The sequence below is a fragment of the Sander vitreus genome, chromosome 6 (assembly GCF_031162955.1).
Source record: "Sander vitreus isolate 19-12246 chromosome 6, sanVit1, whole genome shotgun sequence".
NCBI lineage: Eukaryota > Metazoa > Chordata > Actinopteri > Perciformes > Percidae > Sander > Sander vitreus.
In genome coordinates this window covers 3352242-3415839 of record NC_135860.1, presented here as the reverse complement: position 1 = coordinate 3415839, position 63598 = coordinate 3352242, and the positions used below count along the sequence as shown (strand labels likewise).

Genomic DNA, 63598 nt, shown 5'->3' with positions numbered 1-63598 from the left:
GAATTAATTTTACACCGTCAGGGATACGAGCAGCGAGCATGTCCCCAGCTGTGAAAAATCTTGAGCTAGTATTGTGCTTCTCACTTAGCTTGGTTGTGTGTTGCTGCTCTTCGAGCTGCTTGCTTTTTGCACTCTGGATACTGACTGTGCCAAGAAAAGAAAAAAATGAAAAAAACAAAGCTATGTTGAGCCAACGCATCCCCCCTTGACGCGTCTTCTTTTGTTCATTTGCAAAATCCTTCGCTCCTTACCTGGCATAATATTTTGTCCCAGACAAACTGAGCGCGTGTACAACATTGGCCATCCCTTCAACCAAACTCACAAACACAAACCAACTGCAGGTCTAACATGCATATTTTTTGTCTTTGTATTGCCACCAGTGTGGGAAATGAACACCGGCCACTGGCCAAGTGCTGGTAAACATTTAGGAGAGGCTGTTGTGATGCTGCCAGAGACCTCTGGCAGGAAATTAACTCAACATTCACAGATGTGCTCAAGGCAGTTTCCTGTATAACTTCCTTTATACTGTCACTATGTCTGCTGTGTATGTGCCGTTGTGATATGACTCAGAAAGCTGTTATCACAAGCCACAATTTCCATTCACGCATTTTTATCCGCATTTTGAAAAGCTGTATGGAAACTGCAAAATTCGATATAACTTCCTCAATTGTGCAATATTATATACAAAAAAAAGTTATTGCTTGCTGGAAAAAGAGTTGAAGCGCTTAATTGGTTATGGAAATGCCTTTTCCGAATACGTTCTGACCTGTTTCCGATGTCCGCGTCATGCTGCGTGCATTAGAATCATTGAATTAATTAGTCTTCGTCTCTGGACAGCATGAAACATGACCAATACTAGCTGACATGAAAGAACAATTAAAACTTGCCCAATTGAACCAAATTCCCAAAGATCTCCATTTTTCTCTCGTTGATGGGTAAGATGGCCAAGGCGACTTGTTTTGTTTCCAGGTAGCAACCTGTACTACTTCTACTCTACTAGCTTAAAGTGCCAACTTCTGACCAAACTAAGCTGCAGCATGGTATATTTACTCCAAACCAGTTGATAGAAACACACCTAATTTGCATGTCTTTTTTGCGACGTTTCAAAGGTTTTGCTTAAAATTTGGTTGAGAATTGAATGGAAACACGGCTTAGGAGAGGCCTATGCTAACCAATAATGGTAATTATGCAACAAGCTGGTATCATAAGGTTCTTCACTATGTCCCAAGTCCATACTATATACCTGTAGAGAACAGAAAAATGACAGCATTTGTTCAAACGCTTAAAACTACCTACTTTACATTTATATTACCAAAGGTAGAAGTAGCATGATAATGGAACTGCTGCAAAATAGATAAGATAAAAAGTTTGTATTGGGTAGTTGGTGGATGGTGTACAAAGCTTCACATCACATCTCCTACCATCAGTGTGTGTTTATTGAAATCCACTGACACGGGTCATATAACCACACTAAGGCTGTGATCTTTCCTCAACCTTAACCAAGTAGTTTTCGGTGCCTAAACTAAACCAAACTTTCAGGATAGAGGTGACTCTTTTCCAAATACATTCACATTCATATGTATTCATTTGGCAGATGCATGTTGTACAAAGGAGCATGTCTATGTTATAGTTTGGATTTGGGACACATAGTTTTATATTCTCACCAGGAAAGATCGCCTTGTGTCACAGAGTGTTAAACGTGGTCACATTGTTGTTGCTGTGCAGAGCGGATTGTATTTCCTCTCTTCATGACGAGCTGCTCCTGAGAAAGGTGGAATCAGGCTTTCATCATTCTCCACAGTACGCATTCATCATCCTCAGCTCCACAAGGCTTTGCTTTAATATCAACACTTTTCCAGCCAACGCGTGGAATTAAGATTTATAGCATTTATAGCATTTACCAACAACTGCCGTCTTCACATGTCTTCTCCGTTATGTTCAATGTCCTTGCTTTGATATGGATATTCACACAGCCGCTTTATCGAAATTCAGTTATCACTCACTCACATCCGTCATCGTCAGCGAGTCCGTGAAAGGCTAATCTCCTTCAAAGCAAGCTCTTGATTTGCCTTCAGGAAACCAATTTAATGGATCACGCTATCTGCTGTAAACGAACTGACGTCGAGTGTAGCGGGGTCGCTGTTTTGTTTGCTCTGGGGTTTTTGAGTTCAAGTACTGTACATGATGACCTGTGCCCACGATTCTGTGTCTTGATATATCTAAATTTCGAAGTAACATGCCAAACTCTATTATTATTAAAGAGATTTATATTGGTGCCATGCCGGTTTAATGCCATCTCATAACATGTATTTTTAAAACAACAGATATCTATAGATATTCATGTAACAAACCATATTGACATGTGTTTCCCCGAACATGTGCGTTGAATATTAATAAAATACAAGTATAAAAGAAAGGATTTACTGTGATCATTTAAAAGCATTATGGAGCTTAATCCCTTGATTAACCTTTAAATTCCAATATTTACACATTTTTTATAATGTTATCATGTATTTATTAGGATTTTAAGGGGATAATTAAAGTTTTGAAGTATATTGAGGTATCATGATACAGGTTAGGGGCTTTTAAAAGGGGGATTAACCCGTTAAAGCCATCAACTTGTTCCTTACAAGGGCCTTCATCGATTTCTACAAATTAAAAAGGTACTTTTAATGTTATGTATTCATTACATTTACATTTACATATTCATTTTTAAGGGCATTCTACCTTTTAGAAACCAATTAATGCATGCAGAAAACCCTTTCCAAGAACCTTTATTACATTGCAATCGATTATTTGATCCATTAGTTCATCCTATACATCCCCTAAAACCAATTAGATACTTAAATACTGAACCAACCATTAACATATCATGAAAGTATTTTGGATGTTAACCAAATCCCAAGACTAATTACAGTACACCTCAAATTAACAATTAATGGATTTGTCAAATGTTTCAAATTAATGTATACATTAATTTGGTTAATTAAGGGCTTTTGACATTTAAATGTTTCTAAGGCGTTTAGTTTCATATTATAGTTATGTCATATTCAAATTAAAGATGTGATAAGAAGGTGCATGTTGACTTCACACAAGCAGAATATTGTGGAAATCTGCACACGGATCACAAAATGGTTGACACTCAGTTGGAGGTTCCTGTCAAGACAAGCAGGTTGCATCACCATCTGCTGGCCACTATTCGGTGTATTGACACAAATATGTAGAAGGATGTACAACACAACCTCTTCAGTATTTAAAATCCTCTTACATGAGTCATAAATCTAGTCTCTACTGGTTATTCTTTATATCTTAGGCTGACTCCAGTTTTTTTGGCTGCTTCCGTGTTGTTGCAGCCGTGTTGTTTCTGTAGCATCCTCCTCCGTGAATTTTATTTAGAGTCCAGAACTGGCAATCAACACCACCAATCAGCACATTGTGTCAACCAAGCCATTATAGGACCGGAAAAGTCAAAACCAGCACTCTCAGAATGATATATGTTTTATAGCTGAGAAATCAATTTATATCTTTGTGAAGAGTATTTAGTGGGACTGATGCTATCCCTCTTAATATTATTATGAAATGAACAAGAAACACCAATTGTTATGCTACAATTGTTGTTTCTAGTCATATTTCCACTATCTTTATTGTTACTATAACTGCCACTGTTGATCACTCCAACGGCTATAATTGTTAATGGAAGTAGATGTTTCAACCTCGTCCATATTAGGGCTGCACAATATCAGGAAAACAATATGCGATAAAATTGTTGAATATTGCGATAACGATATCACTTGCAATACCTAAACAAATACTTAAATATACAGTGTTAATGTATTTTGCTTTGCTGGCTAACAACTCAAGTACTCCAAGAGCTATATTTTCACATCCATGCTCTTTACCACCTCAGTCAGCATCTAGAGCAGTAGGGCTTCATCTGATTGGCCAAATATTTTGATGTGCAGAGTGTAAATGCATGGCACATGTAATAGGCTGTAGCATTTATTGCAGTTCAAGCAGTCTTTGCGATACGTGTACCTCGATATCAACATTTGGGATAACAATACATTTGCGATATATTGTGCAGCCTTAGTCCATATAGGAACAATTCTGACGGTATCTCAGTGGCCATGTTTCCATCAACACATTTTTATGCGCATTTTGAAGTATTGCATTAGAACGTGTTGATGGAAATGGCAAAATAAAAAAAATAAAAAAAGTTTTTACTTTCGCTTGAGGTGGTTTTTGCCTTTTTCGATAAAGAGTTAATGCGCAAAACGGGAGATGGAAAGAGCTTTGCCAGATAAGTTGTGATGTAGCGAACATGTAACTCACATGACTATAGTCCTGGTATCCGTCGGATGGGGGGAGGATCTGGATATGGGTCCCATCCAGTGCGCCGTACACGTAGTGGAGTTGTTGACTAAAAGTAAAACTGCTCATATTTACGATAAGGGTTCACTCAAATCACACCATTTCCTCATTACCAATGGAATGCGTTTTTATTGGAAATGCTCTCCGCCAGAGAAATGCCAACATCATGGAAACTGCTCAAAGAATGTTCTGGGTCAAGGTAATGGTAAAGGTTATGTTCACTTGAGTCTCGGCCATCTTTCCAAAACAATGCGTATTCTTTCAGCTATTGCAACACAGGATTTAAACAACAGACCTTCCTTGTAAGTCGTTCCAAAAGATTCCTAGTTTCAAACCTGGACAACAGTCCATACAACAGTGTCAACAACAGCTCAGAAGTAGTAGTACTGTAGAAGTAGTTTTTTTTCTCTCTTATGTTTGCCTAGAAGGAGTTTTTCAGTCAAAGAAACATTTGGAGCCTCTGAGCCAGAAGAAATGCTCCCCTGGCACATTCCTGAGCAGCACACACACACATACACGTGCATGCACACATGCACGCACGCACGCACACACACACACACACACACACACACACACACACACACACACACACACACACACACACACACACACACACACAGATTAAATAGAGAGGGAGAGGAAGAGAGAGCCAGACAGAGAGCGAGAGAAAATACCAGGGTAGACAGAGTTGCCACAGGCTAACTCATCCAGTGTTGACTCACTTCTCACTGAGCATCTAACACACGGCAGCACAGGTTAAAATGTGCTGTGAAAAAGTCAAACTGGCGAAAAGTAAGTCCAATCTGACCGCTCGGCATTTCAAGGCAAGTTCAAGATTTTTTTTCACCTTTAATTAATCAAACAAATGATTCAAGTCATGTTTGTCACAGTTTAAATCTGCTGTATTCATGACATTTATGACCATCTTCAGTGGATTATCACACATTAATGTTAAGCCTGCTTCTGTTCATGATGACATGACTAAAATGGATCATTAGGCTATGAAGGTTTTTATATTTAGTGACGGTAAAGCACTGGCACTGTGTAAACAGAGATATCAGACTGATTGAAGAAAAATAAATCTGTCAGTCTTATAGAGATAAATGTTTTTTATCCCGGCATTTTTATAGTATCGTTTCTAAGTGTTTCGAGATCAACAACAAACTGGGATTTTAGTGTTTGTATTTTGGACTGTGAGTTACGGGCCTCGCCTCTTGGCTGATGACCCTGGTTATTACTTAGGCTGTGATACTCCAGCCAAAATAACCCGAGGGCAGTTTCACTTCCCAGACATGTTTTTACCAGTCCATGTGTCTGACAAGAACAGGAAATGGAAAAATGGAAGTGAAGAGGTTTTGAGATGATGATTATAACAATTTGTTGATTCCTGATTTCACACGTTTTCAGGCTTAGCTAGTTATTTGTGTCTTTTTTTCCACACATGACACACCTGGGAGCTTCCCATTTTAACCACAATCTTATCTGTAGGCCACTGAGCAGCTCCGCTGGAGTCATATAGGGTTGGAGCCTCATTTAATGGCACTTCACTGGTGGTAATGAGCGGGGTGGGAACTGGAGGGTCGCTGGTTCAAGTGCCCGTACGAACCGAAGTACGGAGTGTGGACTGGTAGCTGAAGAGATGCCAGTTCACCAAGGTGCTCTTGAGCAAGGCACCGAAACCCCCCCAACCGCTCTGTCCAGCAGTCGCAGCCTACTCACTCTGACATCTCTCCATTTGTGCAAGTAAAAGGACCTTAGCATTTGGGTGTGTATTTCGGGCCTGTTTAGTGTGACATAACAACAGAGTGTAAATTGTAATTTCCCCACTGGGGATTATGTATAAATTGTTGGTTTTGGTCTTATAATGATATTTGTTGATAATAATAAAGAGGTAAACTAACATAGTCTTAACTTTTAAGACACCCGTCTCCTCAGGCAATCAGCCTGTTTAATTGTTGGCATCTGTGAAGCTCCAATGGCAAATTAGCTCATTTCAGGCAGTTTTGCACAGCTGTTCCTGCCTGGGTGCTAATGTCTGTGGAGTTCCCTCTGAAACACTGTGAGTTATACATACTGTACAAGTTTTTGGTACAGCACGTCCTCCAAACCATATAACAATATAGGTTGTTAATTCCTCCCCTCTAAGTCAACCCATGTGAGTATGTCATAAATTAGCGCCCCTAGTGGCCAGGAAATGTGACCCACAGGAGCGGTTTCCATCCTCTAAACGATAGAACGTAACGATTGCGGTTTTGAACATGCCATTCATTTTGTGAAACAGTCACAGTTAGGTTAGGTTTAGGCACACTGACCCATGTACCACCCCAACCCTGCCTCCTAACGTGGAATGTGGAGCTCTTATACTCCGTCACCTTCCTACCTCCTTTGCTCCCGTCATAATTACTATGGCCACTAGACGGCACCGCCATGATAAATGTAAATACCCAGTGTCTTTTGGTAGAATAAAACCATTTTAGAGGTTAACAAACTGTGGGTTTTGTTTAGAAAGAGCAGATGTCCAGTGAATCCCTTTTCTCAGATCTCTGCAAGGACTAGACTATCTTTCCACTTTTACTGTACTTTTCAACGTACACTTTCCACCAAAACAAGTTCTTTCCCGAGAATATTTTGCAGAAGCGCCGTTGCTCTGTACAGTGCTTAGTGCCACCAAAGACGATTGTGATTTGTTTAAAGAAATGCTAATTAACCAGAGAACGTTTTTCTCCCATCCCGGAATGCTGTGTGGCAAAGCGAGATTACAATGTCAGTAGTAACTGAAGCGAAAAGGAAGTAATGCCTATTGTGACTAATAGCAACAAAGTTATTAGTCACACCTGCATTTTTTTCTGCTATGACAAATCAAAATATCTTCTGTAACAAAGATCTATCACATTTGAAAGACTGGTGCTGTGACATCAATTGTTTCTTTTGGTAGCTCCAACAATAGGACAATGTTTTTGACAAAAAATATTATATTTCACCTTTGGGGTTCGACTTACTGCCCTCTGTGTTCCCATCACCAACAGTTAAGTGATGGATGGACATTGCTGACTTCCTTCCTTCATTTGTTTTTCACTTTTCCATTGTAGCATCTACATGCAGATAGTTGTTGTTTCATTTGTCCAGTTTTTAGACACCTGTGGACATTTTTTATTGACTCTACTAAATACTAGTTACAATAAAAACTGTTGACAGCATATCCTGCTGTTTATCCAGAGTAATGGGGGAAGAAAAAGCAGCTGCTGTTTTTTTTGTAAATTGAGTAATAAATGCTTTGAGCAGCAGAATGTAAACTCATTGCATCCTAAGGGGGTAGCAGCATAAATCTCAGAGATGGCCATATCCTGTGTATCCTGTATGGTTAAATACCACCAGGTGCTAGTAGGAAAATGGTTTTGGAAATAAAACGATTGCTGACATAAACAACTCAAGCACATGAACATTGAGTGTCTGTCGCTGTGGACGATGAGGATGATGACCTGGGAGCAAAATGTTCTTGATTACAAGTGTGTTTGTGCGTAGCACCTAAACATGGAGCGTCGTCAAACATCATTATCATCATTAAACAGCGTAAAGACTTATCAGTGAAACCAGTCTGCTGCCAGATGAATGTGTTGTATAGAGGCAGTGGGCACAGTGCTGTCAGCACGTCAATGAAAGAGCTGTTTGCCACCGACTATTGACTGTTCCGTAAATATCACACAGTAATAGAGATTTTGAGCACACTGGATGACGCCATTCATGGCATAATAAAGAGATATCGTAGTTTTATCAATGAGTGAGCCATTTACTGTTTCTTTCATAGCCTGGTTGCTAATTTAGTGCAGGACTATGGAGCCTAAAGTGCAGCATGTACATTGCATTGGGTTGCTATGGACCGCACAGTACCACAATACATTACTAGAGTACAACTTTGCTCCTTTATTAGTACACAAGTTTAATTAAACAGAATAATTGTCATCACAATATAATGATTACGTTTCAATATCCAACACTTCAAGATGAATGTAAAAGTTTTGAGCACAACCCAACCCATTACTACAGCAGTTTTAGGATATCTCATATTCACTTAAAGTTGTACTTACTTACTAGTTGAACTCCAATTTTACATGGCTGCGTGAAGTCTGTTAAATTGTCTCTAGTGATGTCACTTGATTCAGCATTGGTTGGGGCTGAAGACTACAAGTAAAAATTAAAATCTGGAGGTCTGACGTCAGAATAGAGCTAGCTCACCAGACCTCCTCATCTCTGCTTGAGGCTAGCGGCTCAAGGCAACAATAACGGCTACTATCGTAACCCACCCAACTCATGGATGTATAATAAGAACTGGATACAGCGTTTGAGGCAGAGCCTTTTTCATTTCTATTAGAGTTGCTTTAAGCCATCATGGAGCCAAAAATGTCCTAGATTTTCGCGCTGCTTCCGAAATGTGTGGCCCAAACAGCAGGCGCAGTAGAGACCTCTGGTGGCCAAGCCGGTTACTTCCAGTTTAGCACTTTAGCCAAGTTGAATGGGGACGAAATCATTTAATTGTGCAGCTCTTCTAGACTTTCCAAACGTCATCGTCCCGAATGGATCCACCTCTGATAGTGAAACTAATCATTTGCGGGGGGTTGTGGACACTCAAAAAAAATGTAGTCACTGACTTACAGACATGTCTTTTGCCATGTCTATGGGAAAAAGTATTTTTTGGGCCAGAGGGCACATGAATGATTAGGAGTTGCAATTCCACTGTTTGGCTGCTATTTTCAGTTTTCTTAAAAGCCTGGTGCAATAACTTTACTGAACAAAATTATGAAAAAAAAATGTTACTGACTGGTTTTCGGACCCCGCCCCCCAGACCCCCCCAATACAGTAAAACTGCACATTTTAGAGTGGCCTTTTATTGTGGCCAGCATAAGGCATGCCTGTGCAATGCAATAATCATGCTGTCTAATCAGCATCTTGATATGCCACACCTGTGAGGTGGATGGATTATCTCAGCAAAGAAGAAGTGCTCACTAACACAGATGTAGACAGATTTGTGAACAATATTTGAGAGAAATAAGCCTTTTGTGTACTTAGAAAAGTCTTAGATCTTTGAGTTCAGCTCATGAAAAAATGGGGGGCAAAAACAAAAGTGTTGCGTTTATAATTTTGTTCAGTGTACATTGTGGGTAATATAGCTGCCAGGTTTTGAGAAGAAATCAGAATGAATTGAATAAAAAGGCTTATCTCTGGTTCTTCTGCATTCATTCTGATCCTTATTTTTAATAAGACTATCTGACTTGACTCCAAATACAGCTTGCTGTTTGCTCTAGGGAATGGCTTGCCACATTAATGATTTGTTTGAGAGATTGAAGATTATTCTTTCACAACATCTTTACAAGTTGTCACTTTTTATGGTTCGTCTGTCATTGAGTTTATTATAGAGGACAAGCAGTGTACCTTTTAAACAATGAGACTTTCTGTCGCACTGAAACATTTCTAGTTGTGTTAGTTATTCTTTCTTACCACAACACTGACTCAGGAAGATTAAGTATTAATTTGCATCCATGTGTTGCAACACCTTTTCAACTGGGTCCATAGATGAACAATGCCATTGTTGCCAGGCAGTGTCAGTCTGTAGATCTTAAACAGAGAAAACAAATATTTTCCCTCCTGTCTTGCTCTCGGGAGATTTTCCCAGCTGTACATTCAGCTCGTACTATATGAACCTGGAAATGGGCCAACCTGCATTAGCAAAATATTGACCATAAAAGGGGCCATGTGTCTTGTGTGTATTCCCAATGAATGGTGTAGATGTTTTGGATTGTATGACCTAGATATCTTAAAACCTGCAATCTTCAGGGTGTTACAACGGTGAAGTGAATGCAACAACACCTCACCTCTGAAGCTACAGTGAACTCGAGAATTAAATAAAGAATGGCCTGGCATATTTGGGCACATTCTTTTAATAGATAAGGCTGCATGCATCAAAGAATAGGAAACTGCATAAACATCTACATTTTCTCTGTGAGATCCTGACACAGAAACACCTGCCAGGCAAGTTAATGTCAAACCAGCTGGAGGTCATGAGTTTAAACTCTTGACATCTGTAGATTAGGAACACACAGGTTTGGTTGACCTCCCTTGCCTTGTGACACAGAGGAATTAACCTAAGGCAGCCTTTATTTTGTTCACTTGAGTAAAGATCAGATGCTTTGTAAACAGGGAAAAGAAAGAATGAATGGTGTTTAATGTCTTCAGAGCTTGAAGCACTGACCCATGGTTGAAGGGTGGCTTATGGGAAATAGTATAGTCAAACAGACTTGCTAGATATATAAAGTCCCCAGTTTAATTGTTGCTAAGGCCAGATTGCCCATCAATCAGAGTTGTACTCATGAGACTCAACCTAAAACTGACTTAAAGGATTTTAGGCTGTCCCAGACATTTGTGAGGGAAACATGGTGAAATATTTTGCCTTTAATCTGAAACAGTGGTACTAGATCACAAAGACATGGACTATGACTACTATGACCCATGTCTAGCGGAAAAGACTTGTGATATCCTCAATGTTACTCAATGTGTTGGAAACACGGAACTCTCCTTGATCATGTCACCATCCTTTAGGTTTATGTTACAGCCAGGGGCGTAGCACAAATTTCTGGGCCCTGTAGAAAGGCATTTTCTATGGGCCCCTGGGCGGAAAATGCTGCAATACCCATGAGACTCTTGGAAATGCCCCTTAGCATTTAAAAACTGCCATTGACATGCTAAAAACATTTAAATGTTTTTGTTGTGTGCAAAAAACCAGACTCCAGTTGAGGACATCATCTGAATGCCTCAAACGTGATGGCATTTGAAATAGTCTGACACCAAATTGTATCGATTCCCAAAGCTTTGTTATTGCCAAGTGATATTACAACATAATTTTAAAACAGTGCCTTTTGTTTCACTAAATCAATATTATTGATGTTCATCAAATCTGCCGTCAATTTCCTGGACGGACGTCCACTGTTGACCAGATTAGATAACCGGAGTGTTTCCTCATCGAAGCAGCATCACGGCTGCTGTTTTCTCGCCCAGGCAATGTTTATAGGTCAAGGAAGGATGATGATGGCCACACAGTAAACACGGGGTACATTCATTCAAATAATAAAATCTTTCATTTGCTGTCTTGTGTTTATCTGGGGTATTAAAGTACTTATAATAAATAGGGAAACAATTTATTTCAACACCACCTGTATCCGCACAGACATAAATGTTTATTCAAGTCACGTCACTTCTGGACTACATAGAATCAACACTGTTTGTTTAACAGGGGTTATAAAGCTTGATTACTCCTCCATGTCAGGGCTGGAACAGTATAAATAAAGCTTTAGGAAAGGGAATTGGAAAGAGTCTGCGTGGCAGGAAAGCAGTCTTAGGAGGGTAAGTACTGTGCAGTGTATAATGTGAGTGCTGCTGTATAAGAAGGGGACAATAGGGACCAATGAAAATGTCTATTCAATATGGACTAGTCTCTCTTTTTCACTTCAGAATTGCTGCCTGGGAGCATGATATGATGTAGATGTAGGTAGTGCGATGTTTGCAGCCTGTTGTCTGTTTTGTGTCTTGCAAGGTTCACTTAACCTGCAGAACAAACTAAATGTTTTTTTCTGCAGAGGCACGATTATGATTTAATGTGATCTGATGGAAAATGTATCAAAGATCTTGTAAAGGTAAAGATTAAGATTTCACATCATGCCTCTATCATTTTGATTTCTCTTTGCTTTTTGGGGTTTCTTTGAAAGAATTGACATGAAGAATATTAATTCATTACTTTTTGCAGAAAAAGATGCCAGGGATTAGATGCCAGTTTATAACTTTTATTTGATGCAATGTACTCATTGTGAAGAAGAGCACTGTTGTGCTTCACTGTGAGGTGACAACCTTTTATTTTTGAGGATTTTAATGCTTAAGATAAGTTATTAAAGGTAAGGAAGAAAAAGAAAAGAGAACAAAACAGAACAGAAAGAAGGGAGAAAGAAAGAAAACTAAATGTACTGGAAGAAAAGTGGAGACTATCACAAAACGAAAGTGTGCAGACAACCTATCAGTATTTCAAACTTGTACTTGAGCAAATGTACCTCCTGCATCTCTGGAGAGAGGCATACATAGTTTTATGTGAAAAACTAAAAGTAAACCACGGCTACAAAAAACATTGGGGTCAATGTTCTGTGTTCATTAGATCAATGAATGAAATACCAATGTTTAATCTCTCCTTTTCTTGTTTCTCTACAAGACTGTCACGATGATTTGGAAATGGATTAATTTCAGTGCTCTTCTTCTTGGAGCACTCACATCCCCGACTCCATCTTTGCCCACCACCACCAACACTGACGGAGGACCCTGTCGCATTTACAACTCTGGCCGCTCTGCAGACTGTGTGGGAAAACAGCTCGACAGTGTCCCTTGGAGACATTTTCCACCCACACTGGAAGACATAGATCTCTCCTCCAATAAACTTCAAGCTGTTCGTGCTGACGACTTCGTCCGCCTCCCTCAGCTTCGCATCCTAAAGCTGCTGTACAATAACATTTCACACATTGACAATGATGCCTTTAAAAACAACATGCTACTGGAAGATCTTGACATCTTCAATAACTCCCTACAGGAAATTCCTGCCACAGCTCTGAAACCTCTTTTGAATCTCAAAAAGCTCTCCATGTCTAATAACCTTTACAGACATGCAACTTTGGCCGATAGCTTCTCCAAATTTGTCAAACTCCAAGTTCTGTCTATGGGAGGCCCTCTGGTGATGGGACTAAAGAAAACAGATTTTCAGCCCCTGAAAAACATTGGCTTACAAGGTTTTGCTATCAAATGTTCCTCCAATCTAAGTTACTACGAGCCTGGAAGTTTAGAAGTAATCCAGACAAGGCAGATGGGCTTTGACATGGCCATAGATCAACGGCCAAGTGCTCTCCATCACATGCTACGTGACCTTGCCAACAAGACCTTCAGCGTCATCCAGTTCCGCAACCTCTTTGAGTTCATGTACTACATGGGAGAGGAAGACATTTTCCAGGGTTTAGAATTCATCACAGTCAATCAGCTCATCTTTCACAGGGGTAAATTCAATGAGAATCTCCTCAGGATGGCTTTAATGAACTTACAAGTCACCCCTATCAAAAGTTTGAGACTTCAGTACATCGACTTTGCCCGTTCACCCACATTTGTTGATAGCGGAGCAAGTTCCAGCATCACAGACCTGGCACTGGATAAGTTGGATCTTTGGTGAGTATCTTCTCATTTTGGGCAGTGGTGGAAGAAGTATTCAGATCCTTTACTTAAGTAAAAGTACTAATACCACACTGTAAAAATACACTGTAAAAATACTGTAATATGTTACGTAAGTCAAAGTATGTAAATATCATCAGTACTTAAAGTATTAAAAGTCAAAGTACTCAATGCAGAAACATCCTCACATTTTAGAAACTGGAAACAAAAAAAGCATTGCAAGCACCAAAATAAAGCTTTACAAACGGTGTCAAAAAAGCGTCAAAAATCAGCTGGACTTGTAGGCTGCTATATTGCTGGGTAGTTTCATCTATAAGAAAATATCACATTTTTTGTTTTTTGTGTAAAAATCTTATTTAGTAAAATAACTAGTAACTAAAGCTGTCAGATTAATGTAGTGGAGTAAAAAGTACCATATTTTTCTCTGAAATGTAGCGGAGTAGAAGTAGAATGTGGCATAAAAAGAAAAAACTCAAGTAAAGTACATTTACCTCAAATTTGTACTTAAGTACAGTACTTGGGTAAATGTATTTAGTTTCTTTCCACCACTGATTTTGGGGCACCATGTGCCAATGTGAACATCAATGGATTTGGTGGGAAATGTCATATGTTGCTAGACACTGCCCCATGATGTAGCACAGTGCAGTTTACAAGAAGTCTATTAATTGTAGTGTTGTTTGTAGACGATAAGATTACATATACATTTAATTTCATTCCAAGTATTCACACAGTGGAGGCTAAGTATTTAGTCCCTATAGGAATTTGCCTAGATCCCCTAGAACCCTGTCTTTTTCTGTCCACAGACAAATGGTGGAACTGGAAGAATGCTTGCCAATGTAACCAACTGCATGAAAAAATTCTGTTCAAAACAACTTTTAGTTGCCAATTTCAAATAGAAGTCAAACTATGTAACAAACTTCCTGTTACTATAGTACTAAGGACCATACATCTTTTTTTCCCTTGAACTAAACTTGTCATACAGTCCGTTATTTTTATTATAACATACAGAACACTACAAATCTCTTGTTCTTGTAGGTATATCAGCAATCCTGATGTGCTGCGATTTGACTGGCGCTTCACCTGGTTAAACAAAATCAAGGAACTGTCTATTCAGCATGTGTACTTCAACTCTGTGCCTTGTGACGCCTGGGTTGAGATGGAAGGTGTTGAGGTTCTGGATGTCTCCAATAATCGACTACAGAATGAGTTCATCTTCAACCAGCGGTGTGATTATAAGGACGTCATGCCACATCTTCACACCTTCAACATTAGCACCAATGACGTGACCAGTTTAAAGGACTTGTCCTCGCTAACAAGGGAGTTCCAGCAGCTACAGATATTGGATTTTAGCAAAAACAAACTGGGCTCTGCTGAAAACAGTCAGGACTGCGTTTGGCAAAAGAATATCACTCGGGTTATCGCTCACCACAATCAATTCGTAACGGAAGCCCTCAGTTGTCTGCCCACCACAGTACACTACTTGGACCTGTCCAACTGCGAACTGGACGAGCTGGACATGACGTACTTTAAGAAAACCACCAACCTGAAAGAGCTCCTGCTGAGTGGAAATAAAATCAAGTTCATCCCATCAAAGTGGAAAAGTCCATCTCTGCAGTCCCTTGCTTTAGATCGGAATTCGTTTGGTCTCATTAGCAAGGCATCCTTCCAGGACATGCCTCAACTGTCTCAACTGAGGGCAGGGAACAATCCTTACCATTGCACGTGTGAGCTCCATGCTTTTGTCCAGGACACAATGTCAAAGGGAAAGGTAAACCTCACAGACTGGCCTTTGAACTACAGGTGTTACCACCCAGAGGCCTTGCTCAAAACAGTCATATCCAAATTCCTGCCAGGTAAAGTGGCGTGTGACATCAGACTAGTTATCATCATCTGTGTTGTCACAACGGCAGCGGTGATCTTGATATTGATGCTAATTTGCTATATTTTTGACCTCCCGTGGTACACTAAAGCCACATATCAGATCATCAGGGCCAAATACAGAGCTCACAAGGAAAAAGCGGCCGGGGAAACAGGGACTTTTACTTATCATGCCTTCATATCCTACAGCCACTCTGATGCAGACTGGGTGAGGGACCAGCTCTTGCCCTGTTTGGAGAGCAACAAGAACTCCTATCGTTTGTGTATTCATGAGAGGGACTTCACGCCAGGAAGGTGGATCATCGATAACATAATTGACAACATTGAAAGCAGTCGTAAGGTAACAAAATGTAGTTTTGTAATAGACTTGTTAAGCCAGAATACAACAATACAGAATACAACACAACCCATAGCTCATGATATCATATGTGGACTTAAAATATTTTACTTTCTTTTTCTCTGTCTCCATCCTCAGGTAATATTTGTCCTCTCCCGGCACTTTGTTAACAGCGAGTGGTGCAACTATGAGCTGTACTTCGCTCAGCAGAGAGCAGTGGGCAAGATCTTCAGTGACGTCATACTAGTGTTGAAGGAGCCCATTGATCCCAGCTCCTTGCCCAGCAAGTACTGCAAGCTGAAGAAGATGCTGAGTACCAAGACCTACCTGGAGTGGCCCCAGCAGGTCAGCCAGCAGTCGTTTTTCTGGGCACAGCTCATAAGTGTCCTGGGCAAGCCCACAATGACTCGAGAGGGGGCACACAGTGTTAAGAGCAGAACCTCGTCCGTGGGAGGTGTTTCTGTGATTGGGCCCCACTTGGAGGATAGGATGCCAGAAGCAACAACAGCGGACAAGGGAACAGAACCTGAAAATGAAATTATTAAGAGGAATAATGATCAGCTATCAAATCAGAGACAAGTCCCTATGGTGGCATTTTGACCCAAAGGTTAGAAAATAACATTGCAATTTCATCAGTATTGTCTCATTGAAGGCCTGGACTCAGGTAACCTTTTGTGTGCAGGTTATGCCAAAGCAAAAGCCAAGGTCTCATTATGATGATGATAAAATGATCCCCTGCCCGGCCTGCCCATGGCATTCTGTCATGTTATCCATGAGGGCCGAGCTGACGCCCTCTGCTTCGCTCTCCCTCTGAGCGTCCATGGCCGGGTGCCCAGCTGACAGGCGCTGAAAGGCCATGAACTCAACGGCTCAAATGAGATCTCCCATGTCGCACTCTGGATAACAAGCGAGGTGCCAGGAAGATGTGGTGACAGGAGCTACACTGTGAAAGGACCTTGCTCTTTTACATGCTTGGCTCTCAGCGGATATGAAATCATTAGTGTTCCATCTCCAGATGTTCCAGAATCAAAGGCCACACAGGACATACTTTACCAACCACTTCCAGGAATACAATGTGTTTTGGGGAAATTACTGACCTACCTGGGAACATAAAAATCTAAATGTGAATCTTGGTGGATCCTTGGATTCATTACTCCATGCTAGATCTTAAGGATGCACAATGCAAAAAAATGGGAATTCATAGCGCTCCAACACTTTCTATTTTGTATGAGCTCACATAATTTCAAAGTGGCTCTCTATAGGTCTTCTAATGTTTCAAGTTGACTGCTCATTGATCAATCATCAATCATTGATTGCTGCCAAATATCTTTTTTAACTTGATCTGGTTGTGTTGTTTGTCTAAGTCCTTAGAGTCCCTGTTTTCAATTGTTGGTCAGCAGCAGCTTTGTTGTGTTTTTATTGATGGATTTGAGTTGAGCTCACACGTGATGATGATTAATGTTTCTTAAAAAAACATTTAAATTTGTTATTTTAAAGTACTTCTTTATTTTCCAAATGACTTCTTTCCTCTCACTTTCAGTGTTGAATCAGTAGCCTATTGTGTAACAATTAAATACAGTCACTTTTCATTTTTTACAAGTTCATGCGACCATTCTTAGAGTTTGCAAATGGCCAGTAGATGACGCCCTTGAACTTATTATTTACTGGTTGATGTCCCACAGAGAGACAGGAGAGAGAGAGAGAGAGAGAGAGAGAGAGAGAGAGAGAGAGAGAGAGAGAGAGATGTGAAATGTATTATGTATTAAATGCATTTTTTGAATAGAAGGCATGTTTATATTTTATGCAGACTCTATATTGTATTTCTGTATTCTTTGCCCTGTTAAAATACCGTATGTTTCTCATTTGTATTACTTGTTGAATAATTCTTGTATTCATGTATTATTTTGCAACTGAATAATAGTCATGACTGTAAAAGTGTGATTATGTTAGATGGTTGTCACTTATCCACTGCTTGTGGATCTCTGCAGCTGGTTTTAGACCAACTCTGATCAGTAATCAGAGATGGATGCTTTGGTTTCGGACACAAAAGATAGTTGAGAGGCTCTTTATCGCACATCCAGTTGGTCTCAGTTAATCAAGTCAACGGAAGGATTTCATCTTTACTTTTCCTCAAATCAAGAATAGAAAATCTGGCAATGGTTTTCATTAATAATGTAGCAAAATGTTGAATTTGGAAACATGACCTTGTTTCAAGATAACGCCAGACCATTAAAGACATGTTTTAATCTCAGTTTGCACTGCCACAGGAAATAACTTCACAGTAAAATGGTGTGCTGTGTACATTTGTGCTTGTGTGCTGAGAAGCAAATCGTGCCAGATGATACTGCAAATGTTGTGATGTCACAAGGGTGGACGATAAGATGCCTGTAGCTGAGGCACAGGGCAGAGGGGGGGGAGCAGTTAATGTTTGGCTAGGGAGAGTAGTTGTCAACAGTTGAGACAACAGTCTAAGTGGGAGAAGGGGTTGTTTGAGCTGATTGCAGCAGGTTTGTTGGAATAGCAGGGAGCCAGAGGTGATGAGCAGATTGATGACAGCCGAGAGAGAGAGAGAGAGAGAGAGAGAGAGAGAGAGAACATAGACAGGTATTTCCATCCAGGGCTGCTTCTCATAGGTGCATCTCACTTTCCTTAAATGGACCTTTTTCAAAGCAGACATTTTGACTTGTCATAGTAGGAAAAGCACAGCTGAAAGTGATAACCTTAACAATGGCTCAATTCCATCAAGTGTCCCAGTAAGCTGTTTCAGTGAGTCAGCATGCTCAATACCAGGGCCTCTCCTAAGTGGAATGCAGCCATCATTAATGGTTCTGAATACACCTGTGCTTTTCCTACAATGACATGTCAACATGTCTGCCATGAAAAAGGTCTATTGCATTTTTAACAATCTTTATTAACAACACAGTATTATTACAATACAAAAAACAACAGTACAGGGAGTATTTTCACAATGTGCACATATATATATACACACAGCTTACAGATACAGCTTACAGTTAAAAAAAATAAATAACCAACTTAAATCATCTGGTGTTCCTCAGGAGATGAGTCAAGTTTTTTTTTTTATTTGAAATCCTTTACATACAGAGTCAAAGAATTTCTGAAGTTCACCATAAAACAATTTGTTGCTGGAAAGAAACTGAAGAAATCTGGCCTTGTGAATATGATATTAGCCCAATAGACACAGTTGTCCTTGTTCGACCATACATTTAAAAATGAGACCATACATTCTGTTATAGGGACCAAGACCTTATGACTCTCCCAAATGAATAAAGCAATTTGCGTCCAAAAGTTACAGTACATGGATGAGTACAGGCATAAAATAAATGAGACATTAGCTGAATCTCATCACCCTTATTTGATTTGCTCCTCGACTCCGCGGCTGTACCGGAAGTTGTCCTGTCCCTCCTCGGTGAAGGCCGTCTCAAAGCTCTTATTTCTGCCCCGAGGAGCGAGCATCGACGAGGGAATCATCGAGGAGCTATAGGCAAGGATACACGAGAGCAGCCTTCAGCTGAAGGAGTTGCTAACTCCACCCATACAGCTGACTTAGTGACGTAACGCTTCAGAGGAAAGGACATCTCATCCCTCTAAAACACATTTCCCCCCCGGTGGGAGGGACTAAGATGCGAGGAAGGGAGGCAAGTGGAGGCCTCGAGGAGGCAATTTAAGCGGGGACTGCCCATTTCTCCGATGCTCCATTGTTCCGATCTCTCAATAACCCGAAAAATTCCCGTTGGTCCTACAGCCCACTAGTCTGACGTCCCTTTGGTGGCAAAATTACGAATCACACTATGGCCACGCCAAGACCCGCCCTAGGATTGGTTGGGGATAGGCATTTGACCTTGAGTGGTTAAGGTTAGGATAGCCGATTGGTCAGGGGATAGGACCTGAACAAATGGGGTTACGTTACCTTGTGTAAGCATGGACGCCTGGCCAATAATGCTATTGAAAGGCGAGTCTTGGCGTGGCCATAGTGGGAATCGTAATATCGCTGTGGGCTGTAGGACCAAAGGGAATTTTTCGGGTTATTGAGAGGTCGGAACAATGGAGCGTCGGAGAAATGACATGGCACCATTTAAGCAACATGAGATGCAGCGAAGGACTCAACCTCCTCCTCTACTTGCCTCCCTTCCTCACGTCTAGCTTTCGCCCCAAAAATGTGAAACGAGCTCCCTCCGTGTGAGGACGGCCCCCACACTGCCTTTTTTAATCACGTCGAAAGATTCATTTATACTCATTGGCTTTCGAGATTTTTCCTTGTCCATTGTTTTATTATGTCTCTTTGTGTTTATCAGTCCCTGGGCTTTATTTATTTATTATATAACATGGTGTCTCTGTTAGTGTGACCCTTTTTGCTCATTAATGCGCTGCACTATATGGAGGATATATCCTCCATAACACTATGGCTCAACTGTTGTTTTTAAATGTGCTTCATAAAGAAAGTTGGATTGGAGAAGACACAGGGAAGTGGGAAACACAAAGGGGGGAATACTGGAGCACAGCCAGCATTGCTGACTGCTGTGACCTTTTTTTTCAATTTGCAGTTTTGTATCAAATGTACATTAGTGTTGAGCACTGAGGCCCCGCGTTAAATTTTTCAAAGCATGCAAATATCCATGACTCTTTTATATCGGTCACCTGGAGATACTGATGTAAATCAACCCTAATGGTTTGCATTCAGTGAAAAGATGATTTCACTTGACTGGCCTGAATTTGTATTGCTAGTTGCACCAGTCATTCAAGCATAATCATTTCCCTTATTGCAAATGATGTTGCAGGAAAGCATTAGTCACACCTAATAACCATAAGCGAGGCATTAACACAGGCAGCACACAGGGCAGAGCCATGGCAGGAAAAATGAAGGGATTGCTTCAGCCTATTTTTTGATATAAATAAACACAACAGCTAAGAACAAAGTGTGATCAAACAAAATAGGTGAATATATGACCTATATATACAGGGTGCAGTTTGAGAAAAAAAATCATAGGCAGGGATCTTTTTGATCATGCACAACAAAGCCAAACATGCAATAATTAAATCCCCCTTTCAGTACCATGGATATAGTGCTACTATGCCAGCCATGCCAAAACACATAATGATGAATTATTTATTAAGAATTCCAGTGAGGCAGGGATATAAACACCAGAAGGGTGGAAATCCCTCACATCCCCCCCACCCCTGCAGAAAATTGCACCTGGCACCCTGTGTGCATGTTTATATATATTTATCATTTCAGGAGATTATATATGTATGTGTGTGTGATGTTTAAATATATGGAATGAAAGTTAATTACTAACATTGGTAATGTGTGTGTGTGTGTGTGTGTGTGTAGGGTTCTATTAAACATGCTGGCTTCCACTCCTTGTACCTAAATGTTCACATCGGTGTGATAACTCGCAGCTGTGTCTCATCAGCTGTAATAAACCGCCTGTGGTGACCTTACATGGCCCGGCCTGCAGCTCACCTGGGCAGCAGGTGATGTCACTGCTGTCCGGAGGGAGGCGCCTATCTGATTCTGATTACTTTGCACACAGGTGAGAGGAGCCTATATATAACTGATGAGATGAGAGCTGAAGCCACTTCTACCAGCAGCTGTTAGCATCACTGTTCAGGTGAGTGTCTGCTTTTTTTTTTTTTTTTTTTTGCGCGCTTGTTTGTTATTTAACTACGGAAGATCAAGAAGCTTTAACAATGTGTGCGATCACATTGGTAGGTTAGAGTTCCAAAAAGAGGGAACATGGTAAAACAGGCTATATATTTTTGTGTTTTTCATTGGGAGTGGCATCTGTTATCTGCAGTCTGGTGTTAACATTTCCAAAATGTTCATGGATTTTAGTCTGTCAGTTAACGGACACCATCTTTGCACTGGCGTTTGAAGGCTTTTAATTAGCTCCCCCGATCGCAGTGGGTATAAATGATTAACGGCAATCATCGAGACTAATTGGGAATGTGTGGCTCTCTAGCTGTAGATTGAGAGTGAGTCACTCAGACTCTCGCATAGGCTACAGACAGTAGAGCAGCCCTGCATTATTAACGTGAGCACGTCGCCACTCATCGAGAAGTATCGTCAGACATTTAGATGATGAAACATGACCGACAGGAGTTATTCCTCGGCATTAGGGCATCAGGACGTTTATAGAAGGTAACGCAAGCCACGATTTAGATTTCTGTTTTTTTATGTGAAAGCTGCCCTGCGGGGGGGGGGTCTGTCCTTTGTCCTTTGTCCTCCCTCCCCTGAATCATTGAGGGTGGCGGTGAAATGACTCAGCCCCCCCATGTAGCAGCTTCTCAGGTGTCTGACTGCTGAGGGACAGGCGTAAGGTTAGATATTTAAACTGTTTAATTCTTGGCTCTCATTCCTGACCTTCCTCCAACAATGTATCATTTTTGTTAACTTGGCCTCAAGCTGAGTTTTTTTTTTTCCCTTAATTATAAAAAAATCCCAAAACGAGTAATGTTTTGAATCTGCAGAAACTTTTGAACAATACAGCAGATTCATCAATATTTACATAAAGATGACATTTGCATGCAGAAAAGGGACATTGTTTTGGACAAATTCACCAGAATGCAGGAAATGAAAGTGTTTGACGCTCAAATAGGTGAAGATTCTCCCCCCTGCATTGGAAATGTTGGTTCAGTGAAAGTATGTATCAGCAAAATGTACCTAAAGTATTAAAAGTTAAGGAAAACCCTCCCATTTTAGAATCTGGAAATGATCAAAACAGTTGTCTGTCAATCAAGTGTTCAATCCACTAATCATTTGAGTTGTACTTGTAGGTATATAGTTTTTATAAAACATTTTATAAACTACTTGTGTTCAAACATCTTAAGTACAATATATTTCTCTCTCAGATGTAGTGGCGTAGAAGTAGAAAGTGGCATGGAAAGACTCAAAGTACAAGTACCTCAAATTTGTACAGTACTTGAGTAAATGTACTTGGTTGCATTCCGCCAATGTTCACTTCCCTTTTTATGTTGGTGCGATTAGCCATCACAACAAAACAGAATGTGAGCATGCAGAATGTCTTATATTTTCCTTCTCCAATTTGTGCGTCCTTTGTGTGCCAGTAGATTAAAAACTTCACTGCAACGTCCCTCCCCCCGGCCTTCAGCAACACCTCCACATCTTTGGCAACCTGATAACTGTAGTGATTTCTCTTTTCTTCAGCCCCCTGCTGAAAGTCATCTATATTCTTGCACTCAAAATGTCTTCTGCACCAGAGCTAATGTAGGCTGCTGTTCCTTTGCATGCTGATCTGAAATGCGCTTTTTGATTGATATAACCCTTAGTCTTAATAGACTTCTTTTCCCAGCGGAAATGCACAACATTGCTGAAATATCATTTTACCTTTTTTAGACTTCAACTGTTAATGTTTTTAATAAGACTCTTCTCTTTTTAAGGTTTTAAAAAATGTGTTCCCACCTGCAAACTTCTATGGAGGGCCTCATCGCAGTGTTCCACTCCTATTCTGGAAAAGAAGGGGACAAGTACAAGCTGAGCAAAGCCGAGCTGAAGAACCTGTTGCAGGGAGAACTTGGCGATTTCCTGGCAGTGAGTATCTTTGTTCACCGCGATCTTGCATTGTCAGATCAACAGTCTCACTCCCTACTCGTCAAATGTAGGACTCATGGTCAAGTAACCCTGGCGTTAATTTTTTCAACGCCGGTGGGTACCTGTCATGTTATCTTTGACGAGGGGGTCTGTCAGACATTCATGTTAATCCCTCACCGTCATATTGACGAAAGAGCCCCCTTAACTCAATCTGTGACAGTTTTATTTGTATTTTTAGCCCAATAACAGCTGTTTTAATCAACATTATTCACCAGATATTATCATGGTTTATATGCATTTCTTTTAATATTTCAGCCAGGGAAGCTGGATTGTTTTTTATATTTTTTTAAACTAACGCTAGATCTATCAACATTTATTTAGATGTTATCGTAGTATACTTTTTTTTGATGACATCTAAAAAAAATAAGTTTGGAAAAGTTAAAATCTAAGTGTAGGGGATGGACCAATTTATAACATTAAATTGACCAACCCGCAATGGGTTGTGGGATACTTCAATAGGTTCTGGGACTATTTAGTCTCAGGGTGACAGATTTGGGCTACTCATGAATTTCATTTGTACCAGATATAAAAGACTGTAATGGAAGAACGTGCCACTTTAGAACTAATCGGTTACGAGCAGTTCTTGCATGAGCCCCATTGTTCAGTTATCAGAACAAGATTTTATTTATATTTTTTTTAAACTTACTACTTTGGTTTGAATTCCCCCCCCCCCCATCTCTCATCATGATGCTTCTGTTTGTAGGGCAGCAAGGACCCCATGGTGGTCGAGAAGATTATGCACGAACTGGATGAAAACAAGGACGGTGAAGTAGACTTCCAGGAGTTTGTCGTTCTGGTTGCTGCACTGACCGTCGCGTGCAATGACTTCTTCATAGATGAGACTGAAAGCGCCATGAAATGCAAGGACGCTTGTTCTAAGTGAGACCAAGTCTAATCACATTGAATCATTAACTCCCTTTACAATTGTGTACTAAGACTGTCACTTTAGGGCTGCACTTTGTAATGTTCCAAAAGATACATTGCTGCAAACAAACTCAATGCTTTGTCTATGAAAAGTCCATCTTAATAAAAAATGTCATCCTGTTTTGTTTCATGTTATTTTTTAGAAGCTAGCTGGACTTAATGTCTTTTTTAAGGAATAGTTTTGACATTTTGAACTGGGGTTGTATGAGGTACTTATCAACACTCAAGTGTTGGCTACAATATACTGTAGATGGTGGTCGCCATGCCCCCTCAGTTTGGCAAACGGGCAGGAGTACTGACACAGAAGCTAAGCGACGTACTGCTATGGATGCAGGCTAAAGCCTTAAAAGGCCTACCAAAAAAAATCCAGTCTACAACTGGATCATTGTGACTTTGTTTGACAGGTTAGTTTGGATTCCCCTGTCTTACTGCAAAGTAAAGCGGTAAATATTTAGCGGCTGCCCCTTCAACAGCAGTAGCTGACATTGCTTGGCTTCGGTGTCTCCCTTGCTTGCTTCTCCAATCTGGTGTGCCAACAACCATCTACTGTAGGAATACCCAAACTGTGGATAGGTACCTCATACAACACCTACTTCAAAATATCTGAACTATCCCTAAGAACATTTTGCAGAATTCTGTCCCCTTGAGCCAGACCCAGAGTTTGCAACATTCTAAGTCAAGACTTGGACAGCAGGTTTCCATCCAGATAGGTTTCTGATTCATGAGTAGATCTCATTAGCGTCAGTCAGCCAATAAGCATGAAGCATGCTTCTACCAAGCTCCAATACTGGTGATTGGCTGTTTACACGTCAGAGTCATGCAGAAGAAACTACTCCGCACAGAGACAGGGCTCACTTTGTAGGAGCTGAACAATAAGGTTCGTTCAGGAACCAGTATCGAAGTCAAGGTATCGGTACCGAAAAATCTTGGACGATACCCAGCCCTTTTCATTAGTGACTGGCACCAAAGATGTGGTCACATTTTTGTTTGCTTTACATTTCTTAAATTAAATGTAACCTTTTGGGTTTGTTCTCAAGAGAACCTTCAGTTCTAGTGGTGGAGTAACTATTCAGATCCTTTACTTAAGTAAAAGTACTAATGTCACACTGACTTCACTTAGCAGGTTTACATCCAGATATGTTTCTGATTTGTCATTGCACTTTCAAACCTGAGTAATGTAAGACCTGTTCAGATGTGGAACAGACTTTGAGCACCACCCAGTGTCTTAAGGGGATAATTCATGTCAGCCAGCTGTCGGGGTCTTGACGTCATTCCTTTCTCGATCCAACAGTGCGGTGCTCAACTAGCAGCTCTGCTCCTGTTTTTATTCCAAAAGGAAAATGCTGGCACATTAAATGCCGTCAGTCCCTGGAGGCTCTGAGACAGTCATTCATTCATCGGACACATCCTGGCTGTGCATTTCAGAGAGAATACAGTAAGGTCACTTTGACTAGTTGATAAAATGAATTTTATTGAAGCAACACAATGCAGGGGTTTATGAGAGCATTTGCAAACATTTAAATTCCTATCTAAAAAGATCTTGTCTTTGTAAAGATAGGGTTGCATTACATTTATACATCGGGTGCTTAATGACTCCTGCTTTGACCTTTTTTCCGGAGTGATTCAATAATGGATTCCTGTGAAATGAGATGTTTACTAGTCATAAAAATAAAAATACTGAGCCGTGAATTATGTTAATTGTAATTCATCTAATAGTAACACATTCAAAATTAAAAATTTCTCTAAGTGTCTCCTTTAGTCTGAGTATTCAAACCAAAGGAACCAGTTAAATCCCTCAATACAAGTAACTGTTAGTGGATTCCTAAAAATATCTGGGGTTCTTTATCTGATATTTGAAGAGAAATGTTCAAATTTGAGAGCTCTTTGCGGAAGACTGGAAGTGCGTATGCTAATACTAATCACAGCTAAGCTGAGGATGTTGACATTTCACTTGAAGTCAGTCAGCTTATAATGAAATGGACATCTTGACTCAGACTGCAGCAGAGACATGCGACAGGCAGCCTTGCATCCTCTGTCGCCATTAACATAAGTAGGGCAAATAAGCATTTAAAGTTAAACGCAGCCCTCTTTAGGACTGCGCACAATGCAGTCTGGAGACACTTGACACGGGGCCTTTACAAAGTTGTGAAGCTCCATTAATTATATAACAGCAGCTTGTCTGACAGCCATTCATGTCCCAGACTGTGTTGTATTTGCAGCAAACATAAAAGGTTTAGTTTAAGTAGTAGTGATTCATGAATAATACATCATTTGTTATAATTTAGAATGAACATTTTTACAGAAAACTCTCTGGTGTGTGTGGTATAACAGCCCAGTCTCATGGCAGTTCGTGAAATGGTTATGTTATTGAATCTATTGATTCGTGAACAGGACACGATTATGTCGTTTTTTTCGTGTGGTGATTACGAATTTTAATGTAATGTATTTAAATAGAAAGCATGTTTCGTAATCACAACACGACAACGGTAGGGAGTAGTATGAAAAGCAGAAAGTCCGCGTAGGGAGGGTGGTCGGGGTGGTGGATGGGTCAAACAACACAGAACTTTCACCCCGGAGACCGGGGATCGCGTCCGCCATGTTGCAGTTCCTTTCCGCATTATTCTCTTCCTAACCACAACCGTCCTGTTGTTTTCGGCGTGTCCTTAGTGTGATGTTACCTTTCCCAGTTCTTTTCCTAACCTCAACCGTCCCGTTGTTGTGGTGTTTCATGTCCCCGTTGTTGCGTGCCACAGAGACCGCGGATCGTGTCCCTGCGCCCAGGTATCGCGTCCCCGTGTGGCGGTCCCGGCGTGTGGCGTTTAATTTCCCCGCTGAGGCCGTGTGTGGCGGTCCGTCCTGTTGTTGTTGCCGGCGTGTGGCGTTTATTTTCCCCGTTGTGGCGTTTAATTACCCCGTTGTTGTGTCACCCAGAGCAGCCCAGTGTCGTGGCAGTTCGTGAAATGGTAACGTTCGAAAATCGTGACCTGTACACGAAATAAACGAGAAAATTGTGACCTGTACACGAATCAATAAATCAAAATTACGTGACTATTTACAAACTGCCGTGAGAACGGGTTGGGTATAACAGAGTATCTTTTAGTTGAGTTTTGATATTATATTTATAGTATTTGAGTTTTCCTCTTTTGTCCAAAAGAAATCCTCTCAATAGGTGACATTATCCTGTTTTCTAATATATTTTAGTGTTAAAGGTTATGGACACCCACACATGTGTTTTCAATTATTCTGGCTGATTAGACCTCTTCCCAGGACTGTGTGGGTGTGGTTACACTGATTGATTGACATCTTCCTGAGCCTCCTGTTAGCTTTGTTGCACCTGATAAAGCAGGACAAATGACACCTTTTATCCTTCTTATTGGTAGATGAAAACTGTGATGTAATGAATTACCATCAAAGCTCCGGCACCACCTTCAACCTGAGCAGAGGTCTAATCAGCCAGAATAACTGAAATACCCTGTGTGAGTGTTCAAAGGCTTTAAAAATCCAAACTGGACCGCTCAATACAAGGCTCGTTCGAGATGAGCCAGGTCTGCGCAGAATCGGGTCACTGGCGATCGCCGCCCAATGCATGCCGGTTAGATTTGTGTCCGACTTGATCCCGACTTGCTCTGACATCATGTACACGTGGGCAACGATAACCTCACGAGATCAAGGCAGCCGCAGGTTTGAGACGCAGGCAGCGCAGTTGCTTTTCATCGACTGCAAGACCCAGGACATGATAGGAAACGCCTGGCTCTCAGCTGATCTAACAGCTGATTGGTTCAGAATTGACTCAACATGATGACGTTTTATATACACTTTTTATAGTTTTTGAATTGGAGGGATTTTAACTGCTATTTGTCTGATTTAAAGGCTTATTCTGTACAGAAAACATGTAGTGTGGCTGATAGTTACGTTTAGAAATCAGGTAGACTAAATCTGTTCAGATTATGGATCATCTACAGTCTGTTGTTTATTAACAGCAGCAACAGATTGCATGGAGAGTATTTTGACAGCTACTCTGTCATAATAAAAACAACTGGAGATTGTGTACAAGCTAATATATGGGTCTGATAACATTAAAATCGGAATCTGACCTAACAGGATGTGACTTCCTGTTTGCATTTGACCTTGAGTGGTTAAGGTTAGGATAGCCGATTGGCCAGGGGATAGGATCTGTACAAACAGGGTTACGTTACCTTGTGTAAGCATGGACGCCTGGCCAATAAATGTTATTGAAGGGCGGGTCTTGGCGTGGCCATAGTAGGATTCATAAATTTGCTTCCTGTTCAGCCTGAAGGCTGCTGGAAACGGCTGGAAACTGTCCAACTTGGCCACGGCTTTTTGTCACCGCCCCCGCCTGCTGCCGCCTGCTCTCGTACACTTTACAGGCGAGGCGCAGTTAATCTCAAATGAGCCTAATGTCTTGAAACTTATTTTACAGACACATAAAAAAGAAACCTGCCCCATGTTGCCAGTTTGCAAAATACTTAAAGGTACAATATGTAACATTTCTGCATTAAAATGTCTAAAAATGACCATACCTATGTTATATATTTTTTTGGAGTTGTGTTCTTACACTATCCCAAATGTTTCCACCAAATGGCAAACCCAGAGAAATCTGTTATTTTATTTTCAGACAAGGCACGTTTCATTTAGTCGCCCGTCAGTGGCATCATATAACCTTTCAGCCTCTAGTTACTCGTAACTCCCGTCAAAACATGGCACCCAGATGATATGTTCAGGAGTAATTGTAAATCGTACAATGTCACAGTAAAAAATACTTGTAACCGTAATACTGCTTTTTCTGCCACAAGGCATCATTTTGTGATTAATTACATGCCACTTTGCAACACATTAATACAACAGAAACCTTATTTATTGATACATATCAATATCGATCAAGCTTAACGTTACTACAATGTGTTGGTTGACAAGTAGCTAATGTTAATGCTAATGCTTGGTGGGTAACATCATAGGGTTACAACATTGTTCATCACACTCATAAGTAGTAGTAGTAGTATGATTGTTTTGACTACAGATAAAAGCAGCGCCGGGCTAACCCACGAATAAGTTCACTAGTAACGTTAACGTTAGATGTATAGATAGACGACTAATCTAATGCTAATTTAGCCAGCTAGCTAGCACACCCTGGTCTGTCTGCCTCACCCCCGGCGCAAAGACACTTCATTCGGGATGAGTGCTGACAACACCCCCGGAACATATATAGCTAGTTACCGTTAGCCCCTAGGCAGCCAATAGCCACCCAATGTTACAGCAATCCTTATCTGGCCAGCACTTAACTTCAGTGCCAGATGCTAACGATGCTAACGGCAGTTTAATGAAGCGTCGGGAAACAGGCCATATGAGAGCCAGGCATCCAGTCACAACAGCAGCCATCCACAACGCTAGCTGCGTCTCCGTTAGCGCTGCCGGTGTTCGTGCCAAAAATCTCCTCCCAGCCGAATTTCTCCCCCCTTCGTGTTTGGCTGTCTTTACAGTTAGCTAAATTAACCCGACAAAAGGTGGGTTAAGCAGCTTGGAGATGTTCTGCAGCTGCACTGCTGGCTAATGTTAGCTTGCTGGCTCACTAGCTAACTGGTCAGCTAGTTGCCAATACAGATCAAATCAATAAAAACGTAATTATGTTGGGGACAATGCAGCTATTTTCTTAGAATGACATGAATAAATGTTACTAAACGTAACGTGAATAAACTTGAATGGATGCACTCGCCCGTGAACAGATGCATTCTAACCAGCGACGTGTTTAACAATAAAAACTACAACTCCCATAATTCCACGCAACTTCCCAACGTCATCAAACGTCTGTGTTTACAAACCACTGTTTTTGTTGAGAGACCCCAAGTGGCAGAAAGTTACATATTGTACCTTTAAAGTGGCCATATTATGCTCATTTTCAGGTTCATAATTGTATTTTGAGGTTGTACCAGAATAGGTTTACATGGTTTAATTTTCAAAAAACACCATATTTTTGTTGTACTGCACATTGCTGCAGCTCCTCTTTTCACCCTGTGTGTTCAGGTCTCTGTTTTAGCTACAGAGTGAGACCTCTCATGCTGTAACATCTTTGTTGGCAGTCGCACATGAGCTAGGTAGCTAGGTAAGATCACATCATCTAGCTAGCTGTTTGTTTCTACAACTTCAGTAGTACAAGGCAGGATTAGCCGGGAGACTTCTTCTAAATGAGGGCACACGTTCCAACTTTGTGTGGAATACCTGCAGAACAGAGACATGTAAGTAGTTCTTTTGTAGATTATGGTGAAGTAGTGTGTGTTGTAGCAGTGTTTTGCCATTCAGAACGAGCTAGCATGCTAGCGCTAGCATGCTACGGTTAGCCACCTCGTTTCGGCTACTGACGTAAAAAGCCCTGCCGAATTTGACCAGCTCACCCGGAGACTGAAGGCAGGACACATTCAGAAACCGTATCTCACTCAAGCATGGATGTTTGTTTTTTCCAAGTTTGTATGCGTGTGGAAGCACCAGAGACACAAAATAACACCCCAAATCCCAGAATTTTTTTCATAATATGGGCACTTTAAAACTGCAGGTTTGCATGCTGTTAAGTAGAGAATTTGTCACTTTTTAAAAAAAGTAGAGCATAAATCCTGAAGAGCATTATAAAAACCTGATTAAAATGAAGCCAGTTCACACATGAAGCAGGCTAACTAGCCTCTTACATGAAGGCAACCTTGAGCACCACCCAGTGTCTGATGGGGGCAGTTTATGTCAGCCTGCTGGTCCTGACGTCATCCCTTCCTTCCAGTCGAACAGTGTGCTGCTCACCCAGCTGCTGTGCTCCTTCTGTTCTGTGCTGAAATAAAAAAAATGCTGTCCGTGCATTCAGAAGCACTGAGACACCAGCTTTCATTCATCAGACACATCCTGGCTGTGCATTTCAGAGAAAGAATGCAGTAAGGTCACTTTGACGAGCAGATTAAACAGACATTTATTGAGGCAACACACTGCAGGCAACAGAGGCGTTTATGCAATTATGAGAGCATTTGCAAACCATTTGAATTCCTCTCTGAATAGATCTTGTCTTTGTAATAAATAGGGTTGCATTAGATTCATACAGCAGGTGCTTAATGACTCCTGGTTTGACATTACTTTCCAGAGTGATTCAATAATGCATTCCTGTGCTAAGAGATGCTTATCGGTCAGAAAAATAGAAAGATTGAGCTGCATGTGAATGACATGAAATCTAAGAAACCCATACTCCCCTGTCCGGATGTTGCTAGTCATTCCATTTAAAATAATGACTTTCAAATTCATATTACAGATTATAAAAGCACAGAACTTCAAAGAAATGTAATCACCTTTTTCTTTCATAGCTACAAAAGATAAAATAAAAATTGTTTAAGTGCACTTGTCATCAAAAATCATCATCACTGGGGCTCCACTTCTCAGTTTTTATCCAAAACATTAAGCTTTATTTTTTTTTAAGTAAGACTGCAGCAATTAACATTTATTTATTACATACATTTATTATTTATTACACTTATATGACACACATCAGACAAAAAAATCATCAGCAGCAGAACCAGGTATTTCTGCAGACACGGCAGCCCTGCAGAAACGGCTTCTTTCTGCTGTTTAGAGCAAGATCTGTGGGCAGTTTTTCCTACAGTAGAAGTGCTTTATGAATACATACTACAGGGGGCAGGTCATCGCTGTCCTTGTTGCTGCTTGGATTCTCTTTTAACTGAGAGACAGCCAACCCACACTCCGGTAAAAGTCACAATGTTGACTTCTAAAGCCATTTGCTATGTGAATCTCAGATCACTACCATAAAACGGTCAAGAGTCAATTGTAGATGGTGTATTGTAACTATTAAATGCTGCTTCCCTGTGCATGTGTTAATGAGGACAAATGGTCCAACGCTCTGCTGTATCAATTTCACCTCTGCCTGCTGGGAATTAATTTTTTCAGGTATTTTTAGAGTGAAATGTCAGTGTTGCCGAGGAGAGCTCTAACATTTTGATGTCTCTCTTGTGTCTCTCTCTATCTTAAAAGGATAAAGACACATATATTTTAATATCTCGTATTTAAGGCGTTTGACTGAAAACGTGTCAAATCTCAATAGTTGTTTGAAATGTGTTAAATATGTAACAACCGCTTACCTGACAGACAATTATGCAGAAACTCCTCAGAAACACAAGCTCTGGTGGCATGATACTGCAGCCGTGAGCAGAGACTGTACAATGCAAAGCAGCAATATGGTTTGGTGGCTCAAGATAGAGAGAAAATGCCATACAGAGGGGAAAGGATAGCGCCATAATAACTAATCAGCAACCATAGCATGAATATTGCCATCAAGTGTCTGCACGCGGCACCTGCAGGCTGACGAATGTGTTCTGTGGAATCCCTCATTTTAACAAAGGATTTGAATGTTGCTGAACACATTTTTGTTCACACACCTTTGTAGCTATGGTCCAAGTTGAAAGGTGACCCTATAGACAGTGTACCTGTTTTTGTCTTTTGATCACACAAGAATGATGTGCATTTATTGCCTCACAGTTAGAAATGATGACCTATCATACACTGTATAACCTTTGATTTTATATGTATACATGTACTCCTATTTTTTTTATCAATATTTTCATGTAATGTATCCTGTGTATGTGTATTTGTATCCATACTACTATTTTTTATATGAAATAGTTTGGATTTATGTGCTATCTATGTTTACCTGATTCTCTGTATGATGCATTTTGTCAATAGAAAAACATGAATTACCCCCATCAGACACTGGGTGCTGCTCACGGCCACCAGTAAGCATTTAAAGTCTGTTCCACATGTGAACAGGTCTTATATTACTCAGGTGTCAAAGTGCATTGGCATAAATCAGACCAGCAACTTAAGAGAGCGATACAGCGGCTTCAGTTCCCCGTTGGAAAGGGCTGTCTGTCGGCAAGGTTAAATGAAGCTCAGCGTAAATTCTTTCAGGAAGGCTTCTAAACTTCATCCACCTCGCTCTCTTCCTAAAACTGTTCAGCTGTTTCGAGGCGTTTAACTCTTCAGTTAAACCAATCAGAATCGGCCATGAATTTCACGAGCCAATCGCAGCATGACATCCCTGCTTTAAATCTGTTCTCTCTGCTGCTGTCAGTTATCATTACAGGCAAAGCGTCTCACCCTCCTCCTCCCCTTCCACCTCCAGTCATCGTCACCCACGGCACCCTGGGTCCTCCTCCGGCAGACTGCTCCCATCGGCTCCTTCACCACCACCACCAGTGGGGGGATATGTCTTGGCTTCTCTACCCCTTTAAAAACGATGGAGTCTAATGTCCAAAAACTCTGTACATTTCATATTATGCATATGTCCAAATAAACCTTTGCATATTTGCAACGAAGTCTCTCCTGATTGAAATATAGTGTAAATCCTTTTTTTTTGGTGGGCAATTTTTTTGGTGTCTAAAAATGTATTTAGCTGCTGCCCACGTCCATAGCAGTACTCTGCTTAGCTTACGTGTCAGTACTCCTGCCTGCTTCTCCTAACTGGGCGCTTAATAAGAGACGTGAAAACAGGATGTGATCTTTATTAAGATGGAGGCAAAATAGCAAGAATCTCTTGAGTTTGTTTGCAGTGATGTATATATTACATATATATTACGGCATTACATTATTATCACAAGTTTCATCCCCAATATAACATTCTTAGTATATAAATGTAAAGAAAGGGTTATTGATTTAATGTGAAATATTATTATTTGTATTTAAACTCAGGGTGTTCTTGCTTTTCGTGCAGCTCTCATTTATTTTGGAAGAAGTCATTGAAGATCATGGTCATTGCAGCAACCATAGTGACATACTCCTGGAAGTCCACTTCACTGTCACCGTCTGCATCCAGGTCCCGAATCATATTCTCGACCTCGCGCCTTTCGCCGCCCTAAAACAGAAGCATCGTGATGAAAATCGAACCAGGAGAGGAATTATTTTCACAAAATCAAATCTTGCTCCTCAGAATCAGGTTAATTGCCAAAGAAAGTCACACGTGCAATTTTTGCAAGAGTTAGTATGTGCATACGCATACATGAACAAACAAACATGTTAAACATTAATATGAAATAAACAATAAATACAGAAATGAATACTGTATATACAAAACAGCTGTTTAACAATGGATTGAGTGCAAAATGTGCAAAACAAAAAAAAAAAAAAAAACAATGAGGCTCATGCAAGAACTGTTAGTTAACCAAATAGTTTTTTAATTTCCTCCCGTTCTTTCATTTAATATTTTTTACTACAAAATTCACGAGTAGTCCAGATCTATCAGACTGAGACTGACTGAAACAGTCGAGTAACAATAACAATAAAGTTTGCTGTGCGTGTATAAAGCCTGCTGTTATATTATGACCCTCATTAAAACAAAAGAAGGTGTTTTTGTACTAGCTTTATTCTGTAGATGAAATAAATGTTCTGTTTGACTTTATCCACCCAGAGAATATGTAGCAGTACCTTTCTGGTATGCAATTACATCAAGGAGGTCATGCTTTGGTCTTGGTTTGTCTGTCAGCATGTATTAAACAAAAAACTACTGTTTAGATGTTGGAGCACATCCAAATCACGGGGAAGATACAAATCATTTTACACTTTTTAACGCTTCTCTTGTCCTCAGGTCAAATTAGACTTGTTTTAAAAGTTTATATATATATATATATATATATATATATATATATATATATGTATTTTGAAAGGAATGTTTAAATGGTTTCAAAACAGTATCCTGAAACTAAACTTTGACATTCTTTGATCCAGTCCACATCCGCTGATCTTAACTATTAGTCAAAAATAATTTCTGCTTTTTTTTTTACTCAAAAATTAGATATTAAATGAAAAACAAGTGTTTAAATGTTGTTTAAAAAAGTGACAAAAACGCTGGAAAAAAGTGCAAAAAAACAAACAATTTTGTTGCAGTCAAATAGTCTGGCTCACTGGATGTACATTCCATCCAGGGCTTAGCACCCCCCTATACGATTGTGATTGGTTTAAAGGTACACTGTGTAGGAATTTCTCCCATGTAGCGGTGAAATTGTATTTTGCATTCAAACGAATACTGCTGACTCTCTAGCGCCTCACTTTTTCAAATGCGTGTTGCACTACGGTAGCCATTATGTACCAAGAAGCTATGACAACATGTAAGTTATGTATGTTAAGTATGATCCTCCATTATGAACTAAAGTGCAGTGCAGGCTTTCAAATTTGCCGGGGCGGTGACAAGCGCCTCTCACTGATATCCTTCTCCGTTTCAGCTGGTTTCAGTCATGTGACGCTGGCTCTGAACCAAAACGCGTTGTGGAGTAGCTAGACAGGTAGCGACTATAGTTTTTCAAAATGGTGGAACGACATGGAAGCCTCCTTGGACTTACCCGTCCAATGTAAATACAGATAAAAACTTCTTCGCTTACGAGGATAAGTCAGATCATTGGCAGAGATCATTTCACACCAATGAGGACATATTTCTGAATGAAGACATTGATTTTAGATAATACAATAAAACACTACACAGTGTACCTTTAAAGAAATGCAAACAACCCAGAGCAAATTCCCCAAGTGGGAGGACATCAGCATCAGAATCATTTATTTGTCATTGTAAAACATTGTCACAACGAAATTTAAGTGCTACTCCTTCTGGTGCCTAGAGGTATACATTCATACACTTACTCACGCTGTACTCTCACACCAAACTTTTTTTTTTTTTAAAAGATCACAGTACTGGAAAAGTGTAAATACAATAATCCATCTGCTGATTGTGATCGATAATTGCACCAACATAGTTAAAAAGGGAACTTTATTGTCCCTTGAGAGCATGAAATAATCAAAAGCTTAACTGCATTATTTTTTTCATTCAAAAAAATAACATGAAACAAAAATGTGACCACACCTTTAGTGTGAGTCACTTATGGACAGCAATCAAAATAAACATTGGTAAAACTTGCTAATATCTGTGCAAATCTCAGCTTGAAGCCAAAATGAAATGTTAAAACCAGCTTGCAGATGCCACTCCACATGAAAAGAAAAAACAGAAAACGTAAGTTTTGTAAAAGTTTGAAAACCTAACCCCCTTGTAGCGATCCTGGGAGTCCCTTACCAACTGCTAACAGGTACGAGAAGAAGGCTATTGAATTTGGGATGGTGATTGAAGAAAATGTGATTTTGCGTGTGTGGAAAATGGAGTCTGTGCCTACACATGACCTGGGGTTGGGAGAAATGTCTAACACACTTCACTTGGAGAGACTGAGATACTACAACGAAGAAAGAGGAGATGTGTTTGATAAGATATGGGACCCTTGTACTGAGATTCTTTGAGAAGCAGGCTGCAGATGTTATTTAGTGTCCCACTGTGCATTTATATATGGGTATGTGGGTACCTTTTTTTGGTCCATTTTCTTGCACTCTTCTATGTCCACGTCTTGTCCTTTTGACACCCTTTTTTTTCCCTTAATTTTCGACCATATTTGACCAAATTATGACGTGCTATGTTCTGTTTGTTGTGTAATTGTATTATTTTTCTATGCACTTTTTTTGTAAAAGCAATAGACATATTAAAAACATACATTTTACCATGTTTCCCTGTTATGCAGAATTTCTTTGACCTGGCACATGTGATCGCTCTCATCATTGTCATTTCTTGACCTTCCATAACTAAATAACACACAAACGCAAAGAAGCAGAAACTCACCTGAACACTGACGCTACCACAGGTTTGTTTTATGTTTTTTTACCTTTATTTATTCAGGGAAGGTTCACTGAGAGGCAGCCTCTCTTTTGCAGGAATGCCCTGATCACATTCACACAGTTGCACACATCCATACCTGGAAGCTGCCCAGTACAACCACAGTCTGATCTGCTGGCCACTAAACAGCTCCACTGGAGCGGTTTGGGTTAAGGGCCTTGCTTAAGGGCACCTCAGTGGTGGTGATGAGGGAGGGACAGATTGAACCGACGACCTCCCGGTCACAAGCTCGCGTCTCTAACCTTTAGGCCACCACTGATGTATCATCAGTTTTGAATCCAGTAATGGTATACATGGAGAAAGTTAATGCACTTATATATATTAAAATTCATTTTTTTGGAATTCTATGATAAATGCTGCTAGAGTGTTTGTAGTGTGTTTAAGCCTGAACCATCGATGAGAAGACGACGAGGCAGTGGGCGACTGTGTAGGCAGGTTGCCCAACCAATCAGAAGTAAGATAGCTAAACACAGAGCTGGCTGAACAAGTTTTCTTTTTTTTGGATTGGGTATGGAAGATGCACGTTTTGCCCCAAGCTACTGCTGGGAATGTGTGTGTGTGTGTGTGTGTGTGTGTGTGTGTGTGTCTGTGTGTGTTTTAAAGTTCAGCTTCTTTTTCTGGATTCACACGTCAGTCCTGCCAAGCACACTGTCGTACATGTTGCAAGTGTGACATCCACAGAACTGAAACAAACATGGAAACATGCTCTTTGAGTTTGAGTTCACTGAATCCATGCTCACAGTTAAAAAACCAGAGCTCACATCGGTTTAGAAAAATAGGAAGTCTAGCCCTAGAAAAATCGTATTAATAAATATACATATCAATTATACACATATGCACTCATACATTTATACTCGCATACACATTTAAAAAAAAAAAAACAGCCATCCACTTAAACTATTCATATGATCTATGCAAGTGCCTTAAGTACAGTAAAATTAGATGAACAACACTCTTTACTTCAGCTAGTCGTTCCGTACAGTGCTGTGTTGCACAATCTGACTGCTGTAGGCAGCGTTGCTGTCTTCAGTGTGTTTGTTACTGCACTGAATTTCTGTAAGATGGTTTCTGTTTCGTAGCCGCCTGTTGGTGTTTGTAGCTGTGGTTGGTGGGAGCAGGTCTTACACATTCTCACTCCCATCGCGTAAAATACGGACTCTTGGTCAGGTGCCTTTGGCGTTGTTATTGACGCTAAAAGTCTCATTTAGCGTTGTATCTAAACGTGCTTTATCTAAACTCGCTGAAAAGATCATGGGTGGGCTTATAAACGGTATGTTTCCGTGACACGCGGGACAAGAACGGGACAGTTGGGTTTAGGAAAAGAAGAACGGGTCAGTTGGGTTTAGGAAAAGAAGAACGGGACAGTTGGGTTTAGGCAGTGTTCGAATTATACTGTGAGCTTCAGGGGGTACAGCTATATCTATTTTTATAGATGACGTCATATGCTCATTTGCATATTCATGACATCATTACGCAATAATTTGCATAAAGCTTAGTGGTTGTGTCAGCAAGGTAGATAGTAAGAAATATAAATCTTTAGCCAAATAATCACAAACTCACTACGGGAATTTATATTAAATTATAATTATTACTTAGGTAAGTAAGTCTACTAAGGAAAGATCGAAAAAGAATTCTCACACGTGATCGCTCTCATCATTGTCATTTCTTGACCTTCCATAACTAAATAACACACAAACGCAAAGAAACAGAAACTCACCTAAACAGTGACGCTAACAGCTGCTGGTGGAAGTGGCTTCAGCGCTCATCTCATCAGCTCTATATAGGCTCCTCTCACCTGTGTGCAAAAAAAAAAAAAAAAAAAAAATCTAGGCTAGATAGGCACCTCCCTCATCTGCTGCACAGGTGAGCCGCCGGCTGGGTCATGTAAGGTAAGATGAGTCACAGCTATTGGGTCTAGGGCGTGGAAGCCAACATGTTTAATAGAACCGTGCACAAAAGGACCACAGACATTACCAATGTTAGTGGTTATATTTAACAAAAAGAAGTCAGTAACACACATAAACATAATTAACACTGTCCTACATGCTGTTACTGTATCCATGCATACATATACAATATTCATTTCTTTGTCTATTCATACACCGAATGTTTTTTGTCGAGATAAAACATCCTTTTTCAAAAGAAAAGTGTAAAGATGAAAGTGTTAGGATTTGTATTTTGCTTTTGGAGGAAAGTGTTTTATTGTTGGAATTAAAAACTTCATGGTTTTATTTCAGTTAGCCTAATAGCTGGTTTGATTTGCATTGAGAGATGATCTTATGGAAAGTACCCCATGCCAATCTCTAGGTATGGTGAAGGGGATGTGATGATGTGGGGCTATTTTAATTCCAAAGGCCAGACTAAGAGCTACATGAAAAAATATGAACCAAACAAGCCACTTTGAAATGTTGCTTTTTTCATGAATACAAAAGTTGGGTGACCCCCCCTCCTAGACTAAAAAATGTTGGGTGACCCTCCCCTCAACAAAGAATAAAAAGACATGACCCTCCCCTATTTTCCTCCAGTGGTCCATTCCATAAATACCGAACGGTCCCTTAGATGATCCCTTAGCATTTCATCTAGCACCATTACTTACTTTGTGTTGTGAATAAATACCTGCAAAACTAATGACGTTCCCTCTAGCCTCAACCATACTTTGTATTTAATGCTAATATTGGTGAATGTTAGTAAAATAACCTCTTTTGTTAATCCCTTGTGTCAGCCATGAATCCACATTGAAATGGACAGTTCACCCGCAAAATACAAATGTTTACAGTCTACACTGTTTTAGTGTGAGTTGCCCAGTGTTGGAGGTAGCAGCCATATAGAGATGTCTGCCTTCTCTCCAATATAATGGATCTAGATGACACTTGACTCGTGGTGCTTAAAGCGCCAAAAGAATACATTTTAAAAAAACTCAACAGCAATGTCTAGAAATTATGACCCGGTTACTCAAGATAATCCCCAGACCTGGTTGTGAGCAGTTTCATGTAGGAACAATGTTCTTTATATTGAACTACACCCGTAGTGTCAGTAATTTGCTCTGAATATTAAAGATGAATTATCTGACCTTTTGATCTCTCTGAAATGCATTTTGTGATTAAATGCTTAATGACTAAAGGAGTTGTGTATAGAACATATACAAAACATTTTACATTTTGGCAGGAAATGTCCAAAATCTTTCTGCTTGCATTGCAATGCTTGCAACGCTGGGTGTCGTTGAGAAATATGGTCTCTTTAGTCATTACAAGTTTGTACATATTAAAAGAAACAGATATTAAATGTGTCAAGGGTCAAGGTAAACTTTATTATCCCAAAATAGGGAAATTTGGGTGTTCAAGGTGCAGATACACAAAACAGTCAGAAACGCAGATAAATATAAATATTGATATAAATAATATAATTGCACTTAAAATAAAGTAATTAATAATACTACTAATAATAAAGTAATTTTCATATGTAGCCTATGTCCTAAAAAAAATGTCATGCTTTAACTGACAATACTTAAAATTTGACTCAAGCCCTGACTGGCTCTTAAAACCAGCGGCTCAGCCCAGACTTAGGAGTAGAGGGGGGATTTTTTCCATATACAACGCTATGTGCACTATTTTTTCATGATATTTGATTATATAATACCTAAAAATCTGTACATTAGTTGGAAAAAAAACATGATGGAAAAACAAGATAGCTGTCTTCATCATTGTAAAACCAGGACAAATGTAGAGGGTTTTCACTCCTGCCACCTGAAGAGTGGCAACTATTGTCTGATGTTTCTATTTTTAGGCAACACAGGTAGGGTAGGAATTTGGAGCCTTTTTTTTAGTAGAGTTCAGAGAATGAATGGCGTTATTTCCCCAGTAAGAGAACTTTATTTTTTGCTCCACTGATGTGCCGGTCCAGTCAAGAAGACTGAGGAGAAATGCCAAGTCAAAGGTATTTTAAAAACCCTAAAAGATTCAGGGCTATTTTGTAAAAATTCGGCTCTGGAGCCCAAGGAGCCACCCCCTCACTCCACCACTGCTTGAAACCCCTAGAAATTAAGGGGCCAGTCAATGGAAATATAGTCCATATCAACTTTGATTCATTTAGGGGATTGCTCTGGTACTGCTGGAATGTCCCTCATTTTCGGCCGGATGTCCATTACCTTCCGCTTTCTTTGTGTTGTAATTTTAAACTCTGGTGGATTTCTGAGGACTATGGTTAACTGCTCCTCAGATCTCTGCAGGGTAAATCCAGGCAGCTAGCTAGACTATCTGTCCATTCTGAGTTTCCTGTTTTACGACTAAAACAACTTTTGAACGTACAAATGTTCCACCAAAACAAGTTCCTTCCAGAAGCCATTTTGCAGAGGCACTGTTGCTCTGTCCAGAACCTTGAGCCGCCCACGACGATTGTGATTTGTTTAAAGAAATGCCAATAAACCAGAGCAAGATTTTCTCCAATCACGTAATGCTATGTGGACTAGCCAGACCCTCCTCCACAGCGCTGCGGAGGAAAGTTTGGCATTGTGAGACAATAGAAATAGGAACTGAGGAGCACTAATTTCTTTTACACTTCTCTATCTTAGTAGTCCTGTTTCCTGGTGTGTGTTTAGTATTCCAGCCTCACTGTGCTACAAAATGATATGTAATAATCTTTAAATGATGAAAAGGCTTCAAGAAGAAGTTTGGGTTCAGCTCTTCCCTTTTAATGTGTTACTCTGTGATGTTGGATGTTGACCAACATGCTGGGCAATGACACGCAGGACTATGCATCTCTTTTTATCCCCGATAAACTTTGTTAAATAAAACCAAAATTAGTGCCCAAATATGACTAGAATCGGATGGATGTCTTTCATTTGGGTCCATTTACCCTTTTAAAATGTGACGAGTGCTACTGTATTATATCCTGCCCGCCATCCAGTGACGCTGTCCTGCATTTAACCCCCAAAAGGTGAAGTGGGTTTGGTCAAAAAACATTGACGCAATACTGAGGTCAGAAGTCACCCCTAAAACTGTTTAGACACCAAAAATAAAATCCCTAAAATGTTTTAAATGTATTACAGTTAAGCTAACTATATTTTCAGACCATTTCACTTCCCATCATGAAGAGATGATGTTTTTCAAATCACTGGGGAAATAATCCTTTCTAGGTCATGAAGAAGTTAGTCTATATCCTCGACGTTCCATTTTCGGAAATTCCGCCAGATTCTACTCATTTAATATGATATCTGTTGCCTTGGGCTTCCTTTGTGTTGGCATTCTAAACTCCGGTGGATTTCTGAGGACTATGGTTAACTGCTCCTCAGATCTCTGCAGGGTAAATCCAGACAGCTAGCTAGACTATCTGTCCAATCTGAGTGTTCTGTTGCACGACTAAAACAACTTTTGAACGTACACATGTTCCACCAAAACAAGTTCCTTCCCGAGGCTTTTTGCAGTGGCATGGCAGCTTTTCCTGGTGCTTAGCACCGCCCAAGACGATTGTGATTGGTTTAAAGAAATAATAAACCAGAGCACGTTTTTCTCCCATCCCCGAATGCTGTGTGGACTAGTCAGACCCTCCTCCGCAGCGCTGTGGAGGAAGGTCTGGCAAAGTGAGACTGTAAAGTAGTCCAATTTAATTGTCTAAAAATTCAGCCCTACAGTATGAAATATTCAAGTGTTTCTTATCGTGAAAAACCACAAAACATGGCCACGCCAATGGTAGGAGTGCCAATTGGACATAAGATGCAGTACAGTGACAACCAGCAGATGGAGACACAGACTTCATGATAAACCCCAGCCTGTCACTGCTTCAGGTGAGTGTGTTTCATACAATGGCATTGCTACAACATTTTTGACACATTTTCATGGCTTATATCTACATTGAATTCAATGTATTTGAAATATTGTTTGCCAAACAGACAGGAGACAAGGCAGTATCTCTTCAAAACCTTTTCACCTCTTCAGGAACCAAAAAATACAGCAAAACACTCTATAAACTGAAGACAAGCCAATAAAAAAACATACTGGCTAAAATACTGAGGAACTCAAGTCATTACATTCAAACCTCGAGACAAGGGTCAGACATACTTGCACAGGCTGACCAGCTGATTGAGCAGGGCTGGGTGAGTGCTGATTGCAGGCAGCTGCAAAGACTCAGCTCTCAATTAGGAAGGCAGATAGGGACCTCTGGTGGATCTGGGAGATAGCACATGGATTAGTGACAGACAGCATTAGAAAACGATCTACTACTGACATGTTTCTCATGCATGAAAGCATGACCTAGCCTGAAATCAACAGACAAAATCACAAATAGGCCTTAACAATTATAACATAATTGTCTAATTGTCAATATTTCTACATAATCGCGGTTTCTTTGTTTATCTACTATTAATGGCTAACATTAGCTAACTTCCTAAGGGGTATGACTATTGATGGTAATTGTTGATTTTGTTTAAATGTGCCAATTTGTAAATGTACAAGTGATTATTGGTCAGACCTTTGAGCTAAAGCTATGCTAGTTGTTGGCACTTGACCCTGTACATATTTATAACGACAAAAATGACAAGGGGGTAAGAGGGGACCAGTTACAGATACAGTTTTTTTTTTTAAGTATGATAATGAAGAGGCATTGTTTACTATATAAGCTGTGTATTTATGTTACTCTATTATCTGGGTCACATTACGGTGATATATAACCAAAACATGTATACTGGAATTTATTTAAAACTTGAATTTGTTTTAAAAAAGTAGTTGTTTCAAATTTTGGGTTTCTGAGTGTCCCGATCTCCACGATCTATATTATAATTGGAAGTGTTTTGAAGCGTTTCTCCCATCCACTTGCTGTTTGTTTCACGCCTCATTAAATCGGACATAGCTGGCATCATATAAAGTCCTAGTCAATCATGATGTAGCCGTATGTTAGCAAGCCGGTGGTGTGTTTATGGCTGAGATGGACAGGAAACGTGCTGTATGGATCTTATTAACAGTGAGAGTCTCCAAGAGATTCAATATCCTGACTTGTTCTTGTTGACTGATGTTCAGAGCGACAGTTGTTGGAAAGTGTTTACACACACACACACACACACACACACACACACACACACACACACACACACACACACAAATGTGTGTTCTCTGACATTATGGTATCATAAAGCTGTGTTTAAAGTCGTAAATGTGAAACCAACCGTGTTGCCCATTACCTGTAAATGAACACCTATTCTTTACATTTTGATCCAGAAAAGGCTGTTTTATGCAAAGTTGTGAATTTCAGCTGGAAATGTGAGAACAGAGCTATACTCCGCTAGCTTAAAAAACTACAACAAAAAACACTTATATATTGAATATTGTTCTCTGTGATGTGATGGATAAATGGGAAAGTTCAAAATGAATTCCTCTTAAAGATTGGAGGGTTATTAAATCGACCTAATTGGAAAATGATATTGTGGAGTGGCCATTTCACTCTTCTGGTAATGCATTTGTGTACAAATGCCGTTTTATCTATGTGTTTGATTACAGGTTTGCGTGAAGCCAGTGCAGGAGGGCAGCATGTGTGTCTACATGTGTACTGATCCAGTTAGCCATTAACAGACGGTTCATCTTGTATTACCTTTCTTCTTTTGTTTAAACTGAAGTAAAACCTTCTTTTGTGGTTTTACTGCTTCATCATCCTTCGTTTCCCAGCTCCCTCGAACACACCTGCCCACTGGAGCTGCTCACTGTTTACTGGGGAGAAACGATCAGCACACTGGACCAACACCAGGCTGAAAATCAGCAGTCTAAAAAGCACAATGAGTAAGATTTTCCAAAAAAAAACAATGAATACAGTAGACTCATTTAAAAATAATCCCTCTCAATCATCACTTATAACCCACTAGAAGTGTGTGGCTGTTTCTCTGGAGAGACGCTGCCCTCTGCCTGTATTTTCTCTTAGTTTTTCATTTTGCTGTGTTTGGGATGTTTCTGGGCGTCTTCTTCTAAAAACCATAGCAACCAAGCTAACCCTAACCCTAAAACACAAATATAGCGAGGCAGAACACCAAGCGGACAAAGCTTGTTCCAAAACAAGAGTGAATCTAGGGTTAGCTTTCAGCCGCTGGCGAGTACAACCCTCGCTGAGCGGGGGTGGAGTGCCTTTCTCATTTACTTATGGGTTTGGTCTTGGTCAATAGGAGCAGTGAAGACCCCTTTTTTTCAGTTCCCAAGATGAAAAGTCAGGGGATCACCAAAGTCATTTGGATTCATCCACTGGACACCATGCCAAATTCCATGGAGCCACCAACATGTCAATCCCTAGAGCCACGCTGTTGGCAAAACCAAAAACTTCTTGGCAAAGGTTAGGGGAGATTATCGTCATGGTTAAAAGAAACTGACAATGACTGTTAGTATGTGAACAGCAGTCTCCAATGTCAAAGTTCTTAGAGGACCCAAAACTCTATCTTGACTTCCTTCCCAAGAGGCTATACCAAGTCCATGCTACTACTTCTGCCTTTACTACTAAAAAGGACACTCATTATTAGCATTGTCACAATGGATGTTGACTAAATGGACATTCAACAGCAGAAACATGCACTTAAAAAGCTCATAAAATTCAAACTCTTTACAATAATGATCGTAATAATACTAACAGCAAGCACAAAACAACAAATCAGAGAATTTGCTCAAAATGAAACACCTGTTAACAAAAGGTACAATATTTAGAACGGTTTCACAGAGATTGTTCTAAAGAAGAAAAATGAATATGTGGAACATTTTTGCCCAACAACGTTAAGCAAAGAAACTGTGACGCCTGGGGGCTAGTCTTCGTTATCAGACGATACTTAAAGTTTACTGCTTGGAGTGAAAGAGAGTTATCAGTGCATCCCTGCTGTTTGTGTAGTTTCTCCAGTGAAAGATGGACCTGGACAAGCAGCGATAGGACTCATAGGGTCAATGTTTACCTCTCACATTTCTTATCGAGCTGGGAGTTTGCCCTCCACCCAGACATAAAGCCCCTTCGCCTCTCCCCTTTAATGTTTCCTCGCTTCTTTTCACAGCGGCTTCAGCTGTTGAGCAACAGACCGGTTACAACATTGACAAAGTGAGAGCTGTGTGAGCCGAAACCGCAAAAACACAAGACGCAGATGACGTTACATTCAACACCCGCAGCCTTTTTCAGACAGGTTAACCCTAATCCTAAATGTGACTAACAGTGACTATACTGTATGCTTCTTATCTCTCTTTCTGGCCTCTGAGTTTACCCTCAGTCCTGCTCCGCCTGTTTTCCTCTTTTCTTTCTTTTCAAAGCAGGTGTGGTCATAGAAAAGGAGAAACCCAACACTGTCAACATGATATATGTTGTGTCCATTAAGTAGCTTTGTGTGTTTCTTCCTATGGATCCAAACTCCGAAATCTTGGTGTTATATTTGATCATAATATGTATTTTGACATTTGTTGATTACTGCAACTCCATTTTCACCTGTCTCAGCAAGTCGTCCCAGGACCGTCTACAACTAGTTCAGAACTCTGCTGCAAGGCTGTTGACCAGGTCCAGCAGGATGTCGCACATCACTCCTATTTTATCATTGTTACATTGGCTTCCGATCAAGTTCAGGATCCAATTTAAAGTCCTTGTTCTTACAAATAAAGCATTGCATGGTCAGGCACCTGTTTATATATCGGACCTGCTCCATCCGTGCACTACTAACAGGTCCCTCAGGTATTCTAACCAGGGATTACTGGCGGTCCCACGCACTTGTTGGAAAACTAAAGGTGACTGTTCCTTTGAAGTGGTAGCTCCAACTGTGTGGAATGCCCTTCCTATTAACTTACGTTCTGCAGTCTCGGTTGATGCTTTTAAAAAGCAGCTAAAGACACACTTCTTTCAACTCGCTTTTATCTCATGTTTGTAACTTTGGGTTTTTAGTCTATTAATCTTTTACCTTCATTGGTATTGTATTTATGTTTGGATCCTACTGTATTTTAACAAATGTTTATTGTGTGAAGCACTTTGTGACTCTGTAAAAGGTGCAAATAAAAATGATTATTATTATAACTGTCCTAAAAAGGCACGACATGCGGATATTTTCAGAAGCAGGATGTTGCGTAATTTAGGTAGAACTTTTGTCCCAAAATGGGGGGCAGTTGGTTGTGCAGCAGTGACAACAGTAATAACACAAGATCAATTCACTAACAGGAGGTTAAAGCAACACTATGTAACTTTTAGCACCAGCTGTAGTTCCAATGAGACAACCTGTAGGGGGGCGGAAGAGGGAAAAGTTACATAGTGTTGCTTTAAGAAAGACTTAAAGGATAATTACAGTTCATTACTGCTTGGACATTGGACATGATTAGTAATGTTAACACAAAATCCTGTAGACATGCATGTCCGTCATCCATCTGAAATCAACCCAAAGACTGACTTCACTTGCGACAAACTTGACAATGTGTCCAGACAGCCACCAAGTTTCTGAGTGCATACAACCTTTTGTGAAGATCTGTCGTCGCCATGACCCCTGCCCGATCTCCCCCTATAGTTCAAAAGATACAATCAGCTCCCCCACCACACACCATTGCCCCTTGCTTGATGCTATCCTTCCTCACATCTCTCTTTCTGTATCATCAATGTATTAAGAGAAGTTGTAACAACTCTAAAGCCACGCTTTCAATATGTGTATATCAACTACAGAGCTCAAGAGTTTGGTTCCGGAAGAAAAAAATCCCATTCATTTTCTCCATAAGGATTTAGATTTTTAGCCATAATGTTTAAACCATCCAAGGTAGATTTACCAAGAGCTGTGAGATTGTGAAACAAAGGTTTATGCCCTTGTAAGAGCCACGTCCGTTTGAAATCAACCTTGTTTTAAGAAACAAACCTTTTGCAGGACAAAGTTTGTAGTAATTATCACGAGAGCAAACAATAAAGTGTGAGAAGTATAAGAGCTCCAAGGTTGTGCTGGTAGATAGGTCAAACAAACACAAGACTTTAACCCAGGCGACAAGTCCCTTGTGAAACGTAAAGCCAACTGGCATTTTGAAATTAATCAATTTTACCTATGATTTTTAGGAGTCCTAAGTCAGTGGCGCAATTACATCCTTGACATCACGTTACGTCTTATAACATCCTCATTTTATTAGTTTTACATGACTCATTTTAAGCCAATCCCTGATGTATTACTAACCCTAAGTACTTATGTTGCCTAAACTTAACTAGTTCTGTTTCACAACATTTACTATGGGCTTAAAACTGCAGCCGTTACGATAAATAAAACAACCACAAGGCTACGGTCACATGATTAAACTGCCACTGTGTGGAAGTAAATGGAATTGTAGTATGTGTTGTTTTGGGAGTCTTTGGATATCAACCTGTCTTGTTGTTTAAGTGTACCCTGGAAATCCAGAGTTCTCGCGAGAGCACAATTTGAATTTGCTCAGTGAGTCACTCTGGCATTCAGTAATGATGCTCATTAACTATGCCCTTGTAGCCGAGCTGCACCAATCACATCGGTGTATCAGATATAGGCGGGCCAGAGGCGAGCTAAACAGATGACGACAGTTTAATCTACCAGTTAGCTCCGCTGGTAGCTAAGAGTATGCGGCTATGGATATGTCACGCAGTCTATTGTTGTGATTGGTCGTAGTGTTATCCAATTGCGTTCAGTGAGATTTTCAAAGGCATGCTTGGTGCCGCCCCTCGAGTTGGGCCATTTTCATTACGCAATGCCAGACCCTTAATCTTTCGGATTTGGGTCTGGATTTCCAGGCTAGTTTAAGTGTGAGGATTTGTTGGGAAAAACGCATAAACCATGCTATCAAAAACACAATACTTTTAAGAAAAGATGCTTTAAAATTGATTGCATGGGGTGACCTCTAGCTCACCCAGTAAGAGCATACACCCCATGTAGGCTGAGTACTTTGCAGCGGCCCGGGTTCGAATCCGATCCCACCTTTCCTGTCTATCCACTGTCACCACAAATAAAGGGTATAGCCCCCCCCGAAAAAGTGATTGCATTTGCCAGTTTTTGTCATAAAAATGTGTAAGTCATTAAAGATGAGGCATCTTTCATTGACCTGACCTCATCGCTTTACATTACCTTTGAACTTTTCACACTTTGTGACACCATGCCATGTCATAATTACAGAGCACAGAAACTTATTGTTTACGTCAGTGTTGTATGACTGTGTGTATACGTATTTATATATATATATATATATATATATTTGTGCATGTGCGTGACAAGCACTGCCCCGTGCAACAGTCAGGACAAAGGCACGTGCCCCTGCAGACAGAGAGTCTGCAGACTGAGTGAACACGCAGATAAATTATGTTGACTAATGGCTCATCAAACTGTCACACTGAACGCAGACAATCCACACAGCGCTGTGCAACCACAGAAGAAGAAGAAGACAGAGAGACACAGAAACGCTATACTTCAAGTGTCGGATGTTGGACGTCACTCGACATTGCTCAACAGGGTGCATGACCTGTACACGCTGTCCTGACGGAGTGATTATTGTGTGTGAATGACCGATGAAAAGCTAATGAAATTAGATTTTTAGAAGCATACTGTACTGTAAATATTTTTTTCATTTTGTGTAGTTTTCATTTAACTACCACAGCTGGCTGCCAGGAATTTAAAGTAGCAGTCACAGTCTTACCTCAAGTAAACTAAATGGGCACACTGTACCGTCAGTGATGTCATCATATGTCACTGAAGGGACATTTTGAAGGCCATTTGATTTCACAACTATCTTTTATCTATCTCAGTTGTTTAGTGCTGGAAAATCCTTATATGGACTTAGGGGGGGGACCTGGGTGAGGCTGGTGAGAGGCGACTGTGATGGGCTAAGAGACCTGTCAATCAGAGCACACAGCCCTTTGTTTAGCCATTAGGATTTTGTTAAAGGTCCTATGACATGCTGATTTTTGGATGCTTTTATATAGACCTTATTGGTCCCCTAATACTGTATCTGAAGTCTCTTTTATAAAGGCCTTAGTGGTCCCCTAATACTGTATCTGAAGTCTCTTTTATATATACCTTAGTGGTCCCCTAATACTGTATCTGAAGTCTCTTTTATATAAGCCTTAGTGGTCCCCTAATACTGTATCTGAAGTCTCTTTTTTATAGACCTTAGTGGTCCCCTAATACTGTATCTGAAGTCTCTTTTATATAGGCCTTAGTGGTCCCCTAATACTGTATCTGAAGTCTCTTTTATATAGACCTTAGTGGTCCCCTAATACTGTATCTGAAGTCTCTTTTATATAGACCTTAGTGGTCCCCTAATACTGTATCTGAAGTCTCTTTTATATAGGCCTTAGTGGTCCCCTAATACTGTATCTGAAGTCTCTTTCCTGAAATTCAGCCTTGGTGCAGAATTACAGCCACTAGAGCCAGTCCCACAATGAGCTTTCTTTAGGATGTGCCATTTCTGTCTGTAGCTTTAAATGCTATTGAGGAGGAGAGAGGGGGGGCAAGGTGGAGGGTTGGGGGTGTGGCCTTGACCAACTGCCATGCTTTGCTTGTTTGAAAGCCATGATGTCTCTCTCTTTCTCCAAATTCTCTGGGCGGGCAAAGCAGAGAAAGAGGAGGTAACCTTTCCCCTTATGACATCATAAAGGGAAGATTCCAGATCGGTCCATCTGAGCTTTCATTTTCTCAAAGGCAGAGCAGGATACCCAGGGCTCGGTTTACACCTATCGCCATTTCTAGCTACTGGGGGACCATAGGCAGGCTAGGGGAACTCATATTAATGTTAAAAAACCTCATAAAGTGAAATTGTCATACCATGGGACCTTTAATGAACCACAAACGAAAAATCTATTTCACATTCACACTTGGTTGGATAATGTATACGTTTGAAGTTTCACAAAACAAATTCCACAATAGGGGACAGTCATTTTAATTTTAACGTATCATATTGTATCATTATTGTACCACTACTCAAATGCACATAAGTGTATAATAAGAGTAAAATGAACAAGATCCAAAAAGCTTGTGGAAAAGATTATACTATATTGTTTAAACTTGTTTGTTTCACATTACCCTATTGTCTTTCTATCTTTTGTTGTTTTTTTGTTCTTTTGTAAAGATTTTGGTGCTGCCAGACTTCTCACATGTTTCTTGCTGTAAACCATAAACATCCAAATCTAATGGGTAGAGATGCTCTCTAGAGAAAGAAGCGTTTCCTCCAGCAAAGACGATGGGTTCATTGTCCCCCCATCATACAAACTCCACCACTGCTAAGAATAAGAAAACTTCATGTTGTGTGTGCCTTGACTCCTTTCGTGGCCTGAGGCCAATATGTTGTATAGTATTACTTTCATGGTAATAAAATTGATTTGTTTCTCGTCCAACAGAAGGTGTGGATGGAATTTAACTGGAACTTGAGTCAGTACTTGTTCCAGGGAACTTCGTAATTGGTGGCAGATTGTCTGTGTGTTAGGAAGGAATGAGGAATGAGGGAAGTAAGACAACAGCAAATATGAACATAGTTTGTCTCGTGGGTGTAATGAGCGACTAGCCTCAGACTGACCTTCTGAACTTGCGTTACAAAGCTGTGACACTTTCCATTCCAACTGCAGGCGTTTCCAAAGGCACTCATTTTCAAACATCACCTTCTTCCAAAAAGACAACCATCCAGCTTGAATCGAAAGACTGAGAATTTGGAGAATTTTATGGAAATAATAACTCACATCTCGTCTGCTTTGGTCTAAGTACCCACCATGGAAATGTACAGTAATATTTGGCCGGCAGTGACGTCATGTCGTCAACTAGCAAGATTTAAAGAAGGCACCGCTCCTTAAAAAAATGTTATAATCCATAACCTGTCATTTTAACACCCCTATTTTCAGTCTTTATGCTAATCTAAGCTAACCGTCTCCTGGCTCAAACTTCACATATCGATACTTTATTTTAAATTTCAGCAAAAAAGCTCATAAGCATCTAAAAACATAACTTTGGAGTTCAGTGGATAATCAGCGATGTATTTAAGGTACTGTATTTATTTTTTTGATTATGTTTTGGGCATTTTAGGCCTTTATTGAGAGGAAAGCTGAAAACATGAAAGGGGAGAGAGAGGGGGAGCAGCAAAGGGCCGCAGGTCAGAACCGAACCCTGGGCCGCTGTATCGTATTCAGGGATTTTAACTTGTGAAAAGTAATGACAGAAAAAAAGGTGTACACAGTGAGACAAAGCTCTTTAGACATTTTTTTTGTTGTTCATACCGAAAATCGAATCCCGCCGTATCGTACTGCATCATAAAACCACAAACTGCTCATTATGAATCTAAAGTTAAAGTTGCCTTTCATTGGCCCAGTATAAAATAACTGATGTAATCGTCATCCTCCCCTCTTCCTCGGAGCTGACGCTGACCAACAAATCTGTTAAAACATCATTTTTGTGACCAAACCTGCCTTAAAATCCTATTTTTGACGAGAACAGAAACAGAATCAAAATTCCTGAGTGGGTGATTGTTCGGTCACCAGCGATAGTGGTACATTTCCAAACATACTGAAACCTGTTCTTATCTAACGAGAAACAAAAATCCAGCTTCCTTCTGTAAATGAACACATTTTTCCCTTTTGTTTACTAAAGACTTACTGAGGACAAACAGTGAACTTGTTTCCAGCAGCACCTCCCTGATTATCACATTTCAATGCAATCCTACTGGGAGCCACCCATTATTACCAGTCGGCCTCTGTCCGGCTAACTGCAGGCCTAAGGACAGAATTACACATTTCTACAGCAACGTTTTAAACCTGCAGGGGTTGTTCAGTACTCAAAATAGAGATTTTTAAGTTGAGTAACATGTTGAGATGTCAACATTAAAGGGTCATTTTGATTTTTTTTTCAACCTAGACACTATTTTCCCATGCATTGGTGTCTAAGTGACTAATGTCAACAAAAAGAAATTGGTCCAATATTGAGGAAGAAGGCTTTAACCAGCAACCGTGAACAGGACTGCAGCGTATATAGGGCAAATGTTCATTGTCGTCAATTTCCGTCCACTCAAAGTGCTGTTTTTGCCACTGACAGGCTCAAATTATAATTTCAAGAGTCTGCCAACATTATGGAAAATATCCCTACAGAGTTGGACTGTTTTGTTAAAGAGTAAAATCCTTTGTTTTTAACCAGAAAATGCCCTGAAATTGCCATAGCCAAACTCACCAGACTCCATTTAAATATAATACTAAATACTTTTATTGTATCTAAAGCCAGCATATTTCCACATGTAAATTGAAACGTTATGAGGTTATTTCAACCACACCAAATTGATCATTGTTGGAACACTGGAAAGACTAAACAAGATGGCTTTTCATAGTTTTAGCTTGTTTCTGTCGACTTTAAATAAAGTGTATTTTACGATGATAAAATGAATGTTTATTTACATGGAGTCTAGTGGGTTTGGGATAGCGGGGATGTTTTTATGTTAAAAAAGGACTCTTAACTAGAATAATAATCTGAGCCTATCAGAGGTAAAACGACCACTTTTCTGGACGTAAATTGAAGGTGCGCAATTGCCTATGAACTTACATTGTAGCTTGTTTTGCCCCTGCCAACTGCAGTGATCTTGCTTAATATTGGACTAATTTCAGGCATTGTTGTTCCCATTAGTCATTTACACAAAAACTTGGGAAAATAGTCTCCAGAATTAAACAACAGAACAAGTTACCCTTTATCAAACACCTAATCGCTGTTAAATGGTTCAGTTTGAGGCTGTGGTGCTGAACCGATGGAGCGTCACATTTTCTGTCATCATTGTGACCGGTCAGTTCAACTCCCTTTCAGGGCAAAGTGAGGACACTAATACCCCTGAGGGTGTGTGTGTGTGTGTGTGTGTGTGTGTGTGTGTGTGTGTGTGTGTGTGTGTGTGTGTGTGTGTGTGTGTGTATTTTAGAGATGGTTTTGGGGGTTGTTTAAAGACTGATGGTAGCTGTCAACCCTCGCCGGCCCTCGCAACCCCTGGCAGAGTCCAGCGTCTGTTACAACCCTCACACACACACTCTGTGTATATGCATGTGTACGTGTGTATTATCAGGAATGGAGGGGCAATCTAATGAATGACCTTTGACCCCCAGAAAGGGGATCCGGGCAGAGGAAGTTGAGAGAAGAGGTGAAGAGGGGAGATGGAGGGCAAGGAGATGCCCGGCGCCACATTATGCCTCCTGTCAATCAAACGGACACCCCCAGTTGCCCCAGCCATGGGCCAAACATTAGATCATCCACTGAAAGTGAGGACCATCCAACATCAACAGGTCCACCACGATGAGACACAGAAACACTGCACTCATACTCAACTTCTACAAGGATCTCAGAGGTCATAGTCTGCAGCTGGGAAGTCTCTGCTAAAATTGAGTTTTTTGTAAAATTATGAAATTCTATTGTTGTAGGTTTCATTTCATTTTTCTTTTTCTTTCTTTTTTTAAATATTTTTTTACTTTATTCTATAGGACAGCTGAAGACAGGAAATGGGAGAGAGAGGGGGGGAGTACATGCAGCAAAGGGCCGTAGGTTGGACTCAAGCCTGGGCCACTGCGTTAAGGACTGAGCCTTGGTACATGGGGTGCACACTCAACCAGGTGAGCCACTGTACCAGGGTGCCCCGCATGGGTTTCATTCCAACACAATCTCACTCTCCCATTGCATAAAATACAGACACTTGGTCGTGTGCCTTTTGGTGTTTGTTATTCACGCTAAAAAGTCTCCTTTAGCGTCGGGACTCTTGACCTCACTTTTGACACGCTGGGTCGGGACGTACTGACTGACGCGGTACAAGAACGGGACAGTTAGGTTTAGGAAAAGATGGTGGGTGGGGTTATACAATGTATGTTTCTGTGACACGCGGGGTAAGAACGGGACACGATCCCCGGTCTCCTGGGTAAAAGTCCTTTGTTGTTTGACCCATCCACCACCCCAACCAACCTCCTTACGCGGCATTTGGGGCTTTCATACTACTCGCTACCGTTGTCTCTCTTAATACTACGTTCCATTTAGACGCTGAAGGGTGCTTTTTGCCAGTGGTGTAGTCTAGTTTTTTTGTAGTGAGTATACTGTAATTATTTTCCCTCCCAGCATTAGACTCGCCTGTCCCAGAGCGACGCTTCCCAGAGCGACAACCCCATAGGTTGTTTGTAACGTTACCACGTAAAACATCAGCCTCATCTGGCTCATTTTCTGTAGCTTCCTTAATGCTAACGTCTGCTGCAGTGTCACTCGAAGCGCAAGTACAGCTTAAGGAGCGGGCTTACCAAATCACTGAGAGAGTCTAGTTTAAATTTGCTTTCGTTTCATATATCTACTTTAGTGATTAACATTAGTTCATTTCAAATTTGTGCAGTTCTCTCACAAAACAATCATTGTTACGTAACGTTATCCTGGCGTTTTTGTAAGTGAGTATACGAAAATCCTTGGGTATACTCCGTATACCTGCGTATCACGTAGACTACACCACTGCTTTTTGCGTCGCATCTGACACTGAGAGGCAATGCCCAAGTGTCCGTATTTTACAAGTTGGGAGTGAGAACGAGTTGTTCTTTCCAAAGCCGATTGGGACACAGATTGGGGTGGTTTATGTCAAAGACGAAGGAACGCTAAAGTTAGACTTGCACAATTGATTTCTGTAAATTGTCATCAAGGGTGTGATTGAACCAACAAGTTCTCCAAACCATACAATGATATAGGTCATTTATTCCTACCCACAAGAGTGTTTTCTGTCCTCATATCTAAATTCATTTAGTCATTCATTTAGCACACAGAGTCCACAAGAGTAAAACGTAAAAAGAGAAATTTTATAGTTTCAACACGAAACATTATCCCAACATGTGTCTATATCCGACATTGAAATGAAAATTATTCCCTTCCTTCAGCCCCCCTAAAACTGAATTTTACTGTGTGGTTAAAGCAGAGCTGTGGGCAGAGAACATGAAAGAATCAATAGGTTTTGTGTGAAAAAAACCTGCACATTTTCAAAAAACGTTTGCAAGAAGAATACACACACACACAGAAAACCTTGGAACCTGTCTCAAAGTGCTAGCTGGATTCCCAGGTCTTCTGTGATTGGCTGAAGCCTAGTAAAAAGCCACACCCCCTGTCCTGACCCCTGGGTCGAGGTTTTTAATGCAGCTTCAGAGGGGTCAAGGCTGGGTCGCAGCAGAAACCTAATGACTTCCTCCTAACAAAGACGTGATGTATGAGTGCCGTGATTGGCCCCTGAGATGACCAGCAGGTAACCCCGACACCAGAAGAGAGAGATAGAGATAGAGAGAGAGAGAGAGAGAGAGAGAGAGAGAGAGAGAGAGAGAGAGAGAGAGAGAGAGAGCGAGAGAGATAGAGAGAGACCTGTATATACTCACAATCCAAATGTATCAATTAGCAGTACATGAAACTGAAAGAAACATATTAGAAAAACTGCTTAAAAACTGGTGTGACATTTACGATACGCAGACTGAAACCTGAAAAAGGATTTGTGAAAAAAGCCTCACTCTCTCAGTCATGGAGTGACCTATACCCGAGTTTACAAAAAGTCTGACACTAGCCATTATATTTCATTGCAGACTAGTATTTGTTAATAGTAAGGACTTACACTTCAAGAAATTAGATTCTGAATCCTGCACTCGGAGAGAATCTGCATCTGCTACGATGTTTTGTGTTAGTCTACATACATGACAGGTGAGTTGAGTTGAGTGAAACATTGCCAGGACATTTTTGACCAAATCGCAGTCCCAAGCCTCTGTCGGAAAAAAACTAGCTGCACTCTTAACTTTAAGTTTCTGACCTTTTAAGTTTATTTTTTTTTCTCAGTTTTGATGTGTCTGCAACAAAGTTCAGAGGGTTCTGAGAGGGGTCGCTTGATGTCAGCAATGTCATATTGTGATTACAACTGTACAAAAAAAGAGTGAGATGGAAAAAGAGCATAACAGGAGGAGAAGAGAGAGGTAGAATATTAATTAAAGGCAAAGGAGCAGCATGCCGGCAGAACATGCAGCGGTGAGCAGCCACCCCTGGATGATAATTCACTGCAGCCGGGATGTGTGTGTGTGTGTGTGTGTGTGTTTTGGCGCACAGGATACTTGGAAACTCTGATTCATTCAGATTGAGAGTTGAGTTGTACTGTAGTAGTTAACGTGGACCAGTTTTACTGGAAGGATTACACTGCCCCATAAAAGTAGACATCACCCCCCCCCCACATCTCACAGCACTGAACCCTGTGTTCCGTGTTCACTTTGGGCAACACGCAGCTGTAAACAAACCTAGGTTATTTGACCCCAGTTTGCCTTGTTAGAGAGAGAACAGGCTGGCTGGGAAGCTCATCACTGCAGATTTGGATCTGAATAAATTCAACCAGCTAATAGACTGTATATAAAGATGGACGACATGTCTCACTCCCTCCCAGGAACAAAAGCGAAGGCAATATATAGACAAGCCCCGCCCCATACACCTGCCCCAGCAATTGCAAGTCAATCACAGCTGTCAATCATGACGTTTCACCGCGTTTTTACAGCATCAAATAACTTAAACTCGAACAAACATCAGCGTGATCAGAACTACCCAAAATTTCGGAAAAATGTATTTGACGTGGTCAGGACATAGCTCTGAATTTTTGTACGGATGTTTTTGGCAACATCCAAATGTAATCTGAATTTTAGAGCTCGCGGGACTGTACATAAGGTCATGCGAAGACGGGAGCGGGCAGCAATTGGTCCCGGGCAGCAATTGGTCCCGGGCAGCAATTGGTCCCAGGCAGCTCGAGCTCAGGGGAAGACTTGTCTAAGCTAGTTCAAAACATGTAATTAAATAACTGCTGTTCAATAAGATCATTGCCCACCTGTGGTTTCAAGCTTGAAACCAAACGTACACCTAAGTGTGTCTAAAGTCAAACCAAGCAAAGAGTGAGAAACGTAGACATAGTGTCATTAGAATTTGAATTTCTCTGGCAATGCTGACTCAATGTCTCAGGGCAACTAGTCTCGCATTGCCAGACCTTCCTCCTCCGCGCTTTGTAGGATGGTCTGGCTGGTCCACACAGCATTCCGGGATGGGAGAAAAACATGCTCTGGTCAATTGGCATTCTTTGTTTTCGGCCCTTTTTTCTATGCTTTACGCTCTTTTTTTACATGTTTTTTTTTCTTCACTTTTTTCTTTTCTTTTTTTTCATACATGGTCAATACATCTAATGTATTTGACATTATGCCTACGTTTTGAGTTAAAAAAAGCAATAATTTTGAATTATTTTGACTAATAGTTCAGGGGATGTTGAGTGGATCACAGACTGGTATCGGTCAGTAAGTTGTAAGTTTAGTCAAGATATACTGTTTATAACATTTTTCTCAAATGCTATAAAATTGTATTAAACACCCAAAACTCAATGAAAGTAATCATTTATTTTTCCTGGGAAGAACGTTGTGGTTCCATACGTCCAGCGTACATCCATGCATCCATGTTATTATTTAATAATAAGCAATTTGGTTGAATATTTCTGATATAAAAAACTATGTAAACGGGTCAAATTTGACCCGAGGACAACACAAGGGTTAAAGTGCCAACACAAAGGAAGCAAAAGGTGACGGAGAGCAGCACAGGAACTATCCCGGAAATGAAACGTCGTCGCTATAGACTACAGACAAACAGATGGCAGTAGCGGTACTTTTCGTCTAGAGTCAAATAAAAATTTCATTTGCTTTCTTTTTCACTCTCTCCCTTTATTCACTGACACACCCAGAGCATAGGCCTTGCTTTGTTGGTTGAAGTTTTAGTAGTTTGGATGCTCGCTGCAGGCTGTAAAGTCATGACATGACAAAAATAAACCAAGTACAAGGAGGTCAACACAACCTTCTACCGGCAGCACAGACTGATAGAACATCACAGCAAATTACAAATATTTTCCATTGGGGAAGATACACCCTAACCCTAACCCCCTAACCCTAACCCCTTAACCCTATCCTTTATCTTTTTACATTTTTACAATATTTCTCCAGTATCTTCTTGCTTTGGCACCACAAATGTGTTTACATGTCATGACAATTGACCTTTTTTCACAGCACTGATTTTGGTATGTCAGAGGATCAAAAGCACAGGTGTAAAATTACTTTGGCAATATCCAGTTCCAGAAGCCATATATTATACATGTTAATGTTAATTATAAAATGCTGAATTGGGGCATGAGCCATACTTAATGTTTATTATGACACAACACACGTCTGCAACGAAAAATGTCAAAACAGCACAAAAAAAGACAACAGAGCAATCTCAACATGAACACAAGGGGGCGACACACTGCCATAAACACCTGAGGTGTTCTCAGTCTCTCTCTCTCTCACACACACACACACACACACACACACACACATTCTCACACACACACACACACACACACACACTCACACACACACACACACACACACACACACACACACACACTCACACACACACACACACACACACACACACACACACACACACACACACACACACACACACACACACACTGTTTCAATGAAATTAATCAGTTGTTCATTCCCGTTTTCTGTCCTTATACACTTAATTATTATCCATCCATTTGTTTTTGAAACATAAAACTTTCTGCTTATTTTCAACATTTGCTGTTTTTAAATGTAAAATATTGACTTGACTATGTTAAATTGTATAATATTACTACAGAGTATACCCCTCAAAATCTGAAGAAAAGCATTTAAAAAATACCTGCACAGAACAAATGACGAAAACATGATGTGATATTAAAATATATGTATCAGCATAATGGCTCATTTACAGTTCCATTACTTCTACTAATCATCTGTAACTACGCAATACATCTCTCTTCTTATATGTGCAGTATTTGCTGTATTATTGTTATCATTTGTTACGTTTTCTATTGTCTTTTTCTCTGTTTGCAAAGTGTATTAATTGAAAGTTAACTGGCAGAAGACAAGAGTGTAACTCAGCTCAATAGAGAAGGCGCTGCTCCGAGAGAGAGGAAGGCAAGAAGAGAGAAAAAAGGAGCAAAGGTAGTGAAAGAAAGTGGAGAGAAATAAATAAAACATAGCCAAAGCAGACTGGAGAGGAAGAGAGGGAGGAAGACAGGAGGGGGGAACAAGAGTTGTACAGAAAAAAGAGAGAGAGAGGGAGAGGAAGAGGGCGAGACAACATAAAACAGAGAGGAAAAAGATGTAGGATTTGTGGGGGGGTGGGGGAAAGTGAAATAGAGAGAAAAGAGACAAGGCAGGGAAAAGACAAATGGCAGTAGAGATGGAGGGAGAGAGAGAGAGAGAGAGAGAGAGAGAGAAAGGGAGGAAGAGAGATTAAAAAGGAGAGGAGGAAGAGAAAAGGGAGAAAGAGGGAAGAGGGGGCGCATGAGCATCTGTTTCCTGTCTGGAGTCCAGCTGGAGGAGGAACAAACGACAAAAGAAGAAGAGGAGGACGAGGAGGAAGTACCGGCCGGCCTGAGAACCTGTCTCACACACTCACACACGTAGACTTCCTCAGGGAAAAAAACAATCCTACTTCCTCCTCTGTGTGTGTGTGTGTGTCTGTGTTAGCAGGTGTGTGTGCTAGGCTCAGTTAAGGATAATAATTTCACACGTATAATATCATGACGCATATCATAGCGTACCTGACTGCATATCCAGGGGCGGGTGTAGAGGAGGGGCCCGGGCTGGCACCCGCCCCCCCCAATCTATTGGGCTAGAGTGCTGTCACTTTGCTGCCTGTTCTGCCAATCGCTGCCTTTCCATTTTGCAAATGGATGTACTATATACTCTAAACACACATTGCATGGCAACTGTGTACTTTGTTGAAATGTTGAGGACAGTTTAGAAGCAGAAACATATTAAACTCACTGTAGAGCACTTGTTTCTGTAAGAAATAAATTATTTGTGTTTTATTATTTCTGTTCCATTTCCTATTATCTGAAGACTGTGTACAGCAAGGTTTTCTTTGTTGAAGTTTGAGGCAAGTGTATTGTTAGTGTATATATGTACTTTATTTTTATACGCTTCTGTGAAAAAAAATGATTCATGTTTCCATGACGTCTATCCAAATTGTATCCTTAAGAGCCCATTGAAAATGTGTATTGCATTTGGATACACAATTTGTTGAAAATAAATAAACAAGTGAAATAAATAATGAATGTGATATGTTTTATTAAGCAAAATTACATTGTATCCAATATTTCCTATATTTCTAAACAAATGTTCTATGTTGCATTCTGATAAAATCTCCTGGCCCCCCCCTGACTGATTATTGCCCCCCACCCCGTTAGCCCCACTTAAAAAATCCTGGAATCGCCCCTGTCCATATCAGGATGTAACTGAACATTTTCAAACCATACGGCGAAATAAGTTGTTTAATCCTACCCTCTTCCTGCTTTGCTTCCATCATAAATACTACGGCCATTAAGGCCAATTTATGCTTCTGCGTTATATATCGACGCCGTGGCTACTTACGTATAGGTACGTGGAGACACGGACGTGCACCTCTCAAAAAATGTGGCGACGCATACCTCAACAACTGTGATTGGTCCGCTTGGCCGTGGCTTGGGTTCTCCTTTTACATAAACAACAATTGATTTTTCGACAAAAACTGGCTGTGTTGTCAGAGAGCACAGCTCGAATGAAGCCAGAGGCCCAAAAGGCCTCGTGTTTGTCAGTGAGTTACTTCTGCACACATGCAGTGTCTTCCTGGAGACAATAGATTTAAAATATGTATAATTTGAAATACATTAAGTACAAATTAAATGTCCGCAGGTGTCCAGTCAGACACCATAAAAGTGAGTTGGATCTCAGAGACGTGTGTGTGTGTGTGTGTGTGTGTGTGTGTGTATATGTGTGTGATGTGAGTGGTGGGGTGTAGGATTTCCTGATTTGTTTGTTCCTCTCACACACTTTTCTTCCTGGTCCAGGCTGGATTTAGATTTCCTGTTCAGAGCTATTCTCAGAGAAGGCACACACACACACACACACACACACACACACACACACACACACACACACATACAATCATATGCTAAACATTCATATATATAAATGTAGCCTGTCAGTGTGTTTTGCACGTGGCTGTGTTTTATAGATTAGAAATGTCATCAAATGTAATCAAAACAATGAACATTATTTAAACTACACTTTTAATGATTTGAATAAAAGTAAAGTAATACAACAGCAGTCCATAATGTACCTGGAGGAAGCTGCCCTATTTCATGTTACATGTTGTTAGACATATGTAGTAAACTAACACAACTTACTCCACAATTTGTGGAGTAAGGCTATCAGTTTGGCCCTGCTTCCAGTCTTTATGCTAAGCTAGGCTAAACACGTCTTTGTACTGGATTCACAGAGATGCAACTGATATCCGTCTTCTCATTTGACTCTTAGTTAGATGCAATCAACCACAATTCCCAAAATGTTGCTTTGAGAATTTGGTAAGGATATGTTTGGCCCTGTGCCTTCTGATTCTATCTACTGTATGGTCATGGTCATCTCTCCAAACTTATAAAGATACGCATTTATTGAGTTCAGACACATTTAAGACCCAACTATGACAGCAATTCGTAAGAATCATTCAATATTTTGTAATGGGTTAGGGGTTAGGGGTTAGGGTTAGGGTCGATAAATAAAAATAAAAAAAAGTTGGAATAAATACATTTCATTGAGTATATAGTATATATAGTATATCTGTTGTTGACTCTTCAAGCATTGTGATGCAAAATGTCAACAAAAGGTAGAAACCTGTGCTGACTCTGGTAACCATGAGTGTATTAACCTGACAGACATGTATAAGTAAGTTTGTATTGTTTTTTTTACTGATGATATGTGCATCCACTTTCAAAGCTTTCTCTCCTGCCCAATCACAGTTCAATGTGACAGGGAGGTTGACTGGACATACATGATACACAGTATAAACTGCACAGCTCCTTTTGAAACACAGATAATGTGTGTGTGTGTGTGTGTGTGTGTGTGTGTGTGTGTGTGTGTGTGTGTACACGTTCCACACGTTTGTGTTTTTGTGTCTTTCAAGTCAAATAGACTTGGGGTGGGGGGGTATTAAAAAAACGGCAGCAGGTGCCTCATGGCAGCAATACCATCACACACACACACACACACACACACACACACACAGTGCAGCTTGAAGTCCAGCTTTTCTCACTGCCTCGACAATGAATCCTTTTCATTGTGTGTGTGTGTGTGTGTGTGTGTGTGTGTGTGTTTGTGTGTGTGTTTCCTGTTTACCTTTATTAACAAAGAACCCCCCCCTCACTCAGGTCATTATACCCTGTGGTCACTCTCTCCTCCATTAAGCTTACTCAAACTGCATTCAGACTGAATGGTTCAGCCAGAACTCCTTCATGAAAAGGGTTGGATGCAGATTCTATTGGATGTATTTACAATGGTGTGATGCTCTGCTAAACTTACTGCATGATGTTTTTCCCTAATGTGATAGAAATGTTTGTATGCTATGTTTTGATTTTGAGGACAAAATTAGGAGAACATAACATACACAGACACAGAGACACAGACATGACCA

The 63598-nt window shown here is 40.4% G+C and overlaps 2 protein-coding genes across 2 annotated transcripts; both read left to right on the top strand.

Annotated features, from left to right (window-relative positions):
- Positions 1-5061: 5061 nt before the first annotated feature.
- tlr18 (toll-like receptor 18) lies at positions 5062-18811 on the top strand. The gene is made up of 4 exons (XM_078252115.1): positions 5062-5195; positions 12617-13611; positions 14650-15832; positions 15968-18811. The coding sequence occupies exons 1-4, from the start codon at positions 5133-5135 to the stop codon at positions 16427-16429; spliced, it is 2703 nt and encodes a 900-aa protein (XP_078108241.1). The 5' UTR covers positions 5062-5132; the 3' UTR covers positions 16430-18811.
- Positions 18812-21367: 2556 nt separating this feature from the next.
- On the top strand, positions 21368-24506 carry s100a1 (S100 calcium binding protein A1). Its single transcript, XM_078252114.1, has 3 exons — positions 21368-21462; positions 23252-23402; positions 24166-24506. The coding sequence occupies exons 2-3, from the start codon at positions 23262-23264 to the stop codon at positions 24343-24345; spliced, it is 321 nt and encodes a 106-aa protein (XP_078108240.1). The 5' UTR covers positions 21368-21462; positions 23252-23261; the 3' UTR covers positions 24346-24506.
- Positions 24507-63598: the final 39092 nt, after the last annotated feature.

Bases quoted from the DNA above. Each gene is read 5' to 3' on its own strand.
- s100a1 (XM_078252114.1), top strand. From the start codon at position 23,262: ATGTGTTCCCACCTGCAAACTTCTATGGAGGGCCTCATCGCAGTGTTC. The intron at 23,403-24,165 runs GTGAGTATCTTT...TTCTGTTTGTAG, and splicing joins AACTTGGCGATTTCCTGGCA to GGCAGCAAGGACCCCATGGT.
- tlr18 (XM_078252115.1), top strand. From the start codon at position 5,133: ATGTGCTGTGAAAAAGTCAAACTGGCGAAAAGTAAGTCCAATCTGACC. The intron at 5,196-12,616 runs GCAAGTTCAAGA...TTTCTCTACAAG, and splicing joins TGACCGCTCGGCATTTCAAG to ACTGTCACGATGATTTGGAA. The intron at 15,833-15,967 runs GTAACAAAATGT...CTCCATCCTCAG, and splicing joins ACATTGAAAGCAGTCGTAAG to GTAATATTTGTCCTCTCCCG.